Raw genomic sequence first — 69,546 nt, 5'->3', positions numbered from 1 at the left:
CATCCATTCTTGCTCCCTAATTCCCACCTAAGGATGTTAAAAAGGCTTAACCATTCCCTGGCTGTATCTTTGAGGAAGATAATGTCCACTTCATGACTTAAGTATAGGTAGGCTTATTATTTTTTAAGGGAAAAAAATCAAGTTTATAAGGCTCTATGAAGTGGTCAAGTGAGTCCAAAGGGCTAAGCAGGACCACCAATAACACCTGGACAGGCAGATTTATTTATTCTGTGGCCCAGCATGTGGCAGTTTGATGGCCTCAGTGCCCCAAGCCTTGACAGCCCTGGACAGAAAAGAATGAGACCTGCACCAAACAAAGCTGCACAGGTTTATGCCATGATTGGCTGAAAATATACTATTTCATCGTCACCATGTGCACATCCTCTAAAAGGCCGTGTATTTATTACCGAGTAAACAGAGATCTGAAAATAACAGCAAAGGCACTTATTATAAAACTCCTCTAATGGTGCCTCAACACAGTGTTACCACATAATCACAAAGAATTCATTTCCAGAAGCAGAAATCTTTGTGCAGCTCCTGTGATCAGCCACTTGAGAGAAGGAACTGCCTCAAAACATTGATCCTGCTGTCTGACTCAGGATTGACATTAACAGGTCTACTGGTCTCACCCAGCTGCTCTGATGTACATAGGAATAAACCGGGCTACAAAGATACTTGTGGTGTCAGAAAAACACCAAACCTATTCACATGACGTCCCTGCTCAACATAAACACGTGCAGGCACACAAACATTTTGAGATTAAACAGGAGGAATTTCAGTGAGCAGCCACCAACAGATGGTTGCCACTCCTCGAGAATTCATTCAGCTCCTCAGCGTCTAGTGCAGGGTCTGCTCTGGTTTGAGCTGGGGAAACCCTCAGGGCACTTGGGCAAGGTGGTGGCTGCACAGGCTCAGTTGCTGGTTGAATTCCTGGGGCTCCAGGACTGTGCTCCAGATTATCTTCTTCCCCATGTCCCATCTAACCCTGTCCTCTGGCAGTGGAAAGCCCTTCCCACTTGTCTTGTCACCCCAGCCCCTTGTCAAAAGTCCCTCTTCTGCTCTCTCATAACCCCGGTAGGCACTGGAGGGGGCTCTAAAGTTCCTCTCCAAAAGACAAGTTGTGCTCTTTATGATCCAGCCCTCTGCCTCAGCATCCCATCAAACAGCATCATCACACCACCTCCATCATCTTTATGGTGCTTCCAATACTGAGCAGCTCCTGAATGCGTGGGTTTGATCCCCAGGGTGAATTTCCACCTCACGTTCCCTAGGAATTCCAAAAGGTAACCTACGACACAACACCACAACTGCTCTCTATCACTTCATGCTGGGTAAAAAAGCAATTCGATGAGCATTATATTTTTATTTATGTCTGGAAGAGCTGAAGTAAAATATTCTGTGCAGACTGTGCATAAATACATGATTTTTTTTTTCTTCTTCACTAATGAACTATTGTGTTTAATAAAATTAATCTCATTTCGCCCATGACAGATCTGGTTTAATTTTTGAAGCAGGGAAATTTATTCATGTAATTTGTAGAAGGAGGGGAGCCAAAATTCAAGAGATTCACTTTAAACCAATCAGGCAGTTGTTTTATCTACGTAGTACCCTTCAGAAGAATTATCTGAAGGCACTTTACGATGCAAAAATAACTCCACTTGGCAAATGTCCAGGAGGGTGGCTCCTGCTGCTGCCCGTGACTTCAGACACTGCTTGTATGGCAAACAGATTCCTTAAGGCTGGTTTTTTCTACCCAAATTTGCTTTGTGTCCTAAAGTTACAACTCCAGTCACTCCATAGGGGTATTTGTTGAAAGCTCAGGCACACGGCCTGTCTGTTGGCAACCCCAGCTGGTTTGTGGGCTGACGACTCACCCTCCTCACCCATCTTTTGGGACAACAATATTCCCTCCCGTGCTCCAGACAGGGCTCTGATTTCTTTCTGCATTTGAGGAGGAGATGGGAGGTGGCAGGAAGCCGGCTGAGCCCTTTTTTGCATTGTGCATGTACTGGTGTAACACGGGGCTGCGTGTCCTGTAACAGAGGAACTGCAGAACAGACACTCTCCTGAAGCTTTATAGGAAATACTCAAAGGCAAAGTCGAGCTCCCGGAAACACAGCAGAGCCTCAGGAAACGCTGTGCTGACTTGTGCCAGCAAGCCCTGCATGTTTTCATTATTTATAGAGAGCTGGAGCTGAGCACAGCAATGTGCACTAGGTACAATGCGCTGTACAAACAAGAGGCAGCTCCAAAAAAATGTATGGTCTGACCGCGCCAAAGGAGCTCAAAAATCAACACAAAACACACAAGGATGCAGGGCAGCATTTTGAGTTGGAAAGTGCCTGGGAATAGGGTCAGTCTTAAGAACCATTTTTAGAAAAAAAACAGGTCTTTGTGAACTCTGGGTTAGAACAAAGGGAAAAGCACAAAGCCAGTAAAGAGTGAGAAAAAGAGAGAGAGAGAGAAGGATCATGAACTCTGCAGGACTCAGGATGCCTAAGGCACTATGGATAGGCATCAGAAGAGAGCACTCAACAGCACCTCAATCAGCTGCATCGAGAACCTGAACCAACTGAATGACGCAGCACAAGATATTTTAAACAAGGGGAAGTGAGCCCTGGCAGAGCTGGTAGATGCTTCACTGTTAATTTTAATTTTGAGAGACCCAATAGCAAATCTGGAGTTTAAAGCTGTGCTATCAAATGGCATTTCAAACTAAAAAACTAAAAACCCAGTAGCACTGGCATTTAAATTTATCCATCATCATACAGGATTAGTTTTAAATGCTTTTTTGCTATGTGGCTTTGTCTCCTCTGCATAGCTTTCTGAAGGAACTGCTGGGATTATAGGTTCAAGCTAAAATTCAGCCTCAGCTGTTATAATCTTCACTACAAGAACATCTACCATGCATTACCATAAGATGGAGAGAAAGATCCTCAACTGGTACAATTAAACAAGTACATTTATTCTAAAAAGATTGATGCTAAGGATTTTTTTTTCCAGGTATCTTACCACATTCTGGATAAAACCTTGTGTGCACCACAGACGGACTTGATTAACGAAGGTCTCCCATGCAAAACCTTTTAATTCAATCCCTTCACTAACCTGGAGCGGGGCCCCTGCTCCAGAGTGGGATACACAAATGATGACTGGAGCCCAAATCCTCTCCATGGAGAACGATATCCCTACAATTTGTGTTTTTACAATAAGGTGTGTATTTAAAGGTGAAAAGTGAGATCTGTTGAGCAGTTAACTCTCCAGTTCCCCGTTGTTATCACTGGGTGTACAGATGATACTCCTCAATATCTTCTGCTGATCACATATTACAAAAATATGTGCTTCAGCATGGAAAAAAAAATTGGCTCATACCGTTCCACACAGAAAATATTCTTTGCCTGTTATTCCTCATTGGGAGACGTTTTCTGACAGAACATTCTAACTCAGCCAGGGATTTCAAAAAAGTAGAACTGTAATTCTCAAAAAGAATAAAGTCCATACTTGCTCACTCTCAAAACACTTGTTAAAACTTTAAACTTAAAGGCTGTTTTCTGGCCCAGTTAACAACTGACAGGCCATTCAAACATACATCCCCAACGTGTCATTTGGAACACGAGGATCTTTGGGAAGAGCAGGGGTGTTGGGAAAGACAGGAAGGACTTATGAATACGACTTCATGGTAAAAAATACTGCAGATACAAGACCTGTAAGTGAAATAGAAATGGAAGCCAGTTTGGAGATGTGAGCATGGCAGGCAGGAAGACGGTGATTAAGCTGACAAAAGGATAAGAATGTTGCCTTTCCACCTCGGCAAAAGGCCTCCAAGAACAAATGCATAAGAAAGAAGTCTATAGAGAGTAAAATGACATGGTAATGCAGTCGTTCTTATAGGCTGCATGCAAAGTTTGTAGGTTTTGTATCTCACGCCCGGTTGGTCAATGTGAATTAGAATATTCAACAGAAAAAAGGATATATTGTATTGTCACAAGAGGATCTCTCTCTTACTCTCTTGCCCTCTTATCCCCTCTTCTCCTCTCTTGCCCTCTTGTCCACTCTTGTCCTCTCCTCCCCGCTCTTGTCCACTCATCCCCTCTCCTCTCTCTCACCTCCCTTGCTCCTGTTTTCTCCCCACGTTTTTCCCCTGCTCCTGCCCCGTTTTTCCCCCTGAGCTCTCTTCTATTTCTCTCTCCCCATTCTCTCTTTAGGGCTTTGCTCCAGCCCAGGCTGGTGGCTGAAGGCAAAGCCCTCTTTACCCACCACCCTTGTAATAATAAACCCAGGTGTTTTTAGAGCATCTTAGGTGTGCAGAGTTCCTTGTCCCTGCCCATCCACGGAGAAAAATCCCTACACAGGGGGACTATCACGTTGGCTTTGCACCATCAGGATTTATAATGTGGTCTCACCATACCCACCAGGCAATAAAATTCTGGTTAACATACCGGCATTTCTTTGGATTGATGAGTCTCGAGATGGAAAACTGCAGAGATGAAGCAGCAGCTTTTACAGAAGTTCTCCTTCACATCTGATCCCTACAAGGGAGGCTGTAAGAAACAGAAATGGTTTTGCATTTCAGTTCTTAGTCATAATAAGTACTTTCAATGACTGACCGTAGCTATTTATTCTTTAACCAGGACAGGCTGAAGGTCTGAACTGGAATTCTTACACTGACACGGTGTCTCTGCTCAATCTCCTCCATCCTAACCCAGCAGCTGTGAACCTGCACAGTCAATCCAAGAACAAAGGCCGGAGCAGAAAAACCCCATTAAAACGGCACAAATGCAACTCCACGTTCCTCAGAGGACAAAAGATTGTTGTGGGGTTTTTTTAAGTAAAATACAGCTTTATGACCAAAACCACCAAATTGTGTGTTTTGCCTGGTAAGAAACAGGCTGAGGCCAGCAGCAATTACTGGTCCATAGCTCAGAGTCCAGGTTTCCTGAGCCACATGTTGCACTTTAAACCATTGCAATATTCAGCAGTAACTGATGGACCCACCCTTGGTTCATGTGAAGAATCCCACCCTCAACCTATTTATAGTTCTGTCCTCCATGGGACCACTTCCATCTTTTAATTACACAGCATTTCATTAGTTTATTCATCAAAATGAACAAAAAAAACTCTTGGGATAAAATTCAGTACATCAAACAGTGATTAATTTTAATTACCTTGAGACACATTAATTTAATGTATTTATTCTCATTCTAACCACTGTGCTTTGTCTTAGAATGAATTGTTCTAAAAGTATCTTCCTCTCATTCTTTCTTTTCTGAAGTTTAAGTCTTAACGGAGCACCAAGAGGGTTTTAGCCAGCGAGATTGGATTTTAAAAACATCCTACAAAGAAGCGCTGCTATTCCTTTTTATATTCAACTCCAGCTTTCCTCAAGAATTTTAATTTTTTATTTTCTTTTAATTTTTATTATTTTTTACTTTACTTTTAATTAGTTTTAGATTTTTTTATTTAACTTTTTATATTAGTTATTTTTAAATTTTTTTTTCATGTTCTTTTATTTGTTGTTATGGATTTTTAAAAATTTTTTGATTTTTTTAATTTAGTTTTTTCTTTTAATTTTTATTTTGATTTTTACTTTATTACTTTTAATTTTTTTTGTTCATGTTGTTTTCTTTGTTTTTATTTTGTAACTCTCTGAACCTCATTGTTTAGTAACAAAGAAATACAAAACAAACAAAAAAACCAAAACCAAAGTAAAAGAAAACAACTCACAAGCAAACCCCCCTCCCAAAAGAACACAGAAAGAAAATGTAGCAATATTATTTTAATAAAAATTAAATCTTTCTAGCCTGCTTAGAAAACCAGGTTAATTTAATTCTGATTAATTGTGGTTCTGATGTGTTAGGTAAATGAATTCATGTAGTTTAAAATATCATTTAAAATATAAACTAAGACTTACTTTAAAAAAATAAATACAAAAAACCTAAATATACAAATACACATAATAAAAACAGAATTATAAAATATGAAAAATAATTAATAATAAAAGAAATACAATATTACATGTATAATAATAATAATAATAATAATAATAATAATAATAATAATAATAATAATAATAATAATAATAATAATAATATAATTATTAATATAATACGCCCCGGGCTGAGCTGTGCGGGAGTGCTGCCGCCGTGTGGACACAGAGCGGTACTGCAGCTCTCTCCCGTGCTGAGCTATGCGGGGGTGCTGCCGCCGTGTGGACACAGAGCGGTACTGCAGCTCTCCCCCGTGCCCGGCCCGCGGGCGTGTGGCAGCGCCGGGCTGTGAGCTCAGGAGCAGCGCCGCCGCCCGACCTTCCAAAGACGGCGGCAAAAAGGGCAAGGACCCTGGCGGCGTCGTGCTGGCTGCCTGCGCGCGACTCCCCAGACCATGGCACCGCCCAGGCGCGATTTTCCGCGGGTATACCCAGATGTGCGGGCACGGGCTAGGGGCTCAGAGGCGCCGCGGGCAGGTTCACGTATTTTAAACTAATCAGGCGCCTGTGTTACCCAGCAGGGAAGGGAGCCTTAGTAGTGCCACAAAAAAGATGGCGGACGACCGGAAGTGGCTTCACCCACAACAAGGAAGTGGCTTCACCCACAACAAGATGGCGGCGAGTAAGGGCAAAAGTCACGTGACGCCCCTCTCAAAATGGCGACTCGGCGCGACCCGCCAGACCGTCTAAAGCTGGCGGCTAAAAGGGCAAGGACCTGGATGGAAATCCCCACCTCCCTACTCAAAGCAGCAAAGAATCCCCCCGAGGATGTGAAAAATGAGGTTTACTTTTTGGTAAATTTTAAGGACTATGTTTAATAAAATAATTAAGACAATTAGGAGATTAAAAAAAAGTTAAGTTTGGGTTGGTTGGGTGATTTGGCATTTAGTTAAGTTTACACTTTGCTATTTTAGAGACAATTTTTAAATACTTTTTTTTATTGCAATAGTTTATGAATTTCATAAACTAGTTTTTATATTTTAGGAACTGTTTTGTATTGGGGTTTTTTTTGGGGTTGCTTTTTTAGAGTATGTGTGCTTTCTGGTTGTGTTTTTATTATTACTTTTAGGTTGGGTTTTGGTTTGTGCTTTTTGTAGGTGGTAGATGCTGATAGTTGGTGTATTAGTAGCAGATTTTTTTTTATATGTTTACTGGATGTTATTTTAACTAAACAGACAGTTTAAGTATCCTTACATCAACTACTCCCATTATATCTAATCTTTTTACCAATAGCAGAAATAAACTTATATCCTATATCCTTACTATGTTATTAATCATATAGCACACATCTTGGTAAAAGCCAATTTTATAATACACACATATAACACGGCTATTTCACTACTGAGGGGATACAAACACAGTATCTGGTTTGAACCTTCATCTCCAGGTAAACTTGAGCCCAGGACTTGTTGCTCAGGCTTTGGGACTTCACAAGTCACAGCAAACTCCCAGATGGCCAAGCATTTACACCTCTGGTGCTGAGGTTCTGGACCCATTCTGGCTGAACTGTATTTACAGTCCAACTGCAGCAATCCTGCTTTGCATCACACTCTGAAATGGCCTGGAAGGAACTGGGCAAAAAGAGCCTGGAAAGCATGAAAACTTACTGAGACTGCCATCCCAACACCTCCCCCAGACATCCAGCTCAAGGAAGTATTCCAGCTGAAGCAGATCCTAAAGGAAACCCTACCACTGGCAATGGCAGACCACAGCACGGGGTGCCCTGAAGTCCCCAGCTGCTGAGGGAGCTGGAACAAAAGCATTGCCAGCATTAAAGCAAGGGAGGGGCTTTGGTAAGGATTTTTCTTATTTTCTTGGGAAAATCCTAGGAGAAAAATCATGTTCAGCTGTTTACTGCGTGAAATCAACACTAAACCAACCACTCTGGAACACGCAATAGCAGCTCCTGCTAAAACTCCATTGGGAATTCTCCTTGGGGTTGAGCCTAAAGCACCTCAGCCCCCAGGGAGTGCAAAGACAAACCCAAATGAACAAGTCCCTCCCCTACCAAGCAAAGCAGAACAAAGAGAGAGGACAGCACTGATGCAAACAGCTCCAGAAACTCCTCCTGCAGGTTGTCACTGCCTTTCCTGTAAGAATGAAAGCTAAGCAGAAGCTCAATCCAAAACTTACAGAGTCGTTGATTACAGCAGCCTCAAAAACACCATAAAGAGAAACAAAGAGGTAACAAAGGGACAAACACCAAACAAGCCTCACAAACAGGGACTCATCAAGCTGGGACTCGCAGAAACTCCCCCAACTCCATCTGCTGCTTCTTTCTCTCCCAACAAGTCTCGTTTCAGTTCTTGTCCAACACTTGCCAGGGACCTCGAGAGAAGAAAAGGTGCAATTAGTACTGTCCATTAAGGTAACAGGCTTTGGGTTCAGCCTCCTGGAAATAGAAGCAGACACTCCTCACCTTGCTGGAGCTGAGTTAATCATTCCCTGCTCTGCTCTCCTTCAGCCACGCTGCCAAGCCCAGCATTGCTGCAGATCTGCAACAGAAAAGCAGTTTATCCACAGGCAGCTGCTCCAAACACACATTTCCCATCAGGTAACCAGAGCAGTTTATCCACAGGCAGCTGCTCCAAACACACATTTCCCATCAAATAACCAGAGGAACCCAAGTGTTTATCTTACATCTCCCCAAGCATGCCCAAAGCCTCATGTACACAAGAGCACCACGTTCCCACAGGGTGGCAAAAGAACATGGAACAGACTCAATCCATTATTTCTCAGACAATTAATCCAATAAACCTCTGTGCACTTGCACAGCTTGATGTGGGGGGTCAATACACCTTCTGTATATGCTGAAAACAAGCTAAATTAAAGCAACGCTTGCCTCCCCATCCCACAGAGAAAAAGATCTTGAGATTCTGAGGCAAACTCCGACCAACACACGGAACAAGAGACATTCAACCCAACCCCCAGCTGCACCTGTTACCACCCATCATATAATACATACCTCAATACAATCCCACACCCTATAGAGAAATCAATGAAGATGTTCTTGCCTTATTAAAATAGCCCAGAGACACCACACAGAGCGGCAGAACCAGCAGCCCTTTCCGGGACCCTTTTGAACCCCCGCCCGGCTCGCGATTGGCGGGCTCGCTGAGGCATCGGCAGCGCTGATTGGACAGCTGGCCCCGGGGACCGCCCCGGCCCCGCCCCGGTTCGCGATTGGCGGGCTCGCTGAGGCATCGGCAGCGCTGATTGGACAGCTGGCCCCGGGGACCGCCCCGGCCCCGCCCCGGCTCGCGATTGGCGGGCTCGCTGAGGCACCGGCAGCGCTGATTGGACAGCGGGCCCCGGGGACCGCCCCGGCCCCGCCCCGGCTCGCGATTGGCGGGCTCGCTGAGGCATCGGCAGCGCTGATTGGACAGCTGGCCCCGGGGACCGCCCCGGCCCCGTTTTCCCGTCCCGAGCACCGGCAGGTGTGAGCATTTAGGATGAGGAGGGGCACAGACCAGCAATAGGTGTGGGCTGTAATGGATAATGAGGGGACAGTGGACTTTTTTTTTTTTTTTTTTTCCTTTTTAGCTTCATCTTAGTAAACCCTCACTGGTGCTCCCAGGAGAAAAAAGAGTTATGGAGACAAAAGGAGTCAAAAGTGAGGGGAAAAAAAATCCTCTTCTGTTGTTGTCTGTGTTTAAACTGGAGGAAATTTCTTTTTCACCTAGAATTTTAATGAGTTATGGTATGTCTACGTGTTCTTTATTCAGTATTATGTTCTTTGGTGGTATGTAGGTTTTGTTTGGGTTTTTTTTTTTTGTGTTATTTATTATGTGTAATTTGTTTTTTGAGTGAAGATGATGTTATAGTGGAATTTTTGTATTTGAGGTAGAACTAATTTAAGTAGCTTTTTTTGAGAGACCTCTGACACATATTATTGGGGTTTTGCGTATTATCCGTAGGAATTCAGGTTGGATAGGGCTAGCTTTTTCTTTTTAGTGGCTTTAAGGTGGTTTTTAATATTTTATTGTGTAGCTTTATTTAGTTTGTAGATGCCGTATGATGAGGGATGTGGCGTATTTATTTCACGTTAGGTTTTGTAGCTTACGTGTTGCTCAGAGTATTTTTGAGCCCAGTTTTGTCCTTGAATTAGTTCTGCTGGGATGTTGTGCTTTTCAAGGGTACATTTTCTAAGGTTTATCATGGATTAATTGGCTGTAGCGTGAGGTATAGGGGAGATTTTTATTTATTTAGTGGTGGCTTTGTAGCATTTGTTTTAGTGGGTTTGAGATGGAATAATAAAACTTTCTGTTATTTTGAGGTGAGATGGTAAATTCAGAAAGTCCTTCTGTGAGTTGTAGCTCAGCTCCTTTGGTCTCTTATCAGCTGTTCTGGTGTTGATAAAATAATGGAATTATTTTAATTTTTAATTAGGTGTTTTTAGGTTTTATTGCAGTTAAAAGTTGTGATTTTTGTTACGTTAGTAATAGAAAATAGGTTTTGATTTTTGTATATAGTGATGGGATTGGCGTATACGGTGTACTAATGTTGACTAAGGATTTAAAATTCTGTGGTTTTGATGTGTTAGCTTAATGAATTTATATAGTTTAAAAGACATGGGGTTTATGGTTATTTAGTTAGAGGCCAGCCTTTAAGTTGGGGGGTTCTGGACATATATTTTGGAGGTTCTTTGAGGAGAATGGATATGGGATTATTTTTATTACATTTGGTGGCATGAGTATAGGTTATGAGTTGGCTTTTTTTGGTGGGCTTTTGTTTGTGTTTTGTTTTCTAAAATTGATATATTTGTGTGGTGAGGGCAGTGGTACTTCTAGTGCAACTCTAAACATCCCTTATTGTTTGTGTGTTTCAGGTGGTGCAGTTGTATCACACTGAGATCCTCTCACTGACCAGCCAACAGCCCTGCTGGGATCATCCGTGGATGTTTGGTTTTCTTTATGGCACCTGACTAAGAGGCAGCAGCCTGGTGACAGCAGGAATTTCCCAGTGGCAGAGGTGGCCTTCTGTGGCACCTGATGTGAATTCTCATCCCTGGGCATCCCAGAGATAAGTGAAGGGCTCGGAGCCATAGAGGAGATGAAAGTGGGGTGCCAGGTCAGGGGTCACCAGGAGGGATTTTTGAGTCAAGTTTGGTGACAGGGATGTCCAAGATGTGACCCCTTTAGGGCACGTAAAGGGAAGGTCTCACAGTGCTGAGGTGAACAGGGCAGAGCAGTCCCAGGGAATGTCATGTCACTTTTCTGTTGTGCACTCTGTGTCTTTTGAGTGTCTTGTGTGGTGTGTCTTTTGCCTTAACCCTTCAAGGGGTCTTTTAGGATTGCCAGGCATCAACCTTAACATCTCCCTATTCCTGCTGCTGATACCGGGCCGGGTGTCAAACCCTTGACTCAAGTGCTCAGACACACTTCAGAATCCATCTCTCTTCACAACCAGCCAGTCCGGTGCCTTTCCAGGGCTTGTTCTGAGCTGTATCCACAGCTGTGCACCACCACGATCCATTCTGGGACACATCAGCAGGGGGGACACAGGCACAGACCTGGGGAGGGGGACACAGCAGACACAATCCATGGGGGGACACACGGGGACACATCAGCGAGGGGGACACAGTGGACACTATCAGAGGGGGGGACACGGGGGGACAAGAACTGGAGGGGGGACACAGGCACAGACCTGGGGAGAGGGACACCGTGGACACTATCAGAGGGGGGGACACAGGGGGACATCAGCAGGGGGGACACACAGGCACAGACCTGGGGAGAGGGACACAGCAGACACAACCCGAGGGGACACACACAGGGGGACAGAACCAGGGGACACACACAGGGACAGAACCGGGGGTGACACGCAGGGACAGAACCAGGAGGGACAAACAGGACAGAACCGGGGGGGGACACACGGGGACACATCAGCGAGGGGGACGCGGGGAGAGAGCTGGGGAGGGGGGGGACGACACAGGCACAGACCTGGGGAGGGGGACAGGAAGGACACAACCCATGGGGGGACACACAGGGGGACAAGAACCGGGGGGGGGACAGAACTGAGGAGGGGGACACAGCAGACACAATCCGAGGGGGGACACGGGGGACACTTCAGCGAGGGACACACAGGGACAGAACCAAAGGGTGACAAACAGAGGACAGAACCAGGGGTGACAAACAGGGGGACAAGAACCAGGGTGACAAACAGGGGGACAAGAACCAGGGGGACACACAGGGACAGAACCGGGGGTGACACACAGGGGGACAAGAACCAGGGGGGACACACAGGGACAGAACCGGGGGTGACAAACGGGGGGACAAGAACCAGGGGGTGGCAGCAGCGGCCCAGCCGGGCAGGGCAGGGCTGGGGGGCCCCCACACTGCACAGCGCCGCCGCCTGGGCGGGGAACGGAGAACGCTGCTGAGGAAGAGGAAAAAAGGGAGGGGAAAAAGGAGGAGAAAAAAGAGGAAAAAAGAAGGAAAAAAGGAGGGAAAAGGGAGGAGAAAAAGGAGAAAAGAAGGGAGGAAAAAAAAGGAGGAAAAAAGAGGGAAAAAGAAGGAAAAAAAGGAGGAAAGAAGGAGGAAAAGGGAGGAAAAAAGGGAGAAAAAGGAGGAAAAAAGGGGAAAAAAGGTGAAGAAAAGGGGAGGAAAAAATAAGGAAAAAGGAGAAAAAAGGAGGAAAAAAGGGAGGGGAAAAGGAGAAAAAGGGAGGGAAAAAGGGAGGGGAAAAGGAGAAAAAGGGAGGGGAAAAGGAGGAAAAAAGGGAGGAAAAAAGGAGAAAAAAGAGGGAAAAATAAGGAAAAAAGGGAGGAAAAAGGGAAGAAAAAAGGCGGAAAAAAAAGGAGGAAAAAAGGGACGAGTAAAAGGAGGAAAAAAGAAGGAAAAAAAGGAGAAATAAAGGAGAAAAAAAGGGAGAAAAAAGAAGGAAAAAAGGAGGAAAAGGAGCAGCGAGCGCCGCTCAGACCCAGAGGGCTCTGCGGGCAGAGCGGGGCGGGCAGAGCGGCGGCTCCATCAGCATCATCAGCATCACCGGCGCGCAGAAAACGGGAAGAGGAGGAGGAGAAGGAGGAGGAAAGGAAGGAAATAAAGCAGCACCACGGCCCTGAGGATCCCCCACAGGATGGCCATGGCCTGACCCACCCCAGGACAGCACAGCCCCCCCCAGCCCCGCACAGAGCCCCCCGCCCATGAAGAACCGGGGGCGGCAGCGCCGGTAACGGAGAAAACGATGCGGGTTCCCCCAGAATGCTGAGGACACAAACAGGAGGGGCCGGGGGGTCCCCCTCGGCCGGGGGAGCGGCGGGGACGGGCGGGGGGGGGCTCAGGAGCGCATCCCCTCACCGAAACGCTTACGAGGCCACCATCCAAAACCTGGCGCCTACAAAGGAGGTGGAAAGCGAGGAAGGCAAGAAAAGCCGGGGGAAGAAGTATGGCTCCAACGTGCATCGCATCAAGAACATGTTCCTGCAGATGGGGACGGCGCCCGGGCCTGAAGGATCCTGCGAGATGGGAAAAAACAAGGAAAAACCGGTGCGTTTATCCCTGCCCAGAACAGGCAGTTTGGGAGACCAGGTGGATCAGGGAAATCTCCTCAAATTGGGCACCAGCGTCTCCGAGCGCGTCAGTCGCTTCGATTCCAAACCACCCGAACCCAAAGCTTTCTCCAAGCTGCAGGAGACGCGTAAAATCTTCGAGAGGAGCCTGCAGGAAAAAGCCAGCACGGCCAGGTTGTTGCTGCGGAAGGAACGAGCCGGTTTCCAGGACCGCAAGTTGGATGTGGTGGTCAGATTTAATGGTAGCACGGAATCTTTGGATAAATTGGAGGCGGCCGACGCTGTGTCGCCCACCGTGAGCCAGCTCAGCGCTGTTTTTGAGAAGGCAGACCTGAGGAACAACCTGCACAAGGCTCAGGGGAAGGTGGGAGGTGCTGCTGGTGTGGTGGCCAAAGGGGTGGTCAAGAGGCCCAAGGTGTTTGCTGAGGTCACTCGTCCCGGGGATGGTCAGTCCGGTCCATCCAGAGCGAGGTTGGCCGATGAGGAGAAGGATAAAGTGGGGAAAAGCTCGGTGAAAACGGTGGAAAAGGAGGTTGTGGCAGCCACGCCGAGGGTGCAGGAGGTGTGCAAGATCAAACCCGTGGAGGTGGAGGAGAGTGGAGAAGGCGAGGAGGAAGAAGAAGAAGAAGAGGAAGAAGAGGCGGCGGGAGAAGCGGCACCACCCGCGCCCCAAACGGCCAAAGGGGATGAAGGCCCTGCTGTCCCAAGGCCGGACGGGGGTTCAGGGCTGGCCGAGGGCTCCAAGGAGGAAGGAGAAGGCTCCGAGGAGGCCAAAAAGGAGGATTTCTCCGAGGCGGACCTGGTGGACATAAGTGCCTACAGCGGGCTTGGGGAGGACTCGGGGGGCAGCGGCCTGGACGAGGAGGAGGAGGAGGCCGAAGGGTTGTACGAGCCCGAGTCGGGCTGCGTGGAGATCCCGGGCTTGTCCGAGGAGGAGGAGCCCGTCCCCAACCGCAAGATCCAGTTCAGCACGGCGCCCATCCAGGTGAGCTGCCGGGGCCTCCAGGGATGGACAGAGGGAGGGCAGGTAGGGTGAGAGGGACCAGAGGGAGGGGTACCAAGGTGATGGACACCCCAGAGTGATGGGTAACCAGGGTGAGGAGCACCCCAGGGTGAGTTGAGGGGTAACCAGGGTGATGGACATCCCAGGGTGAGGAGCATCCCAAGGTGATGGGCATCAGGGTGATGGATACCCCAGGATGAAGAGTAGCAGGGTGAGGAGCATCCCAGGGTGAGGGGTACCAGGGTGAGGAGCACCCCAGGGTGAGTTGAGGGGTACCCCAGGGTGAGGGGTACCAGGGTGAGGGGTATCAGGGTGAAGGGTAACCAGGGTGAGGAGCACCCCAAGGTGATGGACACCCCAGGGTGAGGGGTACCAGGTGATGGACACCCCAAGGTGATGGGCACCAGGGTGATGGACATCCCAGGGTGAGGAGGATTCCAGGATGAACAGTATCAGGGTGAGGGGTACCCCAGGGTGAGGAGCACCCCAGGGTGAGTTGTATCAGGGTGATGGACATCCCAGGGTGATGGATATCAGGGTGATGGATACCCCAGGATGAAGGGTATCAGGGTGAAGGGTAACCAGGATGAGGGGTAACCCAGGGTAATGGACACTCCAGGGTGAGGGGTACCAGGATGATGTATACCCCAGGGTGAGGGGTAACCTGGGTGAGGAGGACCCCAGGGTGAGTTGAGGGGTAATCAGGGTGATGGTACCCCAGGATGAGGAGGACCCCAGGATGAGGTGTAGCAGGGTGATGGCCATTCCAGGATGAGGTGTAGCAGGGTGATGGCCATTCCAGGATGAGGTGTAGCAGGGTGATGGACACCCCAGGGTGGTGGGCACCCTGGGTGAGGGGCGGCCCAGGGCAAGTTGAAGGGTACTCAAGGTGATGGGTAACCAGGGAGAGGAGGACCCCAGGGTGAGGGGTAACCCAGGGTGAGATGTAGCAGAGTGATGGACACCCCAGGGTGATGGGCACCAGGGTGAGGGGCAGCCCAGGGTGACAGGCAGCTCATCCTGGGGTGTGTCACCCCCACAAAATCACCCCTTTGGTGAGGACAGGAGAGGGGGTCTCTGTCCCCATGCCCTGTGCCCACCATGGGACAGGCCTTCCTGCCTGTCCCCTGTCCCTATCCTTGTCCCTTTCCCTGTCCCCTGCCCCCTGTCCCTATCCCTGTCCCTGTCCCATCCCTGTCCCCAGTCCCTGTCCCCATCCCTGTCCCATGAATGGCCATCCCTGTCCCCTCCAGGGCCACCATGATGGGGACAGGTGGCACTTGGGGACCCGCCGTGCTGGGCCAGGCCCATCCCTCAGTGCCACCCCCCTTTGGTGTCTTCAGGGGGTCCCTATTTTGGGTGGGGATACCCCAAAACCCCCCAGTGTGAGTGTGAGGGGCTGGGACCACCCTGAGCATCCCCTGGGGGCTCCTCCCAGCCAGAGGGGTCCTTGGGGACAAGGTGGCCATGGGGACAATGTGCCACCAACCCGGGGCCCAGGACAGTTTTGGGAAGGGGAGGAAGAGGAGGATGAGGAGGAAGAGAAGGAAGATGAGGAAGGGAAGGAAGAGGAGGAAAAGGAAGAAGAGGAGGAAAAGGAGGATGAGGAGGCAGAGAAGGAAAATGAGGAAGGGGAGGAAGAGGAGGAAGGGGAAGAAGAGGAGGATGAGGAGGAAAAGGAGGAAGGGAAGGAAAAGGAGGAAGAGGAGGAAGGGGAGCAAGAGAAGGAAGAGGCGGGAGAAGAGGAAGGGGAGGAAGAGCAGAAGGAGATGAAGGGGAGGAAGAGGAGGCAGAGAAGGAAAAGGAGGAAGGGAAGGAAAAGGAGCAAGGGAAGGAAGAGGAGGCAGAAGAGGAAGGGGAAGTCTCTCAGCAGCGTGGCCGGGTGGGCGGCATCACCCCCCCCCTTTACCCGCAGCGCTCCTGCCCCTTTGGGGGGTCTCCTTTGGGGATTTTTTAGTGCCGGGGGGATATAAATCCACCCCACATCTATTTGGGGGTGTTCCCTCCCCTCAGATCCCCCCGAACCGCGGGAGCAGTGGTGCCTTTGTGCCAGGGCCGGGTTATTTTTAGAGCCCGGCCTAAATTCTGGCTCTGAGTCAGAGCGGGTGGGTGGCCCCAGATGGGACATGGGGGGACAGGGATGGGGACATGGGGGGACAGGGGACAGGGATGGGGACATGGACAGGGACATGGGGACATGGGGGGACAGGGGACAGGGATGGGGACAGGGACGTGGGGACATGGGGGGACAGGGATGGGGACATGGACAGGGGACAGGGATGGGGACATGGGGGACAGGGGACAGGGGGACATGGGGGACAGGGACAGGGGGACAGGGATATGGGGGACAGGGAGGGACAGGGGACAGGGATGGGGACAGGGACAGGGGACAGGGACATGGGAGGACAGGGGACAGCGACATGGGGGGACAGGGACAGGGGGACAGGGATATGGGGGGACAGCGACAGGGGACAGGGACATGAGGGGACAGGGACAGGGGACAGGGACAGGGGACAGGGACATGGGGGGACAGGGACAGGGGGACAGGGGACGGGGGGACAGCGACAGGGGACAGGGACATGAGGGGACAGGGACAGGGGACAGGGACAGGGGACAGGGACATGGGGACAGTGCTGACCCTGAGCTGGGGTGGCCTCGGTGCCGTGGGGGGCAGCCAGACCGGCCCAGGGGAGGGTGGTCTGGGTGTGGATGGAGATTTTGGGGTTTTTGGTGTGTCCCGTTCACCCCATGGATGGCAGTTTTGGGTGCCCTGCTCACCCCATAGTTGGGGGATTTTGGGGTGCTCTGTCCACCCCATGGATGGAGATTTGGGGAATTTTTTAGGGTGCTCTGTTCACCCTATGGATGAAGGTTTTGTGGTTTTGGGGTGCTCTGCTCACCCCATGGATGGAGATTTTGGGATGCCCTGTTTACCCCATGGATGACGGTTTTGGGGTGCTCTGGGAGGGGAACACATTTTGGGGTGTGTGGGGTGGACACCCAGGGCTCAGAGCCCCCCAGACCCCTGCCCTGGTCATGCTGAGCCCCCAAACCCATTTGAGGGAGGGGTGGGTGACACTGGGGACCCCCCCCCACCCAACCCAGCACTGGGGGCACATTCCAGCCCTCTCCCCAAATTCCCCCAGGAGGCTGGGACAGGGTGGGGACAGCAGGGGACCCCCAGAGCCCCCCAGGGACAGGGGGACATGGGTGTGTCCCACTCCTGCTCCACCCTGTCACCCCCAGGTGCCACTGGGGTGTCCCCAGCCTTTGTCCCCTGCCACTCATCCCTAATTCCCTTTGTGGCCAGGATTTATCCCGGGTTTTATCCCTAATCCCCTCCTGGGGCCCCTCCAGGGACATCTGGCAGGCCCAGCCAGCCCCTCCTGGGGGGCTGGGATGTCACCAGGGTGGGGACAGTGGCCTGGTGGCACTTCCCAGATGGGGTAGGGAGGGTTATGGGGTGTCCTAAAACAGGGGGAAGCACCCCCAGGGGTGTGAGGGGTCTTTGGGTTCCTTCCTTCCTTCCTTCCTTCCTTCCTTCCTTCCTTCCTTCCTTCCATCCATCCTTCCATCCATCCATCCATCCTTCCATCCATCCATCCATCCATCCTTCCATCCATCCCTCATCCATCCCTCCACCCCTTTACCCTTCCCTCTCTCCCCACACCCCAATTTAGGATTTTTCAGGCCTCCCACCTTCTCACCATTCCCTGGAGATCCCCGTGGGGGTCTCCCCTGTTCCTGAGCCCCCCCCTGTGCCCCCCCAGGTGTTCAGCACTTACTCCAACGAGGACTATGACCGCCGCAATGAGGACGTGGATCCCATGGCGGCCTCGGCCGAGTACGAGCTGGAGAAGAGGGTGGAGAGGCTCGACCTCTTCCCTGTGGAGCTGGAGAAAGGTGGGTCCTGACCCTAAACCCCTGGAGAAAGGTGGGTCCTGCCCTAAACCCCTGTATGGCATCCCTGGAGAAATGGGGGTCCTGTGGGTCCTGTCCCCAAACCCCTCTGGGGTCCTAGAGAAAAGTGGGTCCTGCACCAAAACTCACCTGGGGGCCCTTGAGAAAAGTGGGTCTTGTGGGTCCTCACCCCAAATCCCTGTAGGGCCCTGGAGAAAGGTGGATCCTGACCCCAAAATTCCCTTTGGGAACCCTGGAGAAAGGTGGGTCCTGCCCCAAAGCCCCTATAGGGGACCCCTGGAGAAAGGTGGGTCTTGTCCCCAAACCCCAGTTGGAGCCCTGGAGAAAGGTGGGTCCTGCACCAAAACTCACCTGGGGCCACTGGAGAAAGGTGGGTCCTGACCCCAAAATTCCCCCTGGGAACCCTGGAGAAAGGTGGATCCTGAGGGTCCTGATCCCAAAATTCCCCCTGGGAGCCCTGAACAAAAGTAGGTCCTGCCCTAAACCCCTGGAGAAAGGTGTGTCCTGTGGGTCCTGTCCCCAAACCCCCCCGGGGATCCCCGTGCCCCCCTGGAGGTGTCACCCGGCCAGGACCCGGCTCTGTGTCCCCACAGACTCGGAGGGTCTCGGGATCAGCATCATCGGGATGGGCGCGGGGGCCGACATGGGCCTGGAGAAACTGGGAATCTTCGTCAAGACGGTGACGGAAGGAGGGGCGGCCCATCGGGATGGCAGGTACCCCCCAGCTGGGGTCATGGGGGGCCCCAAAACGGGGGGCAGCACCCCCAGGGGTCTGAGGGGTCTTTGTGGTTATCCCTTCCTTCCATCCCTCCATCCCTCCATTCCTCCAGATACATCCCAGCCGGGCCAGGGAGGGTTTATGGGGTGCCCCACAACTGGGGATCAGCACCAGGACCTTCCAGGGGTGTCCCCAGGATTGGTGACACTGTCCCTTGTCCCCAGGATCCAGGTGAACGATCTGATAGTGGAGGTGGATGGCACCAGCCTGGTTGGGGTCACTCAGAGCTTCGCTGCCTCCGTGCTCAGGAACACCAAGGGCCGTGTGCGGTAGGAGACGGGGGGTTTGGGGGGATTTGGGGGGGGGAGTTGAGGGGTTCTGGGGGCTTTGAGACCCTCCCCAGGCCGTGCTGAGGTCCCTGACTGTCCCCACAGCCTGTCCCCACAGCCTGTCCCCAGAGTGTCACCCTGGTGATCCCCAAAGTGCTCCCGACTCATCCCCGGCCCCTGTGACACCCCCTGAGCCCAGCGCTGCCTGGAGAGCTGCAGAGGTGTCCCCTGGGGGTGTCCCCAGGTGCCCCCTGGCTGTGTCCCCTGATATCCCCTGTGCTCCCTGACCCACAGCACCCCCAGTTGTCCCCTGACCCTCAGTGTCCCCCTGGTGTTGCCTGGGTCTCTCCTGGCTGTACCTCGGCTGTCCCCTGGCTGTGTCCCCTGGTGTCCCCTGTGCCCCTTGACCCATGGTGTCCCCTGGCTCTCCCCTGGCTGTCCCTGGCTCTCCCTGCCTGTCCCCCACTATCCACTGGCTGTCCCCTGAGCCTCGGTGTCCGCTGAGGGTCCCCTGGGTGTGTCCCCTGGCTGTTCCCTGGCTCTCCCCAGCCTGTCCCCTGTGTCCCCTGACCCCCGGTGTCCCCGCAGGTTCCTGATCGGGCGGGAGAAGCCGGGCGAGCAGAGCGAGGTGGCGCAGCTGATCCAGCAGACGCTGGAGCAGGAGCGGTGGCAGCGGGAGATGATGATGGAGCAGCGCTACTCCCAGTACACCGAGGACGACGAGGAGGTGAGCGGGGACAAGGAGGGGACAGAGCCGTCCTGGGGAGGAGGGGACACTCCATCCCTCCATCCATCCATCCATCCATCCATTCCTCCATCCGAGGAGGAGAAGGTGCCAACCCCACCCCGTCTTGTGTGTCCCAGACTGGGGAATACGCCACGGACGAGGAGGAGGAGATGAGCCCCATGTTCCCCAGCGGGGAAATGGCCATCGAGGTGTTTGAGCTGGCTGAGAACGAGGACGCGCTGTCCCCCGTGGAGATGGACCCCGAGAAGTTGGTGCACAAGTTTAAGGAGGTGAGGAGGGGGCTGGGGGTGAGTTGTTTAGGGGGGTTGTGACCATCCTGAGCCCACCCTGAGCCCACCCTGGTTCTCCCACAGCTCCAGATCAAACACACCGTGACCGAGGCTGAGATCCAGCAGCTCAAGAGGAAGGTGAGGAGGGGTCCAGGGAGGGGTGGGGGGACACCCTGACTGCTGTCCTGGTACCCTGAATGTCCTTGTCCTGCATGGGGCATTCCATGTCCTGACACGTCCTGCCTGTGCCCTGTGCCATGTCACCTGGCTGTGCCATCTCTTGTCCCCTGGCTGTGTCTTGTCCTATTCTTTGGCTGTCCCCTGTCCCATCCCTGTTCCCTGCCTGTCCCCTGTCCCATTCCCTGCCTGTCCTATGTCCCATCTCTGTCCCCTGTCTGTCCCACATCCCTGGTTGTCCCCACTGTCCCCTATCCCTGTCCCCCACCCTGGGGTGACCCCACTGTCCCCTGTCCCTGTCCCCTGGCTGTCCCCCACCCCGAGGTGACCCCGCTGTCCCCACTGTCCCCTATCCCTGTCCCCCACCCCTGGCTGTCCCCACTGTCCCCTATCCCTGTCCCCTGGCTGTCCCCCACCCCGGGGTGACCCCGCTGTCCCCAGCTGCAGAGCCTGGAGCAGGAGAAGACTCGCTGGAGGGCCGAGAAGGCCCAGCTGGAGCAGAGCGTGGAGGAGAACAAGGAGCGCATGGAGAAGCTCGAGGGCTACTGGATGGAGGCCCAGAACCTCTGCCAGGCCGTGGACGAGCACCTCAAGGAGACCCAGGCCCAGTACCAGACCCTGGAGAGGAAGTACAGCAAGGCCAAGAGGCTCATCAAGGAGTACCAGCAGAAGTGAGGGCACTCACAGTGTCCCCTAGGTGTCCCCTGGGGTGTTTTGGGGTGTCCCCGGGGTGTTTCAGGGTGTTTCAAGTTGTCCCCGGGTGTCCCTGGGGTGTTCCTGAGGTGTCCCAGGATGTCTCAAGGTGTCCCCAGAGTGTCCCAGGGTGTCCCCGGATGTCCTAGGGTCTCTTAGGATGTCCCTGGGGTGTTTCAGGGTGTCTTTGGGTGTCCCCTGTCCCTGACCATGACCCATCCTCTGGGAGACCCCCAGGCACCCCCTCCCCACCCTCCCCTGCCACCCAAACCCCCCAGGGATGTCCCCTCTCCTCGGTGACAATGTCCCAAACCCCCTGGGGATGTCCCCAACCCCCCAGGGCTGTCCCCTGCCCTCGGTGACCCTGTCCCCGCGTGTCCCCGCAGGGAGATCGAGTTCCTGAAGAAGGAGACGGCTCAGCGGCGGGTGCTGGAGGAGTCAGAGCTGGCGCACAAGGAGGAGATGGAGAAGCTGCAGGAGAAGGTGGGCGGGGGGCGCCGGGACGCAGGATGTCCCTGAGGCCCTGCCCGGCCCGGTTCGGCCCAGTTTGACCCAGTTCAGCCCGGTTTGGGTCGGTTTGGCCCCACCGTGCCCCCCCAGCGCTGGATCCCGGCGATCCCCGGACTGAGCCACGCCTGGATCCCAGATCCCGGAGGATCTGCTGCTGCTGCTGGACCTTCCTCCTGATCTGCCGCTGGATCTACCCGGGATCTGCTCAGGATCTGGTCGGGATCCACTCGGGATCTGCTCAGGATCCACTCGGGATCTGCCTCCTCTCCCGGCTCTGGATCGTGGGGGATCTGCCCGGGGTCCTGCTCTGGGGTGGGGCTGAGATCCCCTAAAAGGGGGCCAGGAGGGGGATCCTAAAGGGAACCAGAAGGATCCTCCTAAAGGGGAGCCAGAAGGATCCTCCTAAAAGGGGGCGAGAAGGATCCTCTAAAAGGGAACCAGAAGGATCCCCATCCCCTAAAAGGGAGTGAGAAGGATCCCCTAAAAGGGGGCAAGAAGGATCCTCCTAAAAGGGATTGAGTTGGATCCCCTAAAAGGGGATGAGAAAGATCCCCTTAAAAGGGGAGCGAGGAGGATCCTCCTAAAAAGGAACCAGAAGGATCCCCTTAAAGGGAGTCTGATGGATCCCCCTAAAAGGGAACCAGAAGGATCCCCTAAAAGGGGGTGAGGAGGATCCCGGGCCCCGCAGAGATCCCGGGGGATCCTGGGATGGGCCCGTGGGGATCCCCATGCTGGTCATGCCGGATCCCCCCGAGGGGCCCCGGGATCCTGAGCAGCCCCAGAGCGGGGCCAGGGCTGTGTGGGGCACACGGAGGGTCCCAAAGGATCCCCCGGGGCTGTGCGGGGGGTCCCAAAGGATCCCTCGGGGTCGCGGGGTCGCAGGGAGGGCCCAGGGGGCACCAGGACACAGCGGGGACGTCCCCAATAGAGTCCCCTCCCCATCCCACCCCACTCAGCCACCTCCATCAGCCCCAAAACGTCCCCTGGCATCACACAGAGACTCACCTGGTACCTGCCTGCAGCCCCCGACCCGCCCTGACCCGCCCCTGTCACCCCTGTGTGTCCCCACAGCCATCCCATTGTGTCCCACAGTCATCCCTGTGTCCCCTGTGTGTCCCCACAGTCATCCCTGTGTCCCCTGTGTGTCCCCACAGTCATCCCTGTGTGCCCCCAGTCATCCCAGTGTCCCTCAGTCATCCCTGTGTGCCCAGTGTGTCACCCCTGTCAGCACTGTGTGTCCTCACAGTCATCCCAGTGTCCCCACAGTCACCCCTGTGTGTCCCCCCTAGTCATCCCAGTATCCCCACTGTGTCCTCCTGGTTACCCCTATGTACCCCCAGTGTGTCCCCCAGCCATCCCAGTGTCCCCTGTGTGTCCCCCAGCCACCCCAGTGTGTCCCCACAGCCACCCCTGTGTATCACCACAGTCATCCCAGTGTCCCCCCCATCATCCCTGTGCCCCCCGTGTGTCCCCACAGTCACCCCAGTGTCCCCTGTGTGCCCTCTCAATCACCCCTGTGTCCCCCCCAAGTCATCCCAGTGTGTCCCCCTGTCACCCCAGTGTCCCCTGTGTGCCCAGTGTGTCCCCCAGTTATCCCTGTGTCCCCAATGTGTCCCCAATGTGTCCCCCCAGTCACCACTGTGTGTCCCCATAGTCATCCCAGTGACCCCAGTATGTCCCTCCCACTCACCCCTGTGTGTCATCCCTGTGTCCCCTCAAATACCGCTGTGCCCCCCCCGTGTCCCCCCTGTGACCCCCCCACCCATCACATGTTCCCATCCGTGTCCCCATGTCCCCCCCGTGTCCCTCTGTCCCCGCTGTGTCCCCCCGGTGTGTCCCCAGATGTGTCCCCATGTCCCCGCTGTGTCCCCAGTGTGTCCCCGCTGTGTCCCCCCGGTGTGTCCCCCCGCTGAGACCTTTCCCCTTTGCTGTTTTTCAGATCTCCGAACTGGAGGCCAAGCTGCAGACTTTGAAAAATTCCAACCCGACCTAAACCAACCCTGAGCCCGCAGCGATTCCGGCCTGGGGAGGGGGGACCCTCCATCCCTCCCCCTCCCCAAATCCCCCCCCACCCCCGGCCCAGCCCCTCCCCAGCCCCTCCCCAGCGGGGAAAAGGGGAGAGACCCCCGCCAAAGCCTCCTGGTGCCCCCCACGCCCCCCCAGGGGGCACAGACAGCGGTGGGGAGGGGTCTCGGGGTGGGGAGGGGTCTCCGGGTTCGTGTCTGTGTCCAGTGTGAGTCTCGTGGTGACGTGATGGACCCGCTGGGGGGGGGAAGGACTCCCCCCTCCCCAAATCCCTTTGTGACCCCCCCCCTGCGACCCCCGGCTGGACACTCTGAGGGGGGGGACACACAGAGAGAGAAAGGACAATGTTGTCGCCCCCCGCCCCAAATATGAGCCGTGATTGGGGGGGACACTGGAAGACCCCCAAGAGCCCCCCCAAGACTCTTTGGACTCGCTGGAGCATTGCTGGGGGGGGGGCTCGGTGACCTTTGACCCCCCCCTCCCACCCCAAGGACTGAGCCCCACATGGAGGTTGTGGGGGGGGGACACCCCAAATGTCCCCCTTAGTGCCACCATCGCCATTGGGGGGGACACACCCCAAATGTCCCCCCTTAGTGCCACCATCGCCATTGGGGGGGGGACACACACCCCAAATGTCCCCCCCTTAGTGCCACCATCGCCATTGGGGAGGGGGGACACACCCCAAATGTCCCCCCTTAGTGCCACCATCGCCATGGGGAGGGGGGGGGACACCCCAGAGCCTTTGCCAAGCCCCACAGGGGATTTGGGGAGGGGGCACCAGCCCCACTGCCCCCCTCCCCTGAGAATTTGGGGGTCACCCCTTCTATGGGACCCCCCCCCCATACCCCCAGCCCGGGGTTTTCGCCTTCCCTGAGCTTTGGGGGCCCCATAATCTGTAAATACCCCCCAAAACCCCCCCAAAAAATCACATTTCTCTGGAGCTGGGACCACCCCCCCCCCTCCCCAAATTCCGGCCACCCCCAGCCGGGTGGGATGGGGGGTCCCACCCTCTCAGCCCAATGGGGGGGACAAGGGGAACCCCTTTAATTTTCATTTCAATTTCGCCCCCCCCGAGTCTCCGACAGTAACTGGATGTGGGGGCAAACTGGGAGCCAGCGCTGGTTATACTGGGGAGGGGGCTGTGGGGGGGGAAAACGCGCGGGGAGGGGGTTTGGGGAGGGGTCCGGGCTGGGCTGGGGGGTCCGACTGGATTGGAGCCACTTGGGGAAGGGGTGGGGGGGTTATTTAACACGAGGGGGGGTCGGGGTTATTTAATCTCACACGTGTACCTGTGGGTGTATATACTATATATAATGTACCTATGTATGCACCGCTCCGCTTCTCAGCGCCCGCCCCGAAACGCGGCCCCTCAGCCCCAAAAATGGGGCCCTCCAGCCCCAAAACGCCGCCTCAAAAAGTTGCCCCTACGTCCCAAAAATGTGGCCACCCCAGCCCCAAAAATGGGCTCCCCCAGCCCCAAAAATGCCGTCCCAAAAACGTCGCCCCTACGCCCCAAAACTGGGGGCCCCCAGCCCCAAAAATGGGGCACCCCCGCCCCAAAAACGTCGCCCCTACGCCCCAAAAATGCCGCCCCCCAGCCCCATAAACGCAGCCACCCACCCTGGGACACCCCAGGGACATCCTGGGACACCCTGTGACACTCTGGGGACATCCTGGGACACCCTGGGACATCCTGGGACATCCTGGGGACACCCCTGGGACACCCTGAGCCATCCTGGGACACCTGAGACATCCTGGGACACTCCGGGGACATCCTGGGACACCCCCGGGACATCCTGGGGACATCCTGGGACACCCCAAGGGACACAAGGCACAGCCAGGGGGGACAGAAGTTTGGTCAACATCCAATTTATTGACAATAGGGAGGGGTCAGGAGGGAATCTGGGGGGTCAGGGGGGAATTTGGGGGTTGTGAGGGGGGAATTTGGGGAATTTGGGGGGTGTTGAGCAGGTCACAGCAAAGGGGAGGGTGAGGACCCACCCTGGGGAGGGGGACACGGGGGTGGGCACAGCTCAGTAGTGCAACAACAGGGTGGGGTGGGGGGAACAGGGACAGGAATGTGAGGAGGGGGCTCAAGCCTGGTCCCCCCCACCCCATCAGGGCTGCTGGTCCTACTGGGACAACACCAGCCCCTTACTGGGATGGGAATTTTTTTTTTTTGGGTGGGGATGATGCTGAGGGAGGGGAGAAGACAAACACCCACTCCCCCAACTCCACCCCAAAGTGCCACCAAGGTGGGGGGGACACCACGACAACACCCCCCGACAACTCGGGGACGCCATTGACACCCTGGGGACACTGGGGGACACCCCTGGGGGGTCCTGGCGGGCCTGGGGGGGCCGGGGGAGGCTCAGGGCACACGGTAAGTGGAGGTGTTTTTGGGTTCGGTGCTGGGCACACACCAGTCCCCGGCCTCCTGGCTGGCCTGGTAGTGTCTCCACGCAGACTTGTTGTACACGGGGAGCCTCTCCACAGAGTCTGTGCTCAGGGCCTGGGGAGGGGGCACGGTGAGGGGCGTGGGGAGGGGCTTGGGGGCACCCCACCGGGGTGGGTTTTGTTGGGGTTGTACCGTAATCAATCCCAAAAGAACCCCAGGTCAATCTGGGCACCACCAAACCTCCGCGTGCCGCCTCTGAACCTTCCCAGGCCATCCAAAACGTCCTCCTGCTGCCCCTAAACCTCCCCAGGCTGCCCCAAACTTCCCCTTGCTGCCCCCAAACCTCCCCATGCCACCCCCAAACCTCCCCCTGCTGTCCCCAAACCTCCCTCTGCCATCCTAAACCCCCCAAGGCCACCCCCAAACCTCCCCATGCCACCCCCAAACCTCCCCCTGCTGCCCCCAACCTCCCCAGGCCATACCCAAAGCACGTCCTGCCGCCTCCAAACCTCCCCCTGCCACTCCAGGTCCTCAAACCAACCCCAAATGACCCTCAAACCTCCCCCTGCTGTCCCCAAACCTCCCCCTGCCACTCCAGGTTCCCAAACCAATCCCAAATGACCCCCCAAACCCTGCCCTGCCACCCCCAAACCTCCCCCTGCCACCCCTAAACCCCCCAGGCCACTTCAGCCACCCCTAAACCTCCTCCTATTGCCCTCAAACCTCCCCAGGCTGCCCCAAACCTCCCCCTGCTGCCCCCAAAGCACCTCCTGCCACCCCCAAACCCCACCCACCCCTGACCTTCAGGTAGATGACGGCGTCGGTGCCGAAGCCCTCCATGGAGTAGAGCTGTAGGTCCCCCTGGAAGTATTTGGCGTAGAGGCGGGAGATGGGCAGCCCGTAGCCAAAGCCGGCCTGGGGGGCACAGGGAAGTGGGGAATTGGGGTGGGAGGAGCACCCAAAGGCTCCCCAGGGTGTTCACAGGAAGGGCAGGAGTGGGCACGGTGGTGTTGGTGGTCAGTGTGTGGCTGTGGAAGGGATGCTGAGTGGCCAGAGAGGGATTGTGGTATCTCAAAGGGTCACTGTGGCATCCTAAAGTGTCACCATGACACTCTAAAGAGTCCCCATGTCACCCCAAAGGCTCCCCATGCCACCCTAAAGGGTCACCATGATACCCAAAGGGTCACTATGCCATCCTAAAGGGTCCCCATGTCACCCCAAAGGGTCCCTACATCACATCCAAGGCCACCAAAGTGTCCCCATGCCACTCCCAAGCACCTCCATGACACTAAAATGTCCCCAAAAAGTCTCAGGCCAAGCCTAAACCTCCCTCTGCCACTCCAGCCCACCCCAATCACCCCCAAACACCCCCAGGTCACTCCAGCCACCCCCAAACCTCCCCAGGCCACCCCCAAACCTCCCTGGGCCATCCCCAAACCCCCCCAAAGCACCTCCTGCCACCCTCAAACCTCCCCCTGCCACTCCAAATCCCCGAACCAGCCCCAAATTACCCCCCAAACCCTCCCATACCACCCCTAAACCTCCCCAGAGCACCCCCAAAGCACCTCCTGCCATCCCCAAACCTCCCGCTGCTGCCCCCAAAGACTCCCTGCCACCCCTAACCCCCCCCAAACCACTCCAAGCCCCCCTCCCCTCCCCACGAGGCCCCCCCAGCCCCTGTTGGGGGTCACGTACCAGGGGGGCCCCCCCGGAGCCCAGCTGTGGGGTGGGGGCTGTGGAGTACATGTAGCTGAAGAGCCGCTCGATCTTCCTCAGGGGCACGCCCATGCCCCTGTCACTCATCTGGGGACAGCGGCAGGGCTGTCACCGCCGTGCTGTGCCCTCTGTGGTGACAGCCCTGTTCCTGTCCCCTCTGTGAGTGACATTCCCATTCCTGTCCCCTCTGCAGTGACAGCCCTGTTCCTGTCCCCTCTGTGATTGACATTCCCATTCCTGTCCCCTCTGGGGTGACAATCCTGTTCCTGTCCCCTCTGTGATTGACATTCCCATTCCTGTCCCCTCTGGGGTGACAACCCTGTTCCTGTCCCCTCTGCCGTGACAGCCCTGCTCCTGTCCCCACAGGGGGTGACAACCCTGTTCCTGTCCCCTCTGCGGTGACAGCCCTGTTCGTGTCCCCACAGGGGTGACAACTCTGCTCCTGCTCCCCCTACAGGTGACAACCTTGCTCCTGTCCCCTCTGAGAGTGACATTCCCATTTCTGTCCCCCCTGCAGGTGACATTCCTATGGGTGACAATCCTGCTGCTGTCCCCTCTGCAGGTGACGACCCTGCTGCTGTCCCCACAGGGGTGACAACCCTGCTCCTGTCCCCACTGGGGTGACATTCCCATTCCTGTCCCCCCTGCAGGTGACATTCCTATGGGTGACAACCCTGTTCCTGTCCCCTTTGGGGTGACAACCCTGATGCTGTCCCCTCTGTGAGTGACATTCCCATTCCTGTCCCCCCTCCAGGTGCCATCCCCACTCCTGTCCCTCTCCAGGTGCCACTCCCACCCCTGTCCCCCTCCAGGTGACACTCCTGTTCCTGTCCCCCTCCAGGTGACACTCGTGTCCCCTCCCCAGGCCGTGTCCAGTGTCCATACCCGGATGGACAGGTCCTCCTGGCCCAGGGCCACCATCACCCTGATGGCCGGCAGCCTCGGGCTGTTCTCGTGGCTCTCCACCGTGGCCCTCATGGCGTTCTGGGGACACACATAGAGCCCCCAGGGGGGTCAGGGGGACCCCAAATCCCCCAGGGACCCCCCAAAAAGGGTTGAGGGGTACCTTGAAGAGCTCGAAGAGCATGTGGTACAGGTGGGATGGCACGTAGACGATGTTGACGGGCTGCTCCGAGTTGCAGGCTGGGTGGGAGGGGGGACACTGGGATTAGTGGGGACAATCCTGATCCTAAATCTCCCCCAGCCCTAAAAGGGTCACTGTGAGAATCCCCCCATCACAGGGACCCCCAAAGCTAAACAAGGCAAATGTCCCCTGTCACAGGAAGCCCAATCCTAAAAGAGATGAGAACCCCTTGCTGTGGAGACCCCAACCCAAAATGAACCCCACAAAAATCTCCCTGCCCCAGGGACCCTGTTTCCTAAAGAAGCCACTTGAGAATCCCCAAAACTAAAGGAGCCACCCGAGATCCCCCTGTCCAGGGCCCCCACTGTCCCCTCCCTGCCACTGTCCCCTCCCTGCCACTGTCCCCTCATTGCTACTGTCCCCTCACTGCCACAGCAGTCTCCTCAGCCCCACTGTCCCCTCCCTGCCACTGTCCTCTCACCGTTGACCTCCTCGATCTCCAGCTCGGGCGAGGCCATGTAGTATTTGTCACAGAGCAGCTTGGCCATGTTGTAGGCGTCTGCCAAAGGGGGGGACACAGGGTTAGCCCCCCCAGGGCCAGCCTTTGGGGTGTCCCCCAGCCCCAAACATCCCCTGTTCCTACAGACCAACAGGAGTGGCTTTGGGGTGCCCCCAACCCCCAAAATCCTCCATTCCTACAGAACAACAGGGGTGGCCTTTGGGGTGCCCCCAATCCCCAAAATCCCCCATTCCTACAGATCAACAGGGGTCCCCCCAACCCCAAACATCCCCCATTCCTACAGACCAACATGGGCAGCATTTGGGGTCCCTCCCAACCCCAAACAATCCCCCATTCCTACAGATTTGGGTAGTTTATGGGATCTCCTGCAGTGGCTACACAGCTCAGGGCTGTGGCTGAGGCCACCCCAAACTGGTGACACCAGTGGTCCCAGGGGGGCTTCCAGGCATCTCCCACCCCCCAAATCCCCCCCTGGGCGTGGGGGTGGGACCCCAGACCCCACCAACCTCTCACCACGTTGGCCACGTTGCAGTGGGGGTCGATGCTCCCGATGTGTTTGGGGTGGGCGGGGTTGGTGCTGCCATCGAAGAGCAGGGCTGGGGAGGGGACAGAGAGCTGGGGACACCTTGGGGACACCCTGGGGACACCCCCAGGGCACTGGGGGAAACGTTCCACACCAGGGGAGGTGCCCAAGACAGGATCCCTGGGGTTGGTGGGGACCCTCAGGACAGACGCCTGGGGCTGAGGGGACATTCTGGGGACACCCAGGGATGATGAGGACCCTTGGGACAGACCCCTGGGGCTGGAGGGACATTCTGGGGGCATTTTGGGGACACTCAGTGATGATGAGGACCCTCAGGACACACCCCTGGGGTTGATAGGACCCCTCAGGACAGACTCCTGGGGCTGAGGGGACATTCTGGGGGCATTTTGGGGACACCCAGTGATGATGGGGACCCTCAGGACAAGCCCCTGGGGCTGGTGGGGACCCTCAGGACAGACCCCTGGAGCTGAGGGGACATTCGGGGGACAATTCTGGGGACACCCAGCAATGATAAGGACCCTCAGGACAGACCCCTGGGGTTAATAGGAACCCTCAGGACAGACCCCTGGGGTGGGCAGGACCCCTCAGCCCAGACCCCTGGTGACACTCTGGGTGGCTTTAGGGACACCCCCGCTCTCAGGGACACTCAGGACCCCCGAGGGAAGCCCCCCTCGCCTCCCTCACTGTGCTGGTTGATGAGCATTCGGATGGAGATGCGGCTCAGGTAGAAACGGTCCAGGAAATACTGGATGTTCTGGTTGGACACGGGGTCGTCCCCGTAGGTCTCCTTGTACTCGATGACCCCCTGAGCCATGGTGGGGACAACGTCGTTGTGCCGGTTCCGGATTGTCACCAGCGCGTTGGTGAACCTGCCCCGGGGACAGGGGACAGCGCTGGGGACACCCGCTCCAGGGGACACGCGATCCAGGCCGGGATTTCCCGGGAGCGGCGGGCGCTGGGAAAACCCGGAGCCGGAATTCTCCCGGGGTGACACCAGAGAGGAGGTGACACCCAGGGATTGGGGACAAGGACAGCTGCCAACTCACTGTCCCAGCGTGGCTTGGTCCTCGGGGTCCTTGTCGTGGAATTCCATGATGTCCAGGAGGCTCTGGACGTACCTGGGGGGGACATTCCACAGCTGTCACACAAAAAACAGAGGGGACACCCCAGGAGACACCCCAAACAGAGGGGACACCCCAGGGGACACCCCAAACACTGAGGACACCCCAGGGGACACCCCAAACAGAGGGGACATCCCACAGGGGACACCCCAAACACTGAGGACACCCCAGGGGACACCCCAGGGGTCAACACCCCTCAATCCAAGCCCCCCACCCCAAAATCTGCTGCACCAGGGGTCACTGTCCCACCCCCCTGCTGGCACAGGGGGACCTTGGGGACAGTTGGGGACACTGTCCCTCTGATGGGGGTGGCAGGGACTGACCACTTGGCACGGCCAGATCCCGCCAGGACACTGGACAAACAACCTGTCACGTGGTGGCATTGGGAAAAGGGTCACACTGCTGGTGGTGACACGGGGAGGTGGCACTTAAAGGGACAATCAGACCCCCCCAGGACAGGACAGGGCAGGGACATCCTGTGGCCTGCAGGGAGCAGGTGGCACTGGGAAAAGAGACAGTGACACAGGGGAGGTGGCACTTAAAGGGACACTCAGGGGGTTCATCCTGTGGCCTGCAGGGAGCAGGTGGCACTGGTGGCCCTGTCCCTGCTGGTTGGGGACACCCTGCTGTCCCCAAAGGACCCTGCAGCCCGTGTCACCCTGCTTGTCACCTCTCCCTGTGTCCCTTCCCTGCTGGTGACAGCTGTTGGACACACGATGGTGGCAGTGGTGGCACCTGAGGTGACAGCAGGACACCTTTGGACTATGACAAAAACCTTGGTGACGACAACAGCTTTACAGGTGACATCAGGGAGGACCCATGAGGGTGACAACAAGGTGGCAGCAGTGCCAGCAGCCCCGTGGCAGTGTCCCCGTGTCCCCAAGGGCCAGCACTGACCAGCTCTGCACCAGCTGCACCGAGGGCGTGCGCAGAACCCGGTCCGGGAGCAGGTTGATCTCCTTCATGATGTTGGAGAGACGCACGGGCAGCTCCTGGCGCAGGAAGGCGAAGGAAGTCTTCTCACAGGCGTTGCTGGAGCCTGGGGACATCAGGGGACAATTGGGGACACACAGGGGGAGCCATGGTGGCACCCCCAGAGGCAGTGCTGGTGGCACTGTCACCCCTTTGTCACTGGGGAGAGGGGACAGGAGGTGGTTGTGGTCATGGCTGGGGAGGGTGTGAGGGTTGGGGACACTGGGGACATCAAGGGACATCAGGGGACACACAGGGGGAGCCCCCGTGGCATCCCCAGAGGCAGCATTGGTGGCACTGTCACCCCTGTGGCACTGGGGAAAGGGGACAGGAGATGGTTGTGGTGGTCGTTGGGGACGGTGTGAGGGTTGGGGACACTGGGGACACCAGGGGACAATTGGGGACACACAGGGGGAGCCATGGTGGCATCCCCAGAGGCAGCGCTGGTGGCATTGTCACCTCTTTGTCATTGGGGAGAGGGGACAGGAGATGGTTGTGGTCATGGCTGGGGAGGGTGTGAGGGTTGGGGACACTGGGGACATCAAGGGACATCAGGGGACACACAGGGGGAGCCATGGTGGCATCCCCAGAGGCAGCATTGGTGGCATTGTCACCCCTTTGTCACTGGGGACAGGGGACAGGAGGTGGTTGTGGTGGTCATTGGGGAGGGTGTGAGGGTTGGGGACATCAGGGGACACCAGGGGACAATTGGGGACACACAGGGGGAGCCATCGTGGTACCCCCAGAGGCAGCACTGGTGGCATTGTCACCCCTTTGTCACTGGGGACAGGGGACAGGAGGTGGTTGTGGTGCTCATTGGGGAGGGTGTGAGGGTTGGGGACACCAGGGGACACAAAGGGACATTGGGATGGAGCAATGGGGGGACCCCCAGAGCGCAGCCACCAGTGGGGTTAAAAGGGGAGGAAAAAAGGGGGATAAAAGTGGGGAAAAAATAGGAGAAAAAAAAGAGGTGGGAAAAGGGAAAAAAGGGGAAAAAGGGGGGAAAAAGAGGGGAAAATGGGAGGAAAATGGGGGGGAAAGGGGAGAAAAAGGGGGGAAAAGGGGGGTAAAAAAAGGGGGGAGAAAAGGAAGGGAAAAAGGGGGGAAAAGGGGGGGGAAAGAGGAGGGAAGGAGGGGGGAAAGGAGGGGAAAAGAGGAGGGAAAAAGGAGGGAAAAGAGGGGGGAAAAGGGGGAAAAAAGGGGGGAAGAAGAGGAAAAAAGAGGAGGAAAAAGAGGGGGAAAAGGGGGAAAAAGAGGGGGAAAATGGGGTAAAAAAAGAGGAGGAAAAAGGGGTAAAAAGGGGGGGGAAAAGAAGGGGAAAGAAGGGGTAAAAAAGAGGGAAAAAGAGGAGAAATGGGGGAAAAAGGGGGTAAAAGGGCTAGGGGCACAGAACAGAGCAGACCCCCCAAATGGGGCCTATTAGGAAACCACATTATAAACCCATTTATTAACCCCCCACCCCAATAATAACGGGATTTTTGGGGGGTTCAGAATCACCCAGGCCCACACACCCCCCCGAGGGACAGAACAACCCCCAAAACCCTCAAATTTACGGGGTGAGGAGGGGAAAAACACTCTGAGAGGGGTTAGGTTTGTAATAAAGGATTTCCCAAGGAAAAAAAGCTGGGAATTCCCTGTAAACAGAGCAGGAATTCCCTGGAAATGGAGAACAGGAATTCCCAGGGCTGTACACGGAGATCCCTCCCCACACCGGCTCTCCCCATCCCGTACCAGGATTGTGAGGGGGGTATTCTGGGGTTTTTTTGGTTTATTTATTTACCGAAGTCCAGAAACTGCTTCATGGAGAGCGGCGAAGGCGAGAACTTGCTGAAGTGCTCGATGTAGGTGGGGACGCCGGCCAGAGCCGCTCGCTTCCCGAGGCACCGCAGCAGCCGCATGGCCCCGGTGTCCCCTCAGTGTCCCCTCAGTGTCCTTTTAATGTCCCTTTAATGTCCTTTTAATGTGCCTTCAATGCCCCCTCAGAGCCCCCTCAGGGTCCCCTCAGAGACCCCCGGGCCCGGCCCCGCCCCCGCCGCGCCGCGCGCAAACAACACGCCCCCGCCGCTGCCAATCACCGCGTCTCGACCAATCGGCGCCCGTCGTTCCCTCAACCCCGCCCTGCCCCCGTGCCAATCCGGCTTCGCCGTTGGGCACGCCCCGGTGTCAATCAGAGAAAGCCACGCCCCCTCTGGGAGGTTAATGCTGCACGCCCCCTGTCAATCTGAAAAAGCCACGCCCATCCGAGGAGTTAATGTTGCCTGCTCTGCTGTCAATCAATCAGAGAAAGCCACGCCCATCTGGGAGTTAATGATGCACGCCCAGCTGTCAATCAGAGAAAGCCACGCCCCTCCGGGAAGTTAATGTTACCCGCCCCCGTGTCAATCATCGCGGCCAGCCAATCAGCGCCTGCTCCGCTTTGGGCCCCGCCCCCCCCCCCGGGGTTAACCCCGCCCCTCGCTGCAGCGTCACCGCTGATTTGCATATTCAGGGTTCCCATCAGCCCCTCGGGGGTCCCAGACCCTTTCCTGGGGTATTTTTGGGGGGAGTTTGAACCTTTCCAGAGGGTTTTGGGGGTTTGAGGCCGCCTCAACCCTCCCATCACCCCCTACCCCCCCCCCAGGTCACATCATCCCCCCTCCCCTTTTTACCCCCCCACCCCAAAAGCCCCCCCAAAAACCCACAACTCACCCCCCCCCATCCTTCCAGCCACAACACGGAGGTGACAAAAAAATTACAAATCCCAGAGCGAGGCTTTATTGAACCCCGACAAGACAAGGAGGGGAGGGGTTTTTTTGGGGAGGGGGGGGAACAAATGTGGGGCTGGGGGTACAACACCCCCTCCCCATTTCCCCATCTGACCCCCCCCCAAAGGTACCGACCTGGTGGGACTCGAACACCAAAACAGCGACATGGAATAATTAATTTAACCCCATGGGGTGGGACAGGGACCCCCAGGGGTGGGACAGGGACCCCCAAAGTGGGGGGCAAAGGGGGGACACGGCCATAAGCGCTGAAAAACCCCCTCCCCAAAGCCAAAGCTGAGCCTGAACACAGGGGGAGACCCCCAGGGGTGGAGGATGAGGAGGGGGTGCAGAAAGGGATGAGCCCCCCCAAAGGGGGGAAAAGCAAAGGGGTCCCGCACCCAACGCCCAGGGGAGGGGGGCGACCTTTAGGGACCTGTCCAGGGGTCACTGGGGACAACAAGGGGACAACAAGGGACAAACACGGACAGGGCGAGCGGAGTGTCTGCCAAGGGAAGGAAGGGGGGGAAGGCACTCGGTGAGCCCAGCAGCATTTTTGGGGAGCAGGGAAAGGGGGGGGGGGCACATTTTGGGGGGTTCCTCCCCCCCCCATAAGCGTGCAAGGCACGAGCGTGCAGGAGACCCCCGGGAGGGCCGGGGAGAGCCCGGGAAGGGGCTGCGGGAACACCCCGGGAGGAGCTACAGGAACCCCCTGGGAGACCCACGAGGGGCTACAGGAACCCCCTGGGAGAAGCTGCAGGAACCCCCCAGAAAGGGGCTACAGGAACCCTCCGGGAGATCCAGGAGAGGCTTTAGGAACCCTCCGGGAAGGGGCTACAAGAACCCCCCAAGAGGAGCTGCAGGAACCCCCCCAGGAGAGGCTTTGGGAACCCCCCAGAAGAACCAGGAGGAGCTACAGGAACCCCAGGAACCCCCCAGGAATCCCCAGGAAGGAGCTACAAGAACCCCTCAGGATCCCCTGGGAAGGGCTAGAAGAACCCCCCAGGAGGAGCTGCAGGAACCCCGGGAACCCACTAGGAATCCACAGGAAGGGGCTGCAGGAACCCCCCGGGAGGAGCTGCAGAAACCCCCCAGGAACCCCCAGGAGAAGTTGCAGGAGCCCCCCAGGAATCCCCTGGGAAGGGGCTACAAGAACCTCTCAGGAGAGACTTTGGGAACCCCCCAGAAGAACCGGGAGGAGCTACAGGAACCCCAGGAACCCCCAGGAATCCCCAGGAAGAAGCTGCAGGAGCCTCCCCAGGAGAGGCTTTGGGAACCCCCCAGGAGAACCGGGAGGAGCTACAGGAACTCCCCAGGAAGAGCTACAAGAACCCCCCGGGAGATCCAGGAGGAGCTACAGGAACCCCAGGAACCCCCCAGGACCCCCCAGGAGAAGCTGCAGAAGCCAAAGCCGGATGCGGCCGCGTCCAAGCAGGATATCAGGATATCAGGATATCAGGATATCAGGGGAACAGAGAAAGATGCTCTTGTGCAAAATCCAACCCCCTTTGCTGGGGGGTCCGGGAAAAGGGGGCTCAGGGGGTCAGTAGTATTTATCCGGCTCCTGCCACTTGGTCACCCAGAGCTTTTTCCGGCGTGGAAGGAACCCCTCGGGCTGATAACATCGCTGATAACAGCGCTGATAACGCTGCTCCTGCCGGATCCGCACCGCGTGGTATTTGGGCATGATCCGGTAATAGCGGCTCCGCTGGAAAAAGTCACACTGGGGAGAGGAAAAATGGGGAAAAAATAGGAAAAAATAAGTCAGTGGTGAGGTGGAGGAAATTGAGGAAAAGGAGAGAGCTGAGATAAAAAAGAGCAGAGAAAAAATCTTGGAGAAAAACACCATCAAACCCTATTAGAGGATGAAGAAAAAGAGAATAAAAAGGGGGGAAACTCCAGTACAGCCCAAGCCCTAAAAGGGGCATTACCAGGTCGGGGGCGGGGTTCAGAAAAACCTATTAGAGGATGAAGAAGAGGAAGAAAAAGAGGATAAAAAGCAGAAAAACTCCAGTACAGCCCCCAGCCCTAAAAGGGGCATCACCAGGGCGGCTCTGGTTCAGAAAAAAACCCTCCAAATCCTATTAGAGGATGAAGAAGAGGATAAAAAAGAAGATAAAAAGCAGAAAAACTCCCCAGCCCTAAAAGGGGCATTACCAGGGGGTCAGGGGGGGTTCAGAAAAACCCCTCCAAGCCCTAAGAGAGGATGAAAAAAGCCCTAAGAGAGGATAACCCCATCAAACCCTATTAGAGGATGAAGAAGAGGATAAAAAAGAGGATGAAAAATAAGATAAAAAGCAGAAAAACTCCCCAGCCCTAACAGGGGCATTACCAGGCGGCTCCAGGGGCTCGGGGGGGGGTTCAGGGGGGGGATGAGACCCCCGCCCACCGCCCCCCCCTCAATAATCCTCCGTGAGCCGCTCGGTCTCCGAGGGTTGGATCCTCATCTCCGCCTTCTGCCCCTTGGCCTCGTACATGGCCCGGGTGTTGGCCCGACGGAAGAACCCGCACTGCAGGGACAGGGACAGGGTCAGGGGGCACAGGGGGGGTCACAGGGGTCAGGGGGCACAGGGGTCACAGGGGTCAAGGGGGTCACAGGGGTCAGGGGGGTCACGGGGGTCACAGGGGTCACGGGGGTCACGGGGGGCACAGGGGTCGGGGGTCAGGGGGGTTTGGGATGGGGTTAGGATAGGGTAATGGGGAGGTGGGTGGGTGGGGGAAAAGGGGGAAAAAAGGAGGGAAAAAAAGAAAAAAAAAGGAAAAAAAAAAGGGGGAAAAAGGGGAAAAAAAGAGGGTAAAAGGGGGGAAAAAGGGGGAAAAAGGAGGAAAAAAGGAGGGAAAAAAAAGGAAAAAAAAGGGAAAAAAGGGAGGAAAAAGGGAAAAAAAGGAGGAAAAAGGAGGGCGAAAAAAGGAAAAAAATAAAAAAAAAGGGGGGAAAAAGGGGGAAAAAGGGGAAAAAAAAGAAAAAAGGGAAAAAAGGGGAAAAAATGGGGATGAAAAAGGGGGGGAAAAGGGAGGGAAAAGGGGGCTTAAAAAGAGGGGGGGAAGGGAGGGAAAGGGAAAAAAAAGGGGAAAAAAAGGGAAAAAATGGGGGGTAAAAAGAGGGTAAAAAGGGGAAAAGGGGGAAAAAAGACGGGGAAAAGAGGAGAAAAGGGGGGGAAAGAGGGGAAAAAGGGGGGAAAGGGGGAGGAAAACAGGGGAGGAAAATGGGGGAAAAGGGGGATAAAAAGGGGGGCAAAAAGGGAGAAAAGTGGGGGGTAAAAGGGGGTGTAAAAAGGGCTAAAAAAGCATGTAAAAAAGTGGGTAAAATGGGTGTAAAAAGGGGTTAAAAAGGGGGTAAAAGGAGAGTAAAAAAAGGGGGGGCTTGGAGGATCTGGGGGTGTCCCCAGGGGGTCCCCAGTCCCTGCAGTGCAGCCACAGCAAAGGAGGCCCAGCCCCAGTTTGGGGGCACATCCCAAAATATCCTGAACCCCAAAACACTTCGGGAATGTCTCTGCTCCTCTTCCTCATCCCCCTCCAGGTGGGAATGGGCCTCCTACCTGGGGGCTTTGGGGACCCCGGGAAGGATTTTGAGGACCCCAGGTAGGGGATTTGGGGATCTGGGGACTCCGTGAAGGGGATTTGGGATCCCAGGAAGGGGATTTGAGGACCCCGGGAAGGGGATTTGGGGATTTGGGGACTCCGTGAAGGGGATTTGGGGACCCTGGGAAGGAGCTTTTGGGGACCCCAGGAAGAGGATTTGGGGATTTGGGACCCTGGGAAGGGGATTTGGGGTTTTAGGACTCCAAGAAGGGGATTTGGGATCCCAGGAAGAGGATTTAGGACCCCGGGCAGGGTATTTGGCCCCCCCTGACCTTCCAGAGGAGGAGGATGATGAGCCCCAGGACCCTGGCAAGGGGATTTGGGACCCCGGGCAAGGGGATTTAGGGCCTTGGGAAGGGGATTTGGGGATTTAGGACCTTGGGAAGGGGATTTGGGGATTGGGGACCCCAGGAAGGGGATTTGGGACCCCAGAAAGGGGATTTGGGGATTGGGGCCCCCCTGACCTTCCAGAGGAGGAGGAGGATGAGCCCCAGGACCCTGGGAAGAGGATTTAGGGACCGGAAAGGGGATTGAAGACCCTGGGAAGGGGATTTGGGGATTTAGGACCCCTGGAAGGGGATTTGGGACCCCGGGCAAGGGGATTTAGGACCCTGGGAAGGGGATTTGGGGATTGGGGCCCCCCTGACCTTCCAGAGCAGCAGGATGATGAGCCCCAGCAGCAGCAGCCCCGCGACCACCGACACCAGCACCAGCCAGAGCGAGATGGGGGCCGGCTGCTCCTCCTGCAGCTCCGAGTCCACGTCCACCGAGAACTGGGATGGTGGGGAGGGGTCAGGGGGGCTCCAGTTTGTACCAGTCTGCCCCAGTTTGTACCAGTGCCTCCCCAGTTTGTCCCAGTGCCCCCCCAGTTTGTACCAGTTAAGGGCCGTTTGCCCCAGTCCCACCCCAGTCCCATCCAGTTTGTCCCAGTCCCACCAGGTTTGTCCCAGTGCCCCCCAGTTTGTCCCAGTGTCCCCCAGTTTGTCCCAGTTTGTCCCAGTGCCCCCCAGTTTGTCCCAGTTTGTCTCAGTGTCCCCCAGTTTGTCCCAGTGCTGCCCCAGTTTGTCCCAGTGTCCCCCAGTTTGTCCCAGTGCCGCTCCAGTCCCACCCCAGTTTGTCCCAGTGCCTCCCCAGTTTGTCCCAGTGCCTCCCCAGTTTGTCCCAGTGCCCCCCAGTTTGTACCAGTGCCGCCCCAGTCCTGCCCAGTCTGCCCCAGTAAGAGCCCAGTTTACTCCAGTAAGGGCCCAGTTTACCCCAGTAAGGGCCCAGTCCCACCCCAGTCCCGCCCAGTTTACACCAGTTAAGGGCCCAGTTTGCCCCAGTTAAGGGCCCCATTTGCCCCAGTTTGCCCCAGTCCCACCCAGTTTACCCCAGTAAGGGCCCAGTTTACCCCAGTAAGGGCCCAGTTTACCCCAGTCCCACCCAGTCCCGCCCCAGTTAAGGGCCCAGTTTACCCCAGTTTGCCCCAGTCCCGCCCCAGTCCCATCCAAGTTAAGGGCCCAGTTTGCCCACATCCCAGCCCAGTTTACCCCAGTAAGGGCCCAGTCCCTCCCAGTTCACCCCAGTCAGCCCCAGCACGCCTCACCCGCACCGTGTGGTTCCTCATGCTGATGGTGGGGACCTGCGAGCGCAGGAACAGCGTGGCCGTGCCCGTCACCTTGACACGGTCAAAGTCCCGGAACTCCTGGGGACAGGGACAGGGACACAGTCAGAGACAGGGAGACAGTCAGGGATGGGGACGGGAGACAGGGACATGGGGACAGAGGTCAGGGACATGGACAGGGAGCAGGGACAGGGGACAGGGACAGGGACACTGACAGGGACACAGGACAGGGATGGGGACAGAGACAGGGTCTGGGACAGGGGTCAGGGACACGGTCAGGGACAGGGTCAGGGACATGGGACACACAGAGGTGACAACACATGGATGATGATGGGCACATGGATGATGATGATGATGATGATGGGGACATGGATGATGATGGGGACATGGATGATGACAATGGGGATATGGATAATGATGGGGACAAGGACATGGATGATGATGGGGGACATGGATGATGATGATGGGGACATGGATGATGCTCATGATAACGAGGACATGGATGATGATAATGATGACATGGATGACAATGATGGGGACATGGATGATGATGGGGACATGGATGATGATGATGATGATGGGGACATGGATGATAATGATGACATGGATGACAATGATGGGGACATGGATGATGACGAGGACATGGATGATGATTATAATGATGGGGACACGGATGATGATGATGAGGACACGGATGACAATGATGACATGGATGACAATGATGGGGACATTGATGACGATGGAGGACACACAGACGGAGGTGACACACAAGTGACAACAGGCACACACAGAGGTCTCTCCCACCTCCCCACACACCCCCGTGACCCTGCTGCCCACCCCTCACCCTCACTGACCTCGATGAAGGTGCTGTTCCACACTCTGGCCCTCAGGCTGAAACTGGACGGGAGCTCCGTGTTCTCCAGGGGACACTCAAACCACACGCAGCGTGCCGTGCCCCCCGCGCAGCTCTGGGGAGGGGGACAGGGGGGCTCAGGGGGGCTCAGACCACCACTCTGACCCCCAGGTTTGGGGGGATTCTCTGCCAGACCCCCACTGACCACCCCAACTGACCAGCACGGCCTCGGACCTCGGGCGCCGGCCGGTGGCCAAAGTGACCGGGGGGTCCCCAGGCTCGGGGGGCTCCAGGTCACGTCTGTGCCTGGCTGGACTCTGGTCCTGGAGGAGCTGAGGAGACACAAAATCACAGAATTATCAGGTTTTAAAACATCTCCATGTCAAAAGCAAGTTCTACTCACTTTAAAAAAAATATAAGTTTAATAAAAAAATTATAAGTTTAATAAAAAAATTATAAGTTTAATAAAAAAATTATAAATTTAATAAAAAAATCCTAAGTTTAATAAAAACATTTAAAAATAGGAGACAAAAAAATTAGGAGACAAAAAAATTTAGGATGTCTAATGAAAAAATTAGGAGACAAAAAGTTTAGGATGTCTAATGAAAAAATTAGGAGGCAAAAAAATTTTAGGATGTCTAATGAAAAAATTAGAAGACAATTTTGGATGTCTAATGAAAAAATTAGGAGACAAAAAATTTTAGGATGTCTAATTAAAAAATTAGGAGACAAAAAAAAATTAGGATGTCTAATGAAAAAATTAGGAGACAAAAAAATTAGGATGTCTAATGAAAAAATTAGGAGACAAAAAAATTAGGATGTCTAATGAAAAAATTAGGAGGCAAAAAAGTGTTTCCAGCTGTGGTACCTCACTATAAAACACACCTTTCTTTTTTAATTATTGTGTTCAATTAACTGCTGTTTTACATATTCAATAGATATTAGAACATTTAGGGTTATTTTTGTAGAATTATTTTTATAGGATTATTTTTGTAGGATTTTTTTTTGTAGGATTATTTTTGTCTGATCTTTTTTTGCCGGATTACTTTTGTCGGATTATTTTTGTGGGATTATTTTTGTAGGATTTTTTTTTTGTAGGATTATTTTTGTGGGATTTTTTTTGTCAGAATTTTTTGTCGGATTTTTTTTGTCGGAATTTTTTTGTCGGATTTTTTTTGTCGGATTATTTTTGTAGGGGTTTTGTCATTAGGAAATAATTTTATAATTCAGAAATAATTTCATAATTAGGAAATAATTCGACTTCTGATTGTGACGTTGTTATGACATCACTGAACTCACTTATGACATCACTGAACTGTCTCGCTCTTTATATGGGACTAAAAACAGAATAAAAAATTTAAAAAATGCTTTTCAGGAGCCCCGTGGGTGGGTCAGGACAGGGTGTAAAAGGTGTAAAAGGTGTAAAAGGTGGAACCCAAGGCTGGTCACTCACGGAGAGGTTGAGGGGGTTGATGAGGCCCCCGGGGGGGTGGCAGGAGCCGTTGTTGTTCACCAGGATCTCGGTGGGGTACAGGAGCCACTTCCCGTTGGGGATCTCGTAGGGCCACTCGAAGCCCAGCAGGATCGAGCCCAGCGAGCCCAGGGACTCGCCCTTGGTGGTCACCTGGGGGCAGGGGGAGCCTGGGCTTGTTCCCAAATCCTCCTTCCCTTTTGCATTCCCAAATCCTCCTCCCATAATCCCAAATCCTCCCTTTCTGGATTCCCAAATCCTTCTCCCTTATTCCCAAATCCTCCTCCCTCCCACATTCCCAAATCCTCCTCCCCTATTCCCAAATCCTCCTCCCTCCCACATTCCCAAATCCTCCTCCCATAATCCCAAACCCTTCCTCTTGTATTCCCAAATCTTCCCTCCCATATTCCCAAATCCTCCTCCATCCCATATTCCCAAATCTTCCTCCCTCCCTCCCACCTTCCCAAATTCTCCCTCCCATATTCCCAAATCCCTCTTCCTCCTCCCATAATCCCAAATCCTGCTCCCTCCTGTATTCCCAAATCCTTCCTCCCATATTCCCAAATCCTCCTCCCACATTCCCAAACCCTCCCTCCTGCCTTCCCAAATCTTCCTCCCTCCCCTATTCCCAAATCCTCCTCCCATAATCCCAAATCCTGCTCCCTCCTGTAATCCCAAATCCTCCTCCCTCCTGCCTTCCCAAATATTCCCTTCCAAATTCCCAAATCCCCCCTGTGGGCCCACCTGGAAGTCGAAGGCCAGGGCGCTGCCCACGTCCTGCTCGTGTCTCATGGCAGACTCGCCCACCACGGCCCCGCTGAAGTAGGACTGGAGATGGGACGAGGCTCTGGGGACAGGGACAGTGTCAGGGACACGGGGGACACCCCGTGGCTGGGACACGGTGGGACACAGGGAGGGAATGGAGGGGACATGGAGAGGGTGAGGGGGACACAGATGGGGTGAAAGGGACACAGGGGGACACAGAGGAGACACAGAGGGGACAGGACACAGAGAGATTGGAGGTGACACCAGAGGGGACACAACATAGAGGGGCTGTGGGGACACACGAGGATTGGAGGGGACACAGAAGGGACAGGACACAGAGGGGAGACAGAGGGGACACAGAGGACACAGAAGGGACACTGGAGGCGACACAGAGGGGCAAGACACAGAGGAGATGGGAGGACACAGAGGGGACACTGGAGGGGACACAGAGGGATTGGAGGGGACACAAAGGGGGAATGGAGGGGACATTGGAGGGATTGGAGGGGACACAGAGGGGACACTGGAGGGGACACAGAGGAGATGGGAGGATGCAGAGGGATTGGAGGGGACACCGGAGGGGACAAGACACAGAGTGGACACGGAGGGGACACCGAGGGGACACTCACACGCTCAGCGAGGACTGGATGCTGTAATCCACCAGCAGCTTGGCCAGCACGGGCTGCAGACCCTCCTGAGTGCTCTGCCTGCGGGGGGACAGCGGGGTCAGCGCCTGCCACACCCCAAACGTGTCCCCGTGTCCCCTGTGTGTGTGTCCCCATGTCCCCTGTGTGTGTCCACCTTGTCCCCTGTGTGTGTCCCCTATGTGTGTCCCCATGTCCCCTCTGTGTCCCCAGTGTCCCCGCACTCACGTGGACAGGTCCAGCCACACCACCACCTCCCTGGTGTCCAGTGTGATCCCGATGGCCTCGAAGGTGATGGTCAGTTCTGCCTGGACACACAGAGGGGACAGGGAACAGCTCAGCCAGAGCCCTGAGCCCCCCAGGGTGAAAAAAGAGTTCCCATTCTCTTCTATGAATTTATAAGTTTAATTTAAAAAATGAAAAAGAAAAATTAATATAATATAATATAATATAATACATAAAATGCATATAAAGTTTTTATAATATATATTCTTATATACATTATATATACACAATATTAAATATATATTTTATATACATATATATTATATATATAAAATACAAATATATATATAAAATACAAAAATATATATAAAATACGTGTTTATACATAATATAATATATGCAATGTATATAAATATATATAATATATATTAATATATATTATATATACAATAATAAACATATATTTTATATACATATATATATACACATATATATATATATATATAAAAAAAAAATAAAAATAAGCATTTATAACACCAGTAAGGACTGGGGCACACCCAGTGACCTCCTCTCACCCTCTGATTCCTCTTGAAGGGGTTCCCCAGCTCACACAGCACCGTCTCCCCAAAGGTGCAGGCTCCACTCTGGGGGGGACACAAACATCTCAGGGGACACCCAGGTGACACCGGTGACCCCGGCGGACCCGGGGCTGTCCCGTACCGGCCGGACCGAGGAGGGCAGCAGGATTGGGGGCGCGGTGACATTGAGCAGGGCCTCGTGAGCGTCCTCGCCGTCCCAGGGCGCGCTCGGGGCGTTGGTGATGTTGATGCTCAGGTGGAGCTTCCGCACGTCCCGGCTGTACTGCAGCACCTGGGGGCCGCCCGGGGACCTGGGGGACAGGGGGTCAGGGATGGGGATGGGGACAGACACGGGGACAGCACCTGGGGGCCGCCCGGGGACCTGGGGGACAGGGGGGGTCAGGGATGGGGATGGGGACAGAAACGGGGACAGCACCTGGGGGCCGCCCGGGGACCTGGGGGACAGGGGGTCAGGGATGGGGATGGGGACAGCCAGGGGACCTGGGGGACAGAGGGGGTCAGGGACAGGGACAGACATGGGGACAGCACCTGGGGGCCACCTGGGGGACAGGGGGTCAGGGACAGACATGGGGACAGGGACAGACATGGGGACCTGGGGGACAGGGGGTCAGGGATGGGGACTGGGACAGGGACAGCATCGGGGGACAGGGGACACCCCTGGAGAATAGGGACCCCATGGGACAGGGACACCACCGGGGGACAGGGACAGCCCCGGCAGACAGGGACAGACACGGGGACAGGGATGGGGACACCACCAGGGGACGGGGACAGCCCCGGGGACAGGGACATGGACATCCCTAGGGGACAAGGACAGCCCTGGGGGGACAAGGGGACAGGCAGGGTGGCACAGGGACAAGGGGACAGCAGGGTGGCACCTGGGCAGGGGCTGGTTCTGCTCGGTGACGAAGCTGCTCTGCAGTTGCAGGTTGCTGTAGCACTGGTTGTCAGAGCCACACTCCTTCTGGAACTCGATCTGCGGGGACAGGGACACCCCCTGAGTCCCTGTGACACCCCAGGGTGTCCCCTGTGACCCCCAGGACACCCCAGGGTGTCCCTTGTGACCCTGTGACACCCCAGAATGACCCCTGTGACTCTGTGACCCCCCAGTATGACCCCTGTGACCCTCCAGGATGTCCCCAGTGACCCCCAGGACACCCTGGAGTGTCCCCTGTGACCCCATGACCTCTGTGACTCCCAGGGTGACCCCAGGGTGTCCCCAGTGACTCTGTGAGCCCCCAGGGTGTCCCCAGTGACCCCCCAGGGTGTCCCCCCACCTTGGTCTCATTGTGGTGGGGCTGGTCCTGGTTGAGCACAGGGAAGGGGTCCAGGGAATGGGGGCCCAGGCGGAAGGTTCTGGGCCTTTCCAGCAGGGAATAGTTCATGGAGAGCACGATGGGGTGGAGCTTGTCCCGGACATTGTCCTGCAGGGGGGGACAGTCACACACAGGGGTCACCCCAAAAACTGCCCTGGATGTGTTTGGGGTCACCCCTTGGGTGGTGGCAGCAAAGGGAGAGACCCCAGAGACACCAAAGGGGGGGAAAAGGGAAAAGGGAAAAGGGAAAAGGGAAAAGGGAAAAGGAAAGGAAAGGAAAGGAAAGGAAAGGAAAGGAAAGGAAAGGAAAGGAAAGGAAAGGAAAGGAAAGGAAAGGAAAGGAAAGGAAAGGAAAGGAAAGGAAAGGAAAGGAAAGGAAAGGAAAGGAAAGGAAAGGAAAGGAAAGGAAAGGAAAGGGAGGATGGATAGAGGGAATGGAAGAAAGGAGGGATGGATGGAGAGAAGGCAGAGAAGGAGGGAAAGGAGAGAAGGAGAGGATGGAGAGAGGGAAGGAAGGGAAGGAAGGAGGAATGGAAGAAGGTATGGATGGATGGATGGATGGAGGGATGGAGGGATGGATGGATGAATGGACGGATGGATGGATGGAGGGATGGATGGAAGGATCCATGGAGGGATGGAAGGAGAAATGGAAGAAGGGACGGAAGGAGGGATGGAAGGAGGACAAGCCCCTCACCACCAGCAGCAGCTCCTGGGTCTGACACCGTGTCTCAGGCATGGAGAACTCCCCCGTGAACGTGGCCGACTGCGACCCCCAAAACCTGACCCGGGGCGGGTGCCGGTCCTTGTCGGCCTCCAGCGTGTACTGCAGGGCTGGGGGGACAACACCAGCTGTCCCACACCCTGTCCCCATGTCCCCAATGTCCCCAGAGCCCCCCCAACACCCCACAACTCACTGATCCTCTCGTTGTACTTGGGGTCCCCCGCGCTCTGGTTGTAGGAGAAGCACAACGTCACTGTCATGCTGTGGGGGGGACAAAAGGATTGTCACCCGAGCCACAAGTGCCACCAACAGCCTTGGGGACATCAGGGACACCTCAGGGGACTCACCAGGACTTGGGTGTGCACTGGGCAGGGTCCACCTTGCTGGGGGTCACAGTGAAGGTCTTGTCCAGGATGTTGATGACGGGTCGAGCTCTGGGCAGGGGTTGGGGTTGGATTGAGGCATTGATTTAGAAAAATTAAAAACTTCAGTCAAAATAGATAAGATAATGTAGCCAGGACTTCCCTTTTGCTAACAGGAGCCAGACTGAAGGAACTGATAAATCATAGAAGGAACTGATAAATCATTGAAGGAACTGATAAATCATAGAAGAAACTGATAAATCATAGAAGGAACTGATAAATCATAGAAGGAACTGATAAATCAGTGAAGGAACTGATAAACTATGGAAGGAACTGATAAACCATAGAAGGAACTGATAAATCATGGAAGGAACTGATGAATCATGGAAGGAACTGATAAATCACTGAAGGAACTGATAAATTATAGAAGGAACTGATAAATCTTGGAAGGAATTGATAAATCAGGGAAGGAAACTGATAAATCACTGAAGGAACTGATAAATCTTGGAAGGAACTGATAAATCAGTGGAGGAACTGATAAATCATAGAAAGAACTGATAAATCAGGGAAGGAACTGATAAATCTTGGAAGGAACTGATAAATCAGTGGAGGAACTGATAAAGCTTGGAAGGAACTGATAAATCATTGAAGGAACTGATAAATCATAGAAAGAACTGATAAATCAGGGAAGGAACTGATAAATCTTGGAAGGAACTGATAAATCAGTGAAGGAACTGATAAATCATAGAAAGAACTGATAAATCAGGGAAGGAACTAAAAAATCTTGGAAGGAACTGATAAATCAGGGAAGGAACTGATAAATCAGGGAAGGAACTGATAAATCACTGAAGGAACTGATAAATAATAGAAGGAACTGATAAATCTTGGAAAGAATTGATAAATCATTGAAGGAACTGATAAATAATAGAAGGAACTGATAAATCAGGGAAGGAACTGATAAATCAGGGAAGGAACTGATAAATCACGAATCCTGTCAAACCAGGCTTTTGCATCCTGAATAATCAATAGACCCCATGGATACAACACAATCATAAATCAAACAGTCCTGGAAAAAAACAGGATTCAGCTGTCACGAACACTAAAAGGTTAAAAAGTCAAAGAGAGGAAGACTCATCTTACTTCATCATTTTGGGACCCCACCCTATAAAAAAGACCACCGACCCATTTTAAAGAATAAACTACAGATGTTTAATGGCTTTTTGGGCTAATTACCATACGGAGCGGGGAATGGGATGTACCAGAGTTATGAATGTGCATTTGTAGTTTGTGTATTCAATACTCCTGGACATAAAAGACCCCGTGACCATCTGTAAATTGTGCTGTGTAATAAACAGACACTTTCTAACTTTAAACTGTTAGACAGTCTTTGTCCCTCACGGTTGGATATTGGTATTAGATCAATATCCAGAGTTTTTTAATAAATCAGGATGAGGCACCCCAGGGGTGACAGGACACAAATATTATATTTGTCCACTTTGTCCCTTTTGTCCCCCCTGTACCTGAGCAGGACGATGTGGTCGCTGAGGCTGCCCACCAGCAGATCTGGGTAGGAATTGCCATCCACGTCCAGGCCCCCGCTCAGGGAATATCCAAAGGTTGGGATCAGGGTAGGGCCCAGCTCTGACCCGCTGATCACCTGGGTTTGGGGTGGGGAAATGATATTTTTGGGTTTGAGAGGTTTTTTAGCCCTTCAAGAAGGTGCTGAGTTTTCCTCGAGGAAAAAAAAAATTCTCAAGAAAGTTTTTTCTCCTCAAAACAATCTTAATAAATTTTATTTTCTCAAAATAATCTTAATAAATTTTACTTCCTCAAAATAATCTTAATAAATTTTCTTTCCTCAAAATAATCTTAATAAATTTTACTTTCTCAAAATAATCTTAATAAACTTTACTTTCTCAAAATAATCTTAGTAAATTTTCCTTCCTCAAAATAATCTTAATAAACTTTACTTTCTCAAAATAATCTTAATAAATTTTCCTTCCTCAAAATAATCTTTGTCCAGGTGATGTTTTGCTGTTTAATCAATGGGATTAGAAAAGTGTTGTTCCTATTCACCCCAACCATGTTAAATTCGTATGGGAAATTTATAATTTATAAGATGTAAAAAAGTATAAAAATACTTTATAAAGTACTTTAAAAAGTACCTTATAAAAGTAGCAAAAATTAAACAATAAAAGCTTTTTTTTTTTTTTAATGTTTTTTTTTCCTTCTGAAATATTCGGAGTCTGTAATTTTCTTTGGTGTCCTACAGTGACAGGGCAGGGGGATCCAGCCCACCCCTCAATTCAGGGATGAACCCCCCGGATTTGGGTCTGGGGGTCCCCAAAGCCCCATTCAGGGATGAACCCCCTGGATTTGGGTCTGGGGGCTCCCCAAACCCCCCCAGCCCCACGGAGGCCCCTCCCCAGCCCTGGGGGTCGTTACCTGTCGGGGTCTGTCCCGCAGCCCCCGGGCGCTGCCGTGGTAGATGTAAACCTTGCCTGGCCCCTCAAAGGGAGCCCCCACGGCGATGTCTGGGGACAGGGGGGGCAGGAACAGGGTCAGCCCTGCCCTGGGACCCCCAAACTCCAGCCCAGAACCCTCAAATTCCTGTGAGACCCCCAAAGTCCAGCCCAAAGTCCCCCAATTTCCTCTGAGACCCCACAGATTCACCCCAGCAGGGAAAGGAGGGATGGACAGGAGGAATAACAGGACAATCAACACCCCAAACCTCTCCAGAGACCCCCAAACTCCAGCCCAAACCCCCCCAATTTCCTCTGGGACCCCCAAACTCCAGCCCACACCCCTCCAATTTCCTCTGAGACCCCCAAACTCCAGCCCATAACGCCCAATTTCCTCTGGGACCCCCAAACTCCAGCCCAAACCCCCCCAATTTCCTCTGAGCCCCCCAAACTCCAGCCCAAACCCCCCCAATTTCCTCTGAGACACCCAAACTCCAGCCCAAACCCCCCCAATCTCCTGTAAGACCCCCCAAACTCACCCCAGCAATGACAAACAAAAGAAATAAAGGCACAACCATCCCCCAAACCTCTCCCCACTCCCTCTCCTCCTCCAAAACCCCTCTCCCCACCCCAAAAAACCCCCAAAAACTCACCCTGGAACCCGTCCTGGTTGATGTCCCCAATGCTGGCCAGGGCAAAGCCAAACCCAGAGTAGCTGGGGCCGGTGAGGACCAGGGTGGGCAGCTCGGAGAAGCCCCCAGCCTCATTTATGTAGATAAAAACAGCCCCTCCCACCTCCTGCTTCCTCTCGAAGTAATAGGGGGCTCCCACCACCAGGTCCTGCCACCTGCAGGGGGGACAGGGAGGGGTTTGGGGAGGGGACAGGGGATGTCCCCAGGGGTGGGGGCATTCCTGGAGGGGTGGGGACATCCCTGGAGGGGTGGGGGCATCGCTGGAGGGGTGGGGGCATTGATGGAGGGGTGGGGGGAGAATGGGATTGGTCCCACTCCCCAAAAATAAACGCCCCAAGAGAGAGGTGGGAGTGCAGAGAGAGCTCAGGGGAGAGGGAGGGTGGGCTGGGTGAGACTCCCACCCTTGGGAGCTCCAGGTGAGACCCCCAGGTGAGACCTCCACCCTCAGGAGCTGCAGGATGCTCCAGGTGAGCCCCCTGCCGAGCCCCCCACCTGCCCCAGGTGAGCCTCCCACTCATCCCAGGTGAGCTGCAGGAATCCCCAGGTGAGGCCCAGATGAGCCCCCCACCCACTCCAGGTGAGCCGCAGGAATCCCCAGGTGAGCCCCTCACTCACCCAGGTGAGCCCCAGGTGAGCCCCTACCCACCCCAGGTGAGCCCCCCACTCACTGTGAGGAGCCACAGAAAGCCACAGGTGAGCCTCAGGTGAGACCCTACCCACCCCAGGAGAGCCCCCTCCTGCCTCAGGTGAGCCCCTCACCCACCCCAGATGAGCCCCCCACTCATCCCAGGTGAGCTGCAGGTATCCCCAGGTGAGCCCCTTACTCATCCCAGGTGAGCCCCAGGTGAGCCCCAGGTGAGACCCCCACTCACCCCAGGTGAGCCCCAGGTGACCCCCCATCTCACCCACCCTTGGGTGGTCTCCCCTCCTCACCCATCGCTGTTGAGATCCGCCAGGGCCAGGGCGCTGCCGAAGTAGGATCCCACCTGGGGGCCGGGCAGGAGCGCGCTGGGGGTCAGGGCCTGGCGCGCCCCCCGGCTCAGCAGCAGCACGGCCCCCGAGTGCCGGAACCGCGGCGCGCCCGTCACCACCGTCACCGCGGCCTGCTGCAGCACCGCGCGGGACACCTGCGCAGAGTAACCTGGGGGAGAGCCGAGGAGACCCCTGAGGTCACACCTGAGACCCCCAAGGTCACACCTGAGACCCCCGAGTTATCCGTGAGACCCTCCAAGTCTTCCCCTGAGACCCCCGAGTTATCCGTGAGACCCCTGAGGTCACACCTGAGACCCCCCGAGTTCTCCCCTGAGATCTCCGAGTTCTCCCCTGAGATCCCCCAGGTCACCCTGTGTCATCTCTGAGACCTCCCAAGTCCTTTCTGATACCCCCCAGGTCACCCCATGTCCTCTCTGAGACCCCCTGAGGTCACCTCGTGTCCTCCCTGAACATCCTGAGGTCACTCCGTGTCCTCCTTGACATCCCTGAGGTCACCTCGTGTCCTCCCTGAGTCCCTCCAAGGTCACCCCATGTCCTCCCTGAGAACCCCTGAGGTCACCCTGAGTCATCTCTGAGACTGCCCAAGTCCTCCCTGAGACCCCCCAAAAATGACCTTATGTCCTCCCTGAGACCCTCAAGGTCACCCCTTGTCCTCTGTGAGACCCTCCAAAATCACCTCATGTCCTCCCTGAGCCCCCCCAGGACCTCCTAAACCCCACCCTGAGCTCCTCCAGCCCCTGGGATATGGCTGGGAACGGCTCACACCCTCCTTAAGTGTCCCCTAAGTGTCCCCAAGTGTCCTGAAGTGTCCTGAAGTGTTTCCGAGTGTCCCTCAAGTGTCCCTTAAGTGTCCCCTGTTCCTTTAACGTCCACGCCCAAAATCCCACAGACCCCAAAGCTCCTCCTCAAGCCTCACATTCATATCAAATCTCTACCTCATAATAAAAAAATCCCCAAAAATCTCAAATCTCATATTCAAAAATCATGTTTTCCATGGCCCTGGATGTCACCCCAATGTCACCTCAGTGTCACCATCCCAGGGGGGTCCTGAAGCCTCTCTGAGCCCCCCCACCCCTATAACCCCCACCCCAAACCCCCCGGGGCCCCCCTCACCGATGTAGATGTTCCCATTCCTCTTGTTGGGGTAGGAGAAGTCGTGCAGGTCCCACATCTCCCTCTGGAGCACGTAATCCGTGCCTGTGGGGTGGGGAGGGGGCGGCCCCATAGCGGGGAGGGGGTCAGACCCATAGTGGGGTAAGGGGGTCCCGCAGAGGGGTCAGTCCCATAGAGGGGTGGGGGTCCCATAGAGGGGTGGAGGTCCCACAGAGGGGTAAAGGGTCCCATAGAGGGGTAAGGGGGTCCTACAGAGGGGTGGGGGTCCCACAGAGGGTTAAGGGTCAGCCCCATAGAGGGGTAAGGGGGTCCCACAGAGAGGTGAGGGTCTCACAGAGGGGTAAGGGGGTCAGCTCCACAGAGGGGTGGGGGTCAGTCCCACAGAGGGTTAAGGGTCAGCCCCACAGGGGCACCTTGGGAAGAGGGTACAGACCCCACGGGGTACACCCTGAGACCCCATTGTGAGGTACAGACCCCACTGAGGGGTACAGACACCAAGGGAGGACAGACCCCATAGGGATACAGACCCCATAGGGGAGTACAGACCCCACTGGGGGGACAGACCCCACTGGGGAAGGGGTACAGATCCCACAGGGGTACAGACCCCATAGAGGAGTACAGACCCCACCCCATGGGAGGACAGACCCCATAGGGGAGTACAGACCCCATTGTGGGGTACAGACTCCATTGGGGGATACAGACCCCATTCGGGGGTACAGACCCCATTGGGGGGGCACAGAACCCCATAGGGGGGTACAAACACCCTGGGCAAAGAAACACCCCCAAAACCAAGAAAACCCCCATTAAAACATGGGCTGGGGGTCCCCCTGCCCCTCTAGCACTCTCACCCTGCCAGTTGTAGGCCCCGGGCGCCCCGAAGTAGATGATGTTGGCCCCAAACCCGGCGCTGGCCCCCATCTGGCACATGCCGGTCTCGTCGGTGTCAGTGTTGGCGTTGCACATCTCGTTGTGGTACGTCTGCCACTCGTCCCCCAGGTCCAGGGACAGGTCGTTGCCCCGCACGTAACACCGGCCCACCATCCTCCTCTGCGCCTCGGCCCCCGACCACAGCACGCGGGTGTAGCGGTGGGCACACGCCTGGGGACATGGAGGGGACAGCTCAGGGACAGGGGACACACAGGGGACACACAGGGGACACATAGGAGACACACAGGGGACAGACCACAGCACGCGGGTGTAGCGGTGGGCACACGCCTGGGGACAGGGGACAGACAGGGGACACACAGCGGACAGATCAGGGACTGGGGACAGCCCAGGGAGTGACCACAGCACGCGGGTGTAGCGGTGGGCACACGCCTGGGGACATGGAGGGGACAGGGGACACACAGCGGACAGATCAGGGACAGCACAGGGACAGGGGACACACAGGGGACAGCTCAGGGAGTGACCCCAGCACATGGGCTGGGGACAGGGGACAGCTCAGGGAACAGGTCAGGGACAGCTCAGGGACAGGGGACACACAGGGGACAGCTCAGGGGACAGCTCAGGGACAGGGGACACAAAGGGGACAGCTCAGGGAGTGACCACAGCACATGGGTTGGGGACAGGGGGCAGCTTGGAGACAGGGGACAGACAGGGGACAGGCCACAGCACGCGGGTGTAGCGGTGGGCACACGCCTGGGGACAGGGGACAGGGACACAGAGGTTCAGGGGACACCCCAAAGCTGCAAAGAGCTGGATGTGTAAGGAACCAGAATCTGGGTGTGCAAAGAGCTGGGCGTGCAAGGAACAAGAACTTGAGCGTGCAAAGAACCAGAACCTGGGTGTGCAGATAGCTGGGTGTACAAGGAGCCAGAATCCAGGTGTGCAAGGAACCAGGATCTGGGTGTGCAAGGAACCAGAACCTGAGTGTGCAAGGAACCAGAATCTGGGCATGCAATGAGCTGGGAGCTGAGTGTGCAAGGAATTGGGATCTGGGTGTGCAAGGAACAGGGATATGAGTGTGCAAAGAACTGGGTGTGCGAGGACCCAGAACCTGGGTGTGCAAAGAGCTGGGCATGCAAGGAACCAGAACTTGGGTGTGCAAAGAGCTGGGGGTGCAAGGAACCAGGATCTGGGCGTGCAAAGAGCCAGGTGTGCAAGCAACCAGATTATGGGTGTGCAAATAACTGGGTGTGCAAATAACTGGGTGTGCAAATAGCTGGGCATGCAAGGAACCAGAACCTGGGCATGTAAGGAACTGGGCATGCAAAGAGCTGGACGTGCAAGGAACTGGGTGTGCAAGGAACCAGAATCTGGGTGTGCAAAGAGCCGGGTGTGCAAGGAACAGGGATCTGGGCGTGCACAGCTGCCCCCACACTCACCAGGACCCTCCCCGGCGGCTGCCGCTGGCTGGCCACTGTCACCCCCAGCCACATGTCCTCGATGATGGCCTTGTCCGGCTCATCTGTGGGGGGACACCCGGCCTCAGGGGGGGGTCCCCACTCCTGGGGAGGGGGTTTGGGGTGGTCACACACCTCGGGGAGGGGTCACCCACCTTTGATCTCGATGGCCAAGCGCTGGCAGTCCCTGGTGGTGGCACTGAGGGGACAGGAGTACACAGCGCCTGTCCTTGTCCCATTCACTGGCTCTGTGTCCTGGGGGGCCCCCACCAGCAGCCTGGGGGGCAGAAAGGGGATCAGGGGTGGGTTTGGGGGGCAGGAAAGGGGTCAGGGGTGAGTTTTGGGGGCCAGAAAAACTCCCCAACTCATTTTGGGGTGTCCAGGGGATGGGGACACTCAGGGGACAGGGGGACACGGTGCCCATCCATGTCCCATTCACTGGTTCTGCATCCTGGGGAGCAGGAAGGGGGGTCAGGGGTGGGTTTTGGGGGGCAGGAAAGTGGTCAGGGGTGGGTTTTGGGGAGTAGGAAAGGGGTCAGGGGTGGGTTTTGGGGGGCAGAAAAGGGGTCAGGGGTGAGTTTTGGGGGGCAGGAAAACTCCCCAACTCATTTTGGGGTGCCCTGGGGAGGGGGACACGGTGCCCATCCATGTCCCGTTCACTGGTTCTGCATCCTGGGGGGCAGGAAGGGGGTCAGGGGTGGGTTTTGGGGGCAGAAAGGAGTCAGAGGTGGGTTTTGGGGGGCAGGAAGGGGGTCAGAGGTGGGTTTTGGGGGGCAGAAAAGGGGTCAGGGGTGGGTTTTGGGGGGCAGCAAAGGGGTCAGGGGTGGGTTTTGGGGGGCAGAAAAGGGGTCAGGGGTGAGTTTTGGGGGGCAGCAAACCCTCCCAACTCATTTTGGGGTGCCCCGGTGAGAGGACACTTGGGGTACACCAGAGCTCTTTGCCCCCAGAGCAGTTTAACCCCAAAAAACGGGGTCACTCCCATCTCCAGGGCTGCCAGGGGGGACACGGGGGCCCCAAAATATTTTTAGGGACAGACTGACGCAATCACTACTCCCCTATTCCCCCCTCCAGACCCCAACCCAGCCCCACTGTGCATTTTGGGGTGGGAAAAGGGGTCACAGTGACCCCCCCAAACCTCACTGTGTTGTGGAGGGGACACAAAAAGGAGGAAGGGGCTGCTGAGCCCCCCCCAGCCCAGCCCAGGACCCCTCCCCAGGCCGGGTAAACCCCCCTGGGCCCCCCTCGGTCCCTCCCGGCCCCAGAACAGCTGTAGAGTGTCCCGGAGACAGGGCCAGACCCCGGGATGGGGCGGGACGGGACAGGGGCAGTGACCCCCCCCGGGACAGGGGAGGGGGTGGGATGGACACACTGCAGCCGGGACAGACAGACGGACTTCAGCCAGGACAAATGGATGGCCCTAATCCCAAATAAACACTCTGAATCCAGGACAGACAGACGGCCCGAATCCAGGACAAATGGACACCCCTAATCCCAAATAAACACTCCGAGTCCAGGACAAATGGACACCCCGAATCCAGGACAAACGGACACCCCGAATCCAGGATGAACAGACACCCCATATCTGGGATAAATGGACACCCTGAATCCAGGACAAACGGACACCCTATATCTGGGATAAATGGACACCCCGAATCCAGGACGAACAGACACCCTATATCTGGGATAAATGGACACCCTGAATCCAGGACAAATGGACACCCCTAATCCCAAAAAAATACCCCTTATTTGGGATGGATACCCCTCATTCAGGACAGACAGACACCCCACATCTGGGACAAACAGGCAGGATGGACACCCCGAATCCAGGACAAACAGACACCCCTAATCCCAAATAAACATCCCTTATCTGGGATGGACACCCTGCACCTGGGACAGACAGACACACACCCCTCACCCAGGACAAACACCCCTCATCCCAGACAGACACTCCTCATCTGGGACAGACGGACACCTCTCATCCAGGACAAACACCCCCAACCCCGGACAGACGGACACGTCCGGGCTGTCCCAGCACAGGGAGGTGACAGGTGCGCAGGGCTGGCCCGGGGGGGGACACTGTCATTGTCACTGGGGCTGGATGTGTCCCCAGGGACCAGGGGGGACATTGTCACTGTCCCTGGGGCTGGATGTCCCCAGGAAGGTGTCGGGGACATTGTCATTGTCACTGTGGCTGGATGTCCCCAGGAAGATGTTGGGGACATTGTCATTGTCCCTGTGGCTGGATGTCCCCAGGAAGGTGTCAGGGACACCCCAGGCAGGGCACCGTGGGCCTGGCACGGCTGGAAGGTTCCGGAAGGACCGGCCTTTCCGCCGGGAAGTCCTTGGGGACCTCGGGGACAATGGCCTGGAGGTGGCTCTGCTGGGGAGGAAGTGCCTCGCTCGGGCAGGGAGGACACAGGGGGGACACGGAGGGGACACGGCACCCAGGACATGGGGGACACAGCATCCAGGACATGGAGAAGACACAGGGGGGACACGGCACCCAGGACATGGAGAGGACACAGCATCCAGGATGTGGCACCCAGGACATGGTGGGGACACAGGGGAGACACAGGGGGGACATGGCACCCAGGACATGGAGGGGACACAGGGGGGACACAGGGGGGACACGGCACCCAGGATGTGGCACCCAGGACATGGAGGGGACACAGGGGGGACACAGGGGGGACACGGCACCCAGGATGTGGCACCCAGGACATGGAGGGGACACAGGGGGGACACAGGGGGGACACGGCACCCAGGATGTGGCACCCAGGACATGGAGGGGACATGGGGGGGACACCGGGGGGACACAGGGGGGACACTGCACTCAGGACATGGCACCTGGGACTGGGCCATGTCCCACTGTTCTCATCCCACAACCAGGGGACAGGACTGTGTCCCGCTGTCCCCAGGACAGGACAGGGCAGAACCGTGTCCCTCTGTCCCCATCCCACAGCCGGGGCACAGGACAGCACAGAACCCTGTCCCATGTCCCCAGGACAGGACAGGGTCATGTCCCATGTCCCCAGGACAAGACAGAATGATGTCCCGTGTCCCCAAGACAGGGAGCGGCTGGGGGACAGGACAGGACAGGACAGGGCTGTGTCCCGGTGTCCCCATCCCACGGCCAGAGGACAGGGCTGTCCCCAGCAGGGCCATGTCCCACTGTCCCCATCCCACAACCAGGAGACAGGACAGGGCAGGACCATGTCCCGTGTCCCCAGGACAGGACAGAACGATGTCCCGTGTCACCAGGGCAGGGAACGGCTGGGGGACAGAACCGTGTCCTTCTGTCCCCATCCCACAGCCAGGAGACAGGACAGGACAGGGCCGTGTCCCGCTGTCCCCATCCCACAGCCAGGGGACAGAACCGTGTCCTGCTGTCCCCAGGACAGGGAGCGGCCAGGGGACAGGACAGGGCCATGTCCCATGTCCCCAGAACAGGGAACAGCCAGGGGACAGGACAGGACAGAACCGTGTCCTGCTGTCCCCAGGACAGGGAGCAGCCAGTGGACAGGACAGGACAGGATAGGACAGAACAAGGGCAGGACAGAACCATGTCCCGCTGTCCCCAGGGCAGGGCCCAGGACAGGACAGGACAGGACCACGTCCCGTGTCCCCAGAACAGGGAACAGCCAGGGGACAGGACAGGACAGAACCATGTCCCATGTCCCCAGGACAGCACAGAACCATATCCTGCTGTCTCCAGGACAGGACAGAACCATGTCCCATGTCCCCAGGGCAGGGAGCGCCCAGGAGACAGAACCATGTCCTGTGTCCCCAGGGCAGGGAACGGCCAGGGGACAGGACAGGGCCATGTCCCACTGTCCCCAGGACAGGGAGTGGCCAGGGAACAGGACAGGACAGAACCATGTCCCATGTCCCCAGGGACAGCACAGAACCATATCCTGCCGTCTCCAGGACAGGACAGAACCATGTCCCATGTCCCCAGGACAGCACAGAACCATATCCTGCTGTCTCCAGGACAGGACAGAACCATGTCCCATGTCCCCAGGATAGGGAGCGCCCAGGAGACAGAACCATGTCCTGTGTCCCCAGGGCAGGGAACGGCCAGGGGACAGGACAGGACAGGGCCATGTCCCGCTGTCCCCAGGGCAGGGAACGGCCAGGGGACAGGACAGGACAGGGCCATGTCCCACTGTCCCCAGGGCAGGGAACGGCCAGGGGACAGGACAGGACAGGGCCATGTCCCACTGTCCCCAGGGCAGGGCGCGCCGGGCGCCGCCGAGCAATGCAATGAAGGATGCGATGAGCAGAACGGGCAGGTCCGGGCGGCCCCGGCCCTGAGTCACAGCCCAGGCACAGCAGGAATGCGGGGCCCCGGGGCAGCCCCAGCCCCGGCACGTCGAGACCCCCCTCCCGGGCCGGCTGAGTCAGCTTTGGGGCGGGGAAAAACCCCAAAAATAAATAAAAAATAAAATAAAAGGGGGGGTTGGTGCAGGCAGGAATGTCAGGATTGGGGTGTGGGGGAAAAAAGGGAAAGGGGAAAGGGAGAAGGGGAAAGGGGAAAGGGGAAAGGGAAAAGGGAGAAGGGAAAAGGGAAAGGGAAAAAGGGAAGGGGAAAAGGGGAAAGGGAAAGGGGAAAAGGGAAAAGGGAAAGGGGAAAGGGAAAAGGGGAAAGGGAAAAGGGGAAAGGGGAAAAGGGAAAGGGGAAAGGGAAAAGGGGAAAGGGGAAAGGGGAAAGGGGAAAGGGGAAAGGGGAAAGGGGAAAGGGGAAAGGGGAAAGGGAGAAGGGAAAGAGAAAAGGGGAAGGGAAGGAGGGGGGGGCAGGGCGCTGCCAGCTCGGTACAAAGGAATGTCCTCCCCCCAAAATCCCGGCGGGGCACAAGGGGCACCATTGTCCCTTTTACCTGCGGGGGAAGTGACTCAGGGCAGCTGCTGTGAGTCACGGATGGGGGGGGTGCTGTGCCATGGTCTGAACCCACAGCCTGAACCCCATCAGGTCCTGTCCCAAACCCCACCGGGACCTGTCCTACAGCCTGGACCCCACTGGGACCTGCCCCATATCCCCAAATCCCACTGGGACCTGCCCCATATCCCCAAACCCCATCAGGAACTGCCCCACACACCCCAAACCCCACCTGGACCTGCCACAAACACCCCAAACCCCACCTGGACCTGCCCCACACCCCAAACCCCATCAGGACCTGCCCTAAACCTCCCAAACACCCCAAACCTCACCAGGACCTGTCCCACATACCCCAAACCCCACCAGGACCTGTCCCACACACCCCAAACCCCATCAGGAACTGCCCCACACACCCCAGACACCCCAAACCCCACCTGGACCTGCCCCACACCCCAAACCCCATCAGGACCTGCCCTAAACCTCCCAAACACCCCAAACCTCACCAGGACCTGTCCCACATACCCCAAACCCCATCAGGACCTGCCCCACACCCCCTAAACACCCCAAACCCCATCAGGACCTGCCCCAAACCTCCCAAACACCCCAAACCCCACCAGGACCTGCCCCAGACACCCCAAACCCCACCTGGACCTGTCCCACACACCCCAAACATCCCAAACCCCACCAGGACCTGTCCCAGACACCAAACCCCACCTGGACCTGCCCCACACACCCCAAACACCACCAGGACCTGGCCCACACACCCCAAACATCCCAAACCCCATCAGGATCTGCCACAAACCCCATCAGGAACTGCCCCGAACACCCCAAACCCCACCTGGACTTGCCCCAAACACCCCAAACCCCATCAGAACCTGCCCCACACACCCCAAACACCCCAAACCCCACCTGGAACTGCCCCAAACCCCACCGAGACCTGCCCCAAACCCAAACCCCCCCAGTCCCTGCATCCCCTTGGGTGTCCCCCCAGGCTCCCCCGGTGGTCCCGGCACAGGGAGGGGTCTGGAGCCCACCCAAAACCCAGAGCAGCTCCTGCTGCCTCCAGCCAAAATTCCCTGCACGGAGCCCACCCGCAAATCTGGGAAAAAAAAAAAGGGAAAAATTCAGGACCAGGGGGGGTCCCACCCACCCAGGGGTGTCCCCAACCCACCCAGGGGTGCCCCCAACCCACCCAGGGGTGCCCCCAACCAGCACAGGAGTCAATAAAATCCTCCTGGGGGTCCCTATAAAGCAGAATTTGGGGTTTTTTTGGGTTTTGTGACGCTGATCTCGATGCCAGGGAGTTGGGATTAAGTTTGGGGATGGACAAACAGCGGAATGAGGGGGAGGACGGGGAGGGAGAAAAGCAGGAATGTGAGGCCGAGTTCCATCCTAATCCTCCCCTGGAGAACTGAGGGGGTGGAGGAAACCCGGGGGGGGTTGATGGAAACCCCAGGGGGGGCTGGAAAAAGGAGAAATTGGGAATTGTGGCCACCAGGATCCCCAAATTGAGGCCCCCAAAACGGGTTGGAAGAGGTGGGGATGGGAGAAAATCCCACCCAGGACAACTCTGGAGACCCCCCCAGAGACCCCTCCCCAAGGGGCAGAGAGGGGAGAACCAGAAAGAGGTTTTTTGGGGAAGGGGATGCTCCAGACCCCCCAAATTTGTGCCATGAGGGTCCCTGAACTGAAAAATCCACCCAGAGAGCAGCAGGGAGAGGTTTTTTTTGGGGGGAAGGGGATGCTCCAGACCCCAGCCCAGCTCCCCAAATTTCTGAGCTGAAAAAATCCACCCAGGGAGAAACAGGCAGAGATTTTTTGGGGACGAGGATGCTCCAGACCCCCCATATTTGTGCCATGGGGGTCCCTGAACTGAAAAATCCACCTGGAGAGGAGCAAGGAGAGGTTTTTTTTTTTGGGGAAGGGGATGCTCCAGACCCCAGCCCAGCTCCCCAAATTTCTGCCATGGGGGTCCCTGAACTGAAAAAATCCACCCAGGGAGGAACAGACAGAGATTTTTTGGGGAAGGGGATGCTCCAGACCCCAGACCTCAAATTTCTGAGCTGAAAAAATCCACCTGGGGAGGAACAAACAGAGATTTTTTGGGGAAGGGGATGTTCCAGACCCCCTAAATTTCTGCCATAGGGGGTCCCTGAACTGAAAAAATCCACCCAGGGAGGAACAGGGAGAGATTTTTGGGGAAGGGGATGCTCCAGACCCCCCAAATTTCTCCCATGAGCTGAAAAAATCCACCTGGGGGAAGGAGCCGGGAGAGGGAGCGACGGGTCCTGGAGGGGACGGACAGACGGACGGACGGATGGACAGATGGACAAATGGACGGACAAACGGACGGACAGACCCCCCTCCTCCTCCCCCTGCCCTGCAGGACCCCACGGGCCTCGGGCCAAGGCAGGGGAAGCTCAGCCAAGTCCAGAAACGCACAAAAAAAATATTAAAATATCCCAGCCTGGGAATGGGGCCAGGAGAGAGTTTTCCTCACCAGCTGGAAAATGGGAAGACCCCCAGGCACAGCCCCAAAACCCCCCCTGGATGTGAATTTTTTTTTTTTAGGTTTGGTTTGGGGTTTTTTGGGGGGTTTTTTTGGTGGGGTTTTTTTGTTTGTTTTTTTTGGGGTTTTTTTGGTTTGTTTTTTTTTTGTTTGGTTTTGGGTTTGGGTTTTTTGGGGTTTTTTTGGTTTTGATTTTGCTTTTTTTGTTTTTTTTTTTTTCGGTTTGGTTTGGGGGTTTTTTTTGTTTGTTTTTGGTTTGGTTTTTTGGGTTTTTTTTGTTTTGTTTTGTTTTGGTGGGTTATTTTGGGTTTTGGGGGTTTTTTTGGGGTTTTTTTTGTTTTTTTTGGTTTGGGTTGGGTTGGGTTTTTTTGGTTTGGGTTTTTTGTTAGTTTTTTGTTTTGGGTTTTTTTTTGTTTTGGTGGGGGTTTTTTTGATTTTTGGGGTTTTTTTTTAATTTGGTTTGGGTTGGGTTTTTTCGGTTTTTGTTTTGTTTTGTTTTTGGTGGGTTTTTTTGGTTGGTTTTTTTTTTGGGGGGGGGGGTTGTGGTGCTTTTTTGTTGTTTTTGTTGTTGTTGTTGTTGTTGTTGTTGTTTGGTTTTTTTTAGTTTTTTCCCAACTTTCCCGCCGTGCCTCAGTTTCCCCCGGTGTCACCCCCAAACCCCTCCCCGGGCTGGGAGCGGCCGGAGCTCCCTTATCTCACCCAGAGCTGATAACAAACCCCCGCTCTCACCTGGCCCCGGGAGGGACCAACAAACAAAACCTTTGCTTGGGCAAAACTCAAAAAAATGCGGAAAAAAAATTGGATGTGGGTGGGGGGGGGTTAATTCCAGCCTGGATCCCCCTGGGAAATGGGAATTTCATTGGGAATTGGGGAATTTTGGGGGGATTTCTCAGGTCCCAAAAGGCGGGGGAAAAGGGGAGCCACAACCCCAAAAAATAAATAAATTCAGGACTCACCCTCCCTGTACCGGGCGGTGACAGGAAAAGGGACATTTAAGGGACATTTCCTGTCCCCACCCCGCACCTGCCACCGCTGGGAACGGGGGGATCCCAAAATGGGGGGACCCAAAAATGGGGGGACCCCAAAATGGGGGGAACCCAAAATGGGGGGACCCCAAAATGGGGGGAACCCAAAACGGGGGGATCCCAAAATGGGGGGAGCTCAAAATGGGGGGACCCAAAAACGGGGGGACCCCAAAATGGGGGGAACCCAAAATGGGGGTGGCACAAAACGGGGGGATCTCAAAATGGGGGGACCCAAAAACGGGGGATCCCAAAATGGGGGAACCCCAAAATGGGGATGCCACAGAATGGGGGGACCCAAAAACGGGGGGACCCCAAATCCCAGGATGGCCCTAAACGGGGGGACTCTAAACCGGGGGGACCCCAAAACTGGGATGGTCCAAAATGGGGGGACCCCAAATTGGGGGTGTCCCAAAATGGGGGGACCCCAAACCCGGGATGACCCAAACCGGGGGGACTCCAAAACCGAGACACCCCAAATCCCCCAAACCAGGCAAAACCTAAACAGGGGGGACTCCAAAACCTGGACACGCCAAACCGGGCGCACACCAAACCCCCCAAACTCCGAACGTGGGACGCCCCAAAACGGGGGGACCCAGAACCCCCAAACCGGGCACTTCCCAAAACAGGGACACCCCAAACCCTCCAAAGCCGGGACGCCTCAAAACCAGAATGCCCCAAACCGAGGACACCCCAAAACCGGCGACACCCGAACCCAGGGACGCCCCAAACCAGGGGGACCCCGAACTCCGGACGCTCCAAAACCGGGGCAACGCCAAAACCGGGGACACCCCAAAACCGGGGAATACCCAACACCCCGGATACCCCAAAACCGGGGACACCACAAAATCCAGACGCTCCAAAGCTGCCAAACCCCGGGACACCCCAAAACCCGAGGACATCCCAAAACCGGGGACCCCCTAAACCCGAGACACCCCAAACCCGCCAAATGCGGGACACCCCAAAACCGGGGAACACTCCAAACCCAGAACACCCCAAACCTGGGATACCCCAAAACTGGGGACACCCCAGGACAGGGAGGGAGTCCCGAGTGTTCTCCAGGACAGGGAGAGGGGTCCCGAGTGTCCCCCAGGGCAAGTCCCGAGTGTCCCCAGAGACAGGGGGGGGGGGTCCTGAGTGTCCCCAGGACAGGGAAGGGGGTCCCAGGACAGAGGGGGGATCCCAGGACAGGGGGGTCCCAAGTGTCCCCCCAGGACAGGGAGGGGGGTCCTGAAGCCCCCCAGGACATTGGGGGGGTCCCAGGACAGAGGGGGGGGGGGGGTCCCAGGACAGGACGGGGGGTCCCAAACCACTCCAGGGCATTGGGGGGGGGGTCCCAGAACAGGGAAAGGGGTCCCAAACCCCCTCCCCAGGGCATTGGGGGGGTCCCAGAACAGGGAAGGGGGTCCCAGAGCATTGGGGGGGGGGGGTCCCAGGACAAGTTGGGGGGGTCCCAGGACAGGACAGGGGGTCTCAGGGCAGGGGGGGGTCTCCAGTGTCCCCCAAGGCAGAGGGGGGGTCCCGAATGTCCCCCAGGGCATTGGGGGGACCCAGAACAGGGAAAGGGGGTCCCAAACCCCCCCCAGGGCATTGGGGGGGGTCCTGAATGTCCCCCCAGGACAGGGGAGGGGGGTCCCAGGGCATTTTAGGGGTCCCAGGACAGGACAGGAGATCCCAAACCCCCCCCAGAGCATTGGGGGGGTCCCAGAACAGGGGAGGGGTCCCAGGACAAGAAAAGGGGTCCCAAAACAGGAGGGAGGGTCCCAAACCCCCTCCCCAGGGCAGCGCTCCCTCCTCCCCAGTTCCTCATTCCCCAAATCCATCCCTGGAATGCGGAGCGGCCCCGGCAGCTGCTCCCAAAACCCCCCCGGGGGGAAAAATCCGGATATTTGGGGGGTTTCCCAAAAAAATGGGACCTTTGGGGGGTCTCCCAAAAATCCCAGAGCCGGGAGAACCGGCAAAAAAAAAAAATAAAATAAAATAGATCTGTGAGCCGGGGGAAGGTGATTCAGAAAAAAATAAATAATAATAATAAATTTGTGCCCTTGAGGGATTAAAAAAAAAAATAAAAAAAATCCAGCGTTGGAGGAGGAGATTTGTTTTGTGCGGGAATTCCCGGCCCGGGAGGGGTCGGGACAGGGATTTTGGGGTCGGGAAAAAGGATTTTTTGGGGGGGGAAAGTGATTTTTTTGCGGGGGAAAAGGGATTTTTTTGGGGGGGACAGGGATTTTTTTGGGGAAAAAAGGATTTTTTGGGGGAAACAGGGATTTTTTTGGGGGGAAAAAGGATTTTTTGGGGGGGGAATAGGGATTTTAGGAGAGGACAGGGATTTTGAGGGGGAAAAAGGGATTTTTTGGGGGGAAAAAAGGGATTTTTTGGGAGGAACAGGGATTTTTTTGGGAACAGGGATTTTTTTGGGAACAGGGATTTTTTTTGGGGGAAAAGGGATTTTTGGGGTCCAGGACAGGGATTTTGGGGAGGGGGGACACAGCGGGTGACAGCGCTGGGATGTCACGGTCACTGCTCCAATTGAAAAGGGATTTTTTTGGGGTTTTTTTTGTCGGGTTTTTGGCAAGAACAAGAGTCCAACAGGTCCCTGAACCTCGAACCGGGACTGGGGGGGCACAGGGGGGGCTCCGGGACCCCCCCAAAAAAAATCACTGAGAAAAGGCACAAGAAGGGGAGACCCCCCCCAAAAAAAGGGACCCCCCCCTTTTATGTCCATAGGGACCCCTCCCCATGTGGGACCCCCATCCCAAAGTGGGTTTGGGACCCCCTCAAACCCTATTGGCGACCCCTGACCCTAATGGGGACCCCTCCCCAAATTCCCCAGGCACCCCCATCCCAATGGAGGGGGGGGGGGGCTCCTCGCCCACCCCCCATGGGAGACCCCCCCAAACTCATGGGAGACCCCCCAAACCCTATTGACGACCCTGACCCTATTGATGACCCTGACCCTAATGAGGACCCCCCCCAAATTCCCCAGGACCCCCCCCATTCCAAATTCCCAAGGGACCCCTCCCCAAATTCCCCAGGGATCCCCATCCCAAGGGGGGGCTCCTCGCCCACTCCCATGGGGGATCCTCCTAAACCCTATTGACGACCCCGACCCTAATGAGGACCCCCCTCAAATCCCCAGGACCCCCTTCCAATTCACCAGGACCCCCCCAAAAAAATTCCCCAAACCCCCCCCAGCTCACAGGTAAAGCGCTGTCTCACTCTCCTCCTCCTCCTCCTCACCAGAGCCCCCCAAACCCACCGTAGACCCCCCGGAGACCCCTCCCCATATCACAGGTAACCCCCCCCCCATCCCGGTACTCACAGGCTCCTCTCCCCGCTCTCCTCCCGGTGCAGCGCCACCGAGAAACCGAACAAAGCTCCTGCGGGGCCCTCCTTGAGCACGGGGAAGGTGCGGTCCAGGTTAAAAGCGGCGGCGGTCCCGAGGAACACCGGGAGGAGCCCCCAGAGCAATCCCGGTAAGGGCGGCGGCGGCAGCGACGGGCGGCGGCGACGCGCCATGTCCCGCACCGGCCACCGTAGGGCTCCCCCCCCTCCCTCCCCTGCAGCCCCACCGGGCCCCGGTGCGCGCGGGGAGGGGCGGGGCTAATCAGGGGGCGTGGGCATGGTTCGGTAGGGGGCGTGGTTAATTGGAGGAGGGCGTGGTTTGAGGAGTAGGGGGCGTGGTTAATGGGGTTGAGGGCGCGCCCCTTAAAGGGAAGGGAAGGGAAGGGAAGGGAAGGGAAGGGAAGGGAAGGGAAGGGAAGGGAAGGGAAGGGAAGGGAAGGGAAGGGAAGGGAAGGGAAGGGAAGGGAAGGGAAGGGAAGGGAAGGGAAGGGAAGGGAAGGGAAGGGAAGGGAAGGAAAGGAAAGGAAAGGAAAGGAAAGGAAAGGAAAGGAAAGGAAAGGAAAGGAAAGGAAAGGAAAGGAAAGGAAAGGAAAGGAAAGGAAAGGAAAGGAAAGGAAAGGAAAGGAAAGGAAAGGAAAGGGAGCACCTGGGGACAGTCGTGTCACCGCCGTGGTGGGGATTGTGTCACACTCAGAGTCTGCCCCCTGTGAGACCCCTCCGTGTGTCTCCCGCCCCCTCCCCAATTTCCCCTTTTCTTCCCATCCTAATTACCCCCCGGGGTATGACCCCCCCAGTACCTGGCACCTCTTTGGGATGGGACCCCCCCAGGAGGGGTGGGACCCCCAATTTAGGACCCCTTATAGGATAAGACCCCCCCAAATTTGATGGGACACTCAGGAGGGATGAGACCCCCAAATTAGGGCCCCTTATAGAATGGGACCCCGCAGTGACAGGTCTGGGGACACCCCAGTGACAGGTCTGGGGACACCGCGGTGACAGATTTGGGGACACCTCAGTGACAAGTTTGGGGACACCGTGGTGGCCTTGGGGACATGTCCACAGTTGTCACCGTGCTGTCCCTCATTGTCACGGTTCCCGAGCCTGACAAATGTCACTGGTGTCACCGCAGGGCTCCCACCGGGCCGGGAAATCCGGGGCTGGGCCGGGCCGGGGGCGCTGCAGGATGTCCTGTGTCCCCTCCCGGTGTCCCCGTGTCCCTGCGCTGTGTCACTGGAAAGAGTGACAGCAACAGGGACAGCGTGGGCAGGGACAACAGGGACAGCCCCGTTCCCTGTCCCCTGTCCCTTGTCCTCATCCTCTGTCCCCATCCCTTGTCCCCACTCCCTTGTCCCATGCCCTGTCCCCATCCCCTGTCCCTATCCCTTGTCCACACCCCCTGTCCCCATCTCTTTTTCCTTGTCCATATCCCCTTGTCCCTGTCCCCATCCCCTGTCCCTTGTCCCCACCCCTTGTCCCCATCCCCTTGTCTCCATCCCCTGTCCTCACCCCTTGTCCCCATGCCCTGTCTCCCTGTACCTGTTCCCTGTCCCCATCCTTTGTCCATATCCCCTTGTCCCATTCCCTTGTCCCATTCCCCTGTCCCCATCCCTTGTCCCCACCTTCTGTCCCCATCCCCTGATCCCTGTCCCCTGTCCCCATCTCCATGTCCCCATCCACTGTCCCTTGTCCCCATCCCTTGCCCCACCCCCTGTCCCCATCTCCTGTCTTCATCCCCTGTCCTCATCCCTTGTCCCCATGCCCTGTCCCTGACCCCTGTCGCCATCCCCTGTCCCTTGTCTCCATCCCTTGTCCCCATCCCATGTCCCCATCCCTTGTCCCCTGTCCCCATCCCATGTCCCCATCTCCTCTCCCTAGTCCCCATCCCCTGTCCCCATCCCCTGTCCCCATCCCCTGTCCCCATCCCCTGTCCTCATCCCTTGTCCCCATGCCCTGTCCCTGTCCCCTGTCGCCATTCCCTGTCCCTTGTCTCCATCCCTTGTCCCCATCTCTTGTCCCCTGTCCCCATCCCCTTGTCCCATCCCCTTGTCCCATCCCCTGTCCCGTGTCCCATGTCCCCCCGCCCCGGCCCCGCCCCTCCCGGTGACACCAATGACGTCACCCCACGGTGTCATTGCCCCCAAAGGCCACCAGGTGACGCTGTTGACCCAAAGATGCTCCAGGGGGGTTTTGGGGACTCCCCCAAGCCCAACCCCCGGGGCTGTGACGTCACGGGGGGGACCCCAGGGGACACAGGGGACACCCCCAGCCTTTTTGGGGACACTCAAGGGGTCCTGACCCCTCCTGTCCCCCCCTCAGAGACCCCCAGGTGACACAGAACGGTGATTTTTGTCCCCAAAGTGTCCCCCCAGCCCCTCCCCATCAATGAGCTCCCGGATTTGGGGTTTGAGCTCCCGGATTTGGGGTTTGAGGTCCCGAATTTGGGGTCCTGCAGATCCCAGCAGCTCCCGAGCTCCCAGTCCTGGACTGGTCGGGGACTGGTTAAGGACTGGTTGGGGGACTGGTTGGGGACTAGTCACGGTCTGGACAGGGACTGGTCAAGGACTGGTCAGGGACTGTTTAAGGACTATTCAGGGACTAGTCAGGGACTGATCAGGGACTGGTTGGGGATGGATCAGGGTCTGGTTGGGGACTGGTCAAGGACTGGTTGGGGACCGGTCAGGGTCTGGTCAAGGAATAGCTGGGGACTGGTTGGGGTCTGGTCAAGGACTAGTCGGGGACTATTCAGGGACTGGTTAAGGACTATTCAGGGACTAGTCGGGAACTATTCAGGGACTAGTCAGGGTCTGGACAGGGACTGGTCAAGGACTAGTCAGGGACTATTCAAGGACTATTCAAGGACTAGTCAGGGTCTGGTTGGGGACTGGTTAAGGACTATTCAGGGACCATTCAGGCACCAGTCCAGGACCGGCCGGACCCGCTCCCCTCTGCCCTCCCCGCCGCCTCCAGCCCAGAACCGGCTTTTCCTGCCGCTCCCGGCGGGCCCGGCCCTGGCGACAGCCCGGCTGGGGACCTGCGGGTGTCCCGGGGGCCCTGGGAACCTCCCGGGGAGTCCTGGCAGAG

General features: G+C 56.2%; 3 protein-coding genes across 4 annotated transcripts; 1 reads left to right on the top strand and 2 right to left on the bottom strand.

Moving 5' to 3' along the window:
- The first annotated feature begins 13,174 nt into the window (after positions 1–13,174).
- Positions 13,175–23,909, top strand: PPP1R9B (protein phosphatase 1 regulatory subunit 9B). The gene is made up of 10 exons (XM_083877614.1): positions 13,175–14,475; positions 18,264–18,396; positions 19,008–19,128; positions 19,357–19,461; positions 20,050–20,188; positions 20,326–20,478; positions 20,563–20,616; positions 21,097–21,326; positions 21,735–21,831; positions 23,798–23,909. Exons 1-10 carry the CDS (start codon positions 13,183–13,185, stop codon positions 23,849–23,851), a joined length of 2,379 nt encoding a protein of 792 aa, XP_083733740.1. The 5' UTR covers positions 13,175–13,182; the 3' UTR covers positions 23,852–23,909.
- A 1,903-nt stretch (positions 23,910–25,812) lies between these two features.
- On the bottom strand, positions 25,813–34,289 carry PDK2 (pyruvate dehydrogenase kinase 2). Its single transcript, XM_083877624.1, has 11 exons — positions 34,019–34,289; positions 32,164–32,305; positions 31,192–31,263; positions 30,830–31,014; positions 30,108–30,197; positions 29,563–29,640; positions 29,064–29,140; positions 28,883–28,981; positions 27,977–28,084; positions 27,083–27,196; positions 25,813–26,395 (listed from the first exon to the last, which is right to left on the bottom strand). Exons 1-11 carry the CDS (start codon positions 34,134–34,136, stop codon positions 26,255–26,257), a joined length of 1,224 nt encoding a protein of 407 aa, XP_083733750.1. The 5' UTR covers positions 34,137–34,289; the 3' UTR covers positions 25,813–26,254.
- Positions 34,290–36,308: 2,019 nt separating this feature from the next.
- ITGA3 (integrin subunit alpha 3) lies at positions 36,309–66,639 on the bottom strand (the record flags this gene model as incomplete). Of its 2 annotated transcripts, none has more annotated exons than XM_083877546.1 (25): positions 36,309–36,702; positions 39,209–39,334; positions 40,147–40,245; positions 41,019–41,132; positions 41,236–41,349; positions 42,471–42,641; positions 43,233–43,335; positions 43,880–43,957; positions 44,123–44,202; positions 44,695–44,763; positions 44,840–45,008; positions 45,594–45,691; positions 45,993–46,139; positions 46,726–46,862; positions 46,946–47,013; positions 47,100–47,186; positions 48,635–48,771; positions 49,560–49,648; positions 50,230–50,423; positions 51,202–51,409; positions 52,375–52,458; positions 53,223–53,472; positions 54,699–54,781; positions 54,872–54,993; positions 66,443–66,639. In XM_083877546.1, the coding sequence occupies 25 exons, from the start codon at positions 66,637–66,639 to the stop codon at positions 36,523–36,525; spliced, it is 3,204 nt and encodes a 1,067-aa protein (XP_083733672.1). In that variant the 3' UTR covers positions 36,309–36,522. The 2 variants fall into 2 exon arrangements, with proteins under 2 accessions (XP_083733672.1, XP_083733671.1); XM_083877545.1 differs by lacking the exon at positions 36,309–36,702 and adding an exon at positions 37,330–37,489.
- Positions 66,640–69,546: the final 2,907 nt, after the last annotated feature.

This window comes from Zosterops lateralis, assembly GCF_965231275.1.
Source record: "Zosterops lateralis genome assembly, chromosome: 24".
In the NCBI taxonomy this organism is placed as follows: Eukaryota; Metazoa; Chordata; class Aves; order Passeriformes; family Zosteropidae; genus Zosterops; species Zosterops lateralis.
This window is presented reverse-complemented; position numbering and strand designations above follow the sequence as displayed.

Excerpts from the sequence above, each read along its gene's own strand:
- PPP1R9B (XM_083877614.1), top strand. The coding sequence starts at position 13,183 with ATGCTGAGGACACAAACAGGAGGGGCCGGGGGGTCCCCCTCGGCCGGG. Across the intron at positions 19,129-19,356 it reads GCGGCCCATCGGGATGGCAG|GATCCAGGTGAACGATCTGA; the intron begins GTACCCCCCAGC and ends CCTTGTCCCCAG. Across the intron at positions 20,617-21,096 it reads TCCAGCAGCTCAAGAGGAAG|CTGCAGAGCCTGGAGCAGGA; the intron begins GTGAGGAGGGGT and ends CGCTGTCCCCAG.
- PDK2 (XM_083877624.1), bottom strand. The coding sequence starts at position 34,136 with ATGCGGCTGCTGCGGTGCCTCGGGAAGCGAGCGGCTCTGGCCGGCGTC. Across the intron at positions 31,015-31,191 it reads GACCAAGCCACGCTGGGACA|GTTCACCAACGCGCTGGTGA; the intron begins GTGAGTTGGCAG and ends TCCCCGGGGCAG. Across the intron at positions 29,141-29,562 it reads GGAGATCGAGGAGGTCAACG|CCTGCAACTCGGAGCAGCCC; the intron begins GTGAGAGGACAG and ends CCTCCCACCCAG.